At 45.2% G+C, this 68,403-nt stretch overlaps 3 protein-coding genes across 4 annotated transcripts in view; 1 reads left to right on the top strand and 2 right to left on the bottom strand.

The window, feature by feature from the left end:
* Window positions 1-4,645, bottom strand: part of PTAFR (platelet activating factor receptor) — a 20,547-nt gene extending 15,902 nt beyond the window's left edge. Inside the window, exon 1 of the mRNA XM_043997786.1 lies at window positions 4,536-4,645. The gene's annotated coding sequence lies outside the window, so the exon portion shown is untranslated. The remainder of the gene's footprint in view (window positions 1-4,535) is intronic.
* Window positions 4,646-17,009: 12,364 nt separating this feature from the next.
* On the bottom strand, window positions 17,010-45,466 carry DNAJC8 (DnaJ heat shock protein family (Hsp40) member C8). Of its 2 annotated transcripts, XM_043998024.1 has the most exons (9): window positions 45,349-45,466; window positions 40,628-40,729; window positions 30,507-30,563; window positions 27,961-28,027; window positions 26,112-26,206; window positions 24,553-24,624; window positions 22,930-23,021; window positions 20,073-20,148; window positions 17,010-17,824 (listed from the first exon to the last, which is right to left on the bottom strand). In XM_043998024.1, exons 1-9 carry the CDS (start codon window positions 45,424-45,426, stop codon window positions 17,702-17,704), a joined length of 762 nt encoding a protein of 253 aa, XP_043853959.1. In that variant the 5' UTR covers window positions 45,427-45,466; the 3' UTR covers window positions 17,010-17,701. The 2 variants fall into 2 exon arrangements, with proteins under 2 accessions (XP_043853959.1, XP_043853960.1); XM_043998025.1 differs by lacking the exon at window positions 20,073-20,148.
* Window positions 45,467-53,989: 8,523 nt separating this feature from the next.
* Window positions 53,990-57,732, top strand: ATP5IF1 (ATP synthase inhibitory factor subunit 1). Its single transcript, XM_043998593.1, has 3 exons — window positions 53,990-54,156; window positions 54,249-54,355; window positions 57,442-57,732. Exons 1-3 carry the CDS (start codon window positions 54,061-54,063, stop codon window positions 57,587-57,589), a joined length of 351 nt encoding a protein of 116 aa, XP_043854528.1. The 5' UTR covers window positions 53,990-54,060; the 3' UTR covers window positions 57,590-57,732.
* The last annotated feature ends 10,671 nt before the right edge of the window (window positions 57,733-68,403 follow it).

Genomic DNA, 68,403 nt, shown 5'->3' with positions numbered 1-68,403 from the left:
CTTTGCACACTATCCAAACTGGACCCTGAGGGAAAGAGCTGAGAGGTGGTTCTAGAAAGTGTTCTGTCCCCCAGTGGAGTCTGACCCAGCTAATTAGGGGTTCCCTACCAGAAGCCTTTGTCATGAGGGAGAGTCGGGGCACAAGACTAGGGGAACTCAGAGGAGTGGGAAAACCTGCCTCTTCTCCTGACCCTGGAAAAGAAAAAAGAAAAATGATTTGATCTGATCTGGATGGGAAATGGAGGTAGGTCTATGAAAGAGAATTAGTGCCTTGTAGATCAAAGAAGCTTGGACCTACTGCTGGAAGAAGGGGTCAGGGGGTATTAATTAATTTGGGCATTGATAGACATTTTCTAGTGTGCCTGGACCCGTTGCAAAGTTCTGTATTCTTTCAGAGAGAGAAAAGAGCAGAGACTTTCAGATCATTCTCTGTTCCACATGTTGGCTTAGATTATTTGTCTGACTGTCTGTATCTCAACTCTGACATTCAATGTCCTAAGGTCATTTCCAGGGCTGATAATGATTGGTTTTCTGAGTACACGCCCAAACCTTCTGGACCAGCCTCTGCCCAGGACCACCCCCTATTTAGGAGCACAGCATTCTCTTCTCATTCTCCCCTCCAAAATCAGTCCAATGAGGGTCTGCTACCTTCCTTTTTGGGGATGTCCAAATGAGCAGGAGAAAGGATGGAGAGGTTAAATCTGCTTTGTGACCTGTCCCCTTTTTCTAACATTCTTCACCACCAGTCCAAAGTTCCAATTGTGGACCCCTCCACCCCACCCCCCGCCTCCCTGCCAAAGCAAACCTTCCCAAAAGAGTTCTCTTCTGTTCTGCTAATAGGGACCTTAGAGCACAGAATGTCAGAACTGGAAGAACCTTCACCTAAAGACAGGAAGATGCAAGTTAAAATCATGCCTCACATGCCTTCTACGGAAGGAGGCAGAAGGCAGGAGACTGAGGATGCACATCCACCTTAGTACCTCTAGCTTTCTTGCTGGTGAGAGGCTCCCTGGGAAGGAAAGGACCACTGAACCACAAAGCTGTATGACCCTGGGAAAGTTACATGACCTCTGCCTCAGTTTTCTCAACTGTAAAATGGGGGTAATAATTGCACCTGCCCCCCAAGATCGTTGTGATGAGAGATTTGTAAAGAGCGTTTGGAACTTTGAAGCACCCTAGAAATGCTAGCTAGTATTATTTTTATTAATCTCTTAAGAACCAGAGTCATCTGGTAGAAAGGATCCCAGTCTGGGAGGATGGAGAATGCTGGGGGAGGAGGGGGGAGGAGAGTGTGAGGAGGCCCAGGAAGAAGCTCGAAAGCTCCAATCATCCCCCAACCTTATCTGCCTACACAGCTTTCGAGGTGTGGGCTCTGCTTCTCAGAAGCCTGAGAATCGCCTTCCAGCCTCCTTCCTTTTCACCCCCGTTTCACCCCGAGGCCAGCAATTCAATCACACTGTCCGCAGCAGGATGAGCCCCCGCCCATCTGTGATGGGAGCCACCGCATTGATCGCCAGCATCTCTTACCATCCATCACTCTCTGGGATTGAGTCAAATTCCTCCCAGTGAGAGGGTGCTCCAGACCTACCTATCCTGGATTCTCAGGACCCGAGGACCCCAGGTGCAGCAGGAATGGAAGTATCATTCCTCCAAGGAGCCTCGGAACTAAAAGCCTGTCATTGGCCTCAAGGGAGGACTCTAACTCTGTTTGACTTTGGGCAAGTCGCTTCCTCCCCCTGGGCCTCAGTTTCTCTCTTTAAAACAAAGGGGTGGGGCAGCTAGGTGGCACAGTGGATAAAGCACCAGCCCTGGATTCAGGAGGACCTGAGTTCAAATCTGGCCTCAGACACTTGACACTTACTAGCTGTGTGACCCTGGGCAAGTCACTTAACCCTCATTGCCCGGCTAAAAACAAAACAAAACAATAATAGCAGCTGACATGTATAGAGTGACTTAAGGCTTGCAAAATGCTTTATCACCATTAGCTCATTTGATCTTCCTGGAAACCCTGTGAGCTAGGTGTTAGTATGATTCCCATTTTATAGATGAGGAAAACTGAGGCTCAGAAAGGTTAAGTGATTTGCCCAAAGCTACACCACTAGTGTCTGATGTAGGAGTCAAACACAGTTCTTGTTGCAAGTCCAGCACTCTTCCCCACTTACCTCATTGCCTCCACAACCTTTGTTAAAACATTCCTTCCAGTTTTAACATTCGATGTCCTAAGGTCCCTTTAAGATTCAGTGTTCTAGGGGGCAGCTAGGTGGTGCAGTGGATAAAGCACCGGCCCTGGATTCAGGAGGACCTGAATTCAAATATGGCCTCAGACACTTGACACTTACTAGCCATGTGACCCTGGGTAAGTCACTTAACCCTCAATGCCCTGTTTAAAAGAAAATAAAGATTCAGTATTCTAAGGTCCCTCCAGTTCTGACATTCTGTATTCTAAGGTCTCTCCCACCTCTGACATTCCATATTCTAAAGTTTCCCTCAGCTCTGACATTCTGTGTTCTAAAATCTCTTAGCTCTGAAGTGCTCTGTTCTTCCAGCCCTAGCACCTTCTGGTTTTATGACCACTGATACAAGCCTCCTGGGCAAAGGGGCACTATCCCTCTGCACTGCCCGCTGACATCCTCCCAGGCCGTGGAGCTCAGGCCATTGCTGCTCCCTGGCCTCTGTGAGTAGGTCACCAGAGTAGCTGAAATGGCTGTTCCTGGCAGTGCCCCTCTGCCCAGAGCCGTGGGGGTGAGAAGTTTTACATGTGATACTTCAGATTGAGGAACACTTGGCTTCCTGGACTCATCTACTAAGGGGACCTTCCAAGAAACTGTTTCATAAACTTCATAAACTTTAGAAATCGTCAAGTTCAGCCCCTTCCTGTTACATTCAGGGAGACTGAAGCCAGGAGAAAGGCAGGGGGACATGTCCAAGGTCTCACAAGTGTGGAGGCTGAGCTGGGAGCAGACCCTAGGCTCTCACCATGGTCTGGGAGCCTTTTCACCACATCCCACATAGAGCCTCCCCAGCTAGTACCAAGCCCTCTTTCCCATGCTGGAGGATCACTTCTTCAAAAGCAGGGGCTTGAGTATCTTTTCCCCACACACCCCCCAGGACAAAGTTAGAGCTTTGGGGCTTACTGAGAACTCCTGAAAGCTAAGCCATCATTGGTGCTGGCTACTTTGACCCTTGGGAACAAGTGCCCATCCAACCGACAAGCCACCCCTTCCTGCGGAAGGGAGAATGAACAGTGGCACAGGGTTGGCTGAACTCATCTCTGGCATATCTCCCATGTTCAGCTGGCTGCTCCATCTCTCAGCCAAGACTATCTATCCTCTGGTGCAGGGGACTCCAGGGACAGTGGGATTCTACCAATCAATCAATGGTTTATTTAGGCCCTGCTGTATGCCAGGCACTATTCAGCAAGAGTGCAAGCTTGAGGGGTGGGGCAGCTAGGTGGCACAGTGGATAAAGCACCGGCTTTGGATTCAGGAGGACCTGAGTTCAAATCCGGCCTCAAACACTTGAGACTTACTAGCTGTGTGACCCTGGGCAAGTCACTTAACACTGATTGCCCCACACACACAAAAAAAAAAGAGTACTGGCCTGGGAACCAGGACCCCTGGATTCTAGTCCTGGCTCTGCCACTGAGTGACCCTAATCAGGCAAGCCATCTCTCTGTGGTCCCTGTGCAAAGTGAAAGGTTGAATTGGGTGATCTGTAAGGCCCATCCCTCTCATATTTAATGTCCTTAAGGGATTTTTAGGAGGTACTGGCTCTCTGAGTTCTGTAGGCCAGGGCTTAGGCCTCTCTCATGGTGGCTCCTACAAATGGGGCCAACTCTCCAAGGGAAGAGAGTTGGAGCTCATGACAAAGGAAGAAGTGGGAGGCATAGAGCGGATGAGAGGTGATGGCTGTAGCCTAGGGTCCCAGAAGTAGGCAGCCTAGGGAAGCTGTGGGTAGTTGTGGTAGAGCTCAAGATTTCTTACCCTGCTTTTCACCCAGACCCACTACCATATCTGCCCACGCCCATTCTATATAGCTTATTAGATGAGAGAGAGAGAGAGAAATAGATTAAGATAGTTCCTATAGCTTCTGCAGCCCCGTGTTCCCTGTCAAACCAGGCTAGGACCTAATATTCCCAGAGAGGTGCCACCTGGGGATGCAGGGCAAGGACATTGGGGTGGCTAAGACTCACTGCCCGGCAGTCCCCACCTCCCTCCAAATGCTCTCCTCCTTCCCCTCAGCCCCACCAGCCTGGGGACAAAAGGGCATCCTCCCAAGTGCCTGAAGATCTCCCCTTTGGTTCTCAGCAGGGATCCAGAGCCCCACCCAGCACCATTCTGACCCACCAAGACCCAGAGAAACCAGGATGGCTCCCAATAGTGTTATTGGTCTCAGGTGGGCACCAGGTCAGAGGCAGGAAGATGAAGGTCATGCTACCTACCCCCTGCCACCCTAAAGGGGCTGGAACTGAAGTCATCCCAGCCTCCCTCCCCTCTCCTCTTCCAGTCTCAAAAACCAACCGAGTTCCCTCTTACCTGGGCTGTTGTCCCAGAGCAGGAGCAGAATCAGATCCCTGGTGTCCTAGCAGCCAGGCAGCTGTGGCCCCAGCCCCCGTCCAGGCTCAGAGTCAGGCTGGAAACTGGAGAAATGAGGAAACAGAGTGTAGCATGACCAAGTCACCCCGAGTGAGGAAATACTGTGACCCCAGAGAGCCTCAGCACAGATGGCTGAGTGTCAGCCCATGGCCAGCTCCACCACAGACAGCCTCCCTAGCCTAGCGAAGATATCAGGGAGCTCAGAACGTTAGGAAGGGGGTGGGGAGAGGGAAACACAGAGAAACAGAAAGAGGAAAGAGAGGAGAGACATCCCAGCCTCATAGACAAAAAAGACAGAGAGGAGAGAGACCAAGAGGAGGAGGGAGAGAGAGAAGAGACAGGAGAGAGGAGGAAAAGACAGGAGAAGAGAGAAGACAAGGGAGAGAGAAGAGAAAGAGAGAAATGAAGGGAAGGAAGAAATAGAAGGGGAAAGGAACAAGTTAGAGGAGAAGGAAAGAGGGGAAATATGAGAGAGAAAAGAGAAGGGAGACCAGAGAGCAGAGAGAAATGATAGCTTTTAAGGAGAAAGAAATGAAAGGGAGAAAACCCCAAGTTGGGCTAGGTCTCCCAGGAGACAAGGTGGAGCTTAGCTCATGGCATCCACAGGGGTGGGGACCAAGGAGTGTTTGGGGAATTCATTTTCCAGTCTCAGGAGTAGGAAAGAGCCCCAAGCACCCACTTTTTCCCAGGCTTCCGGTGCAGGAGCCAGGCAGATAAACTAATGATGATGAATCCTAGAATGCTGGCTTCCTGCCTGGTGCAACCCATCACCAATGGAAGATCTTCCTCTATACATTCAGGCATTACCCTAAGTGATTCATTCTACACCATGAAATCTTGACCCAGACTCTATACCTCTCCCTCCTTCTTTGCCCACTGCTGCACCCTCTCCCCCCCCCACAAAAAAAAACCCCAATGCTGACAGTTTTCCTCTCCCAAAGCCAGTGTTTGCTCGGGCACTACAAACACCCTTTAGTAGAAGCTTAAGCACCACAGACAGAATGGGAAGGACAATCCACAGCCAGCACACAGAATCTAGCACCTGCCTTAAGTTGGCAAGTGGCCTTGGACTATGCTGTTCTGAACTCTCCATACCTGGGACTTGGTGAGCACCAAAGGGCACATGCCCCCAACCTCAGCCTCGAGCTCCCCTGGTAACAGTGAGGAGTGCCACATAACCTGAAGAGGCAGGGAGGAGGAAATGGTCTCTGTCTGGGATGTCTGGGCAACCTACAAGTCCCTATCTGCTTCACAGCTCCTCCTAGGCTTCCCCACCCCATCCCCAAATTCCTAAGGTCTTTAGCCACCTCTCCTTCCTTAAGTCTCTCCTTCCTGCTCTACCAGTCTTTCCTCAATAGTCCCCTGAGGGTAGGAATTATATCTTCTACCGGAAAGAACTTTGAACCACTCCTGAGTCTAGTCATGACAGTGTTTGCCTATTCTACTTACCCACTGCATGACTTCAGACAAATCACTTCAATTCCCTGAGCCTCACTATTACCCCCATTTTCCAAATGAAAGAATTATTCTATCTACCTAACAAGAGTGTTGCGATATACACCTGAGGGCTCCCACCTGCCCAAAGTTGAGTGCCCTGAAGGGGAGATATCTCATGCCAGCATCTCCAGGCTCATTAATGAGACCCTCCTACCCTCAATCCTGTGTCCTCAAAGCTATTGTTGTAATCGAAGTCACACAACTAAGTGTGTGAGGCAGGATTTGAACTTATGTTTTCCTGACTCCAAGACTAGCCTCCTATATGCAATTCACTGCTGCTTCTTAGAATAACCATTCATTCTTTGGGGGGGGCGGGGCAATGGGGGTTAAGTGATTTGCCCAGGGTCACACAGCTAGTAAGTGTTAAGTATCTGAGGCTGGATTTGAACTCAGGTCCTCCTGAATCCAGGGCTGGTTCTCTATCCACTGCACCACCCAGCTGCCCCCACTTTGCTTTTCTGAGTCTCACCTTCCTAGTTTATAAAGTGAAGGTAATATTTATGTGATCTAGCTTTTAGAGAAATGGTGTCATGATGCTTAAAGCGCTCTTTGAAATGTGAATGATTGTTATTAGAATTAATGGTTATTCTGGGGTCAGCTAGATGGCGCAGTGGTTAAAGCACTGGCCCTGGATTCAGGAGTACCTGAGTTCAAATCCAGCCTCAGACACTTGACACTGATTGCCCCACAAAAAAAAAAAGAAAGAAAAGTGATTTACCCAGAGTCATACAGTGAAGTGGCAGAATCAGGATTCAAATCAGGGCCCCTGGCTCCCAACTCCAAGTCCAACTGTCTTTCAATTACATCATGATATTCACATTTCTTGTGTAGCAATATTAATATGGTGTGGTGATCTGGATTGTTCTGCCACTTCTCTTTACCCCTCTCTCTACTACTAATTCATTGTCTAGATGTTTTTTCCCCAGAATAATGCTCCCCATTTAGAGGTAATATCAAGGAACTTATAACTCTCTTTATCTTTGTGTTAGCTCAGAGCCCCCAGTAGGAGATGCTAATGGCACATCTCAGTGTTAGATTTCTATCTCTAATACTTGAGAATGTTTTCTTCTCTTAGTGACCCCCTTCTAACTGTACTCCCAGTAAGTACAACCAAGATAGAATTTGTCAGAAGTCACCACAGTTTGAAAAGACAAAGTAAATACTTAAAACAAAGAAGAATAAACAAAGTCTCCCTCCAACCCCTACCACCACCATCTAAAGCTCAGAGAAAAAGGCTTCTAACTCCCTTGAAAAATGAGGAAAGAAGATGCAGGATTACCTCCTTCAGGCCTGTAGTTGGAGTAGGGAGGGGAGTTCAATAGCATTTTCTATCTCTACATACCTAATCTATTCAGGGAACCTTACTCACAGAAACCTGAGCCCTTTCTTTCCACCCAATGCTCCTGCGTGCTTCTACTCCCTCTACTCACTGTGGCTTTCCTTTCTTTGGCTTCCTCCCTTCCTAAAAAGTTTTTTTTTCTCCAACTCTAGGTTTCTGTTCCTCCTATCAAAAGCTTTTCCAATCTCTCTCCTGGACTCAGTGACTTAACCTTCAATCTACTGAATTGTTTCCCTTCTGATTCATTCAGGCGACTAATTTATTCCTCAAAAAGAGATCACTCGAGGGCAGCTAGATGGCGCAGTGGATGGAGCACTGGCCCTGGAGTCAGGAGTACCTGAGTTCAGATCCGGCCTCAGACACTTAACACTTACTAGCTGTGTGACCTTGGGCAAGTCACTTAACCCCAATTGCCTCACTAAAAAAAAAAAAAAAAAAGAGATCACTCACTCAACAAGGAGAATCTCAATACCTTATGGTCTTCCCTTTTCTCTTATTGGATGGCAGGCTTTCAAAGACCACTCCCTTAGACTAAAGCATTTCCCTTTCATCACTTTTACTCATCAGGGCACTTCACTTTCTTTTTTTTCTTTCATTCTTTCTTTCTTTCTTTTTTTAGAGGGCAATGAGGGGGTCACATAGCTAGTAAGTGTCTGAGGTCATATTTGAACTCGGGTCTTCCTGAATCCAGGGCCAGTGCTTTATCCACTGCACCACCTACCTGCCAGACACTTCATTTTATTTTTTTTTTTTTTTAGTGAGGCAATTGGAGTTAAGTGACTTGCCCAGGGTCACACAGCTAGTAAGTGTCAAGTGTCCAAGGCCGGATTTGAACTCAGGTACTTCTGACTCCAGGGCCGGTGTTCTATCCACTGCGCCACCTAGCTGCCCCGGACACTTCGTTTTCTTTCTTTCTTTTTTTTTTTGGGGGGGGGGGAGAGAATAGGGGTTAAGTGACTTGCCCAGGGTCACACAGCTAGTAAGTGTCAAGTGTCTGAGGCCGGAATTGAACTCAGGTACTCCTGAATCCTGACACTTCACTTTCTTTTTTTTTTTTTTTTGTGGGTGGGGCGATGAGGCTTAAGTGACTTGCCCAGGGTCACACAGCTAGTAAGTGTCAAGTGTCCAAGGCCGGATTTGAACTCAGGTACTCCTGACCTTCACCACAAAAGCAAACCTAGAAAGGAATCGAAGGCTCCTTGGGAAGCTCCTTTTGGGATCAAAGTGAGTGACCTTCCATGCCTCAAGACTGTTTGAGGGGAAGAGGGATCTAGGGAACCTTCAAGGGCTCCAATCCATTCCAGAGCAAACTCCAATTTCTGTCGGTAGCAAAACCCCAAACAAAAGGGAGGCCCCCAGTGCTAAGGGATCACAAAGTGAACATGGGGTTATCGCCTGGGGTGGGATCCTGAGAGAGATTTCTGTAGTCAGGGCTTAAAAGTCTCAGTTGCGGATGGGCACTCTTGTCATACCTTGCTCCTCTCTTTATCGATTTTACCTCAGTTTCCCTCCCATGTCCAGGGGCCAATGGGTGGCATATCGGGTCTGAATGTGTCCACCCATTCTGGGAACCCATGGCAAGACAGGGCTCAACTCAAACCACCACTTACACAGCCGGACACTGTGTTAAGCACTGGACAAAGATTATCTCATTGGATGCTCACAACTACCTGGCAGGTGGATGCTGTTACCCCCATTTTACAAATGAGCAAAATGAAGTAAACAGAGATTAAGTGACTTGCCCAGGTTCAAAAAAGTTGTAAGTGCTGAGGCAGAATTTCAACTCATGCGGCAGATAGGCGGTGCAGTGGATAAAGCATTGGCCCTGGATTCAGGAGGACCTGAGTTCAAATCCGGCCTCAGACACTCGACACTTACTAGCTGTGTGACCCTGGGTAAGTCACTTAACCCTCATTGCCCCACAAAACAAAACAAAGGGCTTTAAAAAGAATTTCAACTCACTCGTTCCCAACTCCAAGACTAAGTGTTCTATCCACTGCACCACCAACTGCCTCGGATTTTCATCGAGAAAGTTCCATGTTAAGTCTTTGACATCCGCCTGTAAGAAGCTGAGAGGTCCAAGTGCCCTGGCAGCTAAAGTAGATGTCCTCCCCTCTCTTCTCTCTTCCCCTCCCTCTTTCCTTCCTTCCTTCCTTCCTTCTTTCCTCCACTCCATCCCCCCTTCCCCATAAGCTTGCCACTAGAGATCCATTACATTAATGATTCATTTAATCATTCCCCTGGCGTTGACCATTTAGGATGCTTCCAGTTTTATGAAATCCCACACCAAACTGCTGCTAAGAAGATCTTTGATGTTTTACATAATTGCACATGTAACCTTGGGGAGGGGAAAGGGGAGGGAGGGAGGGAATGAATGAGAGAGAGAGAGAATTTGGAACTCAAAACTTTAAACAAATAAATAAGATCTTCGAATGGGCAGATCTTTTTTGTTTGTGTTTTAACAACTGCCTGGGGCTACTCCTAAGAGAGGAATTGTTGGATCAAAGGGCATGATGATTTGGGGAGCCTTTCCCACGTTTTGCTAGATGACTTTCCAGAAAACTTCCGACAAGTAGACAGCTCCAGAAGCAACAAGTGACTTGTTTTGCCATAGTCCCACTGGCACTGTTTCATTGATTTTTATGCTTTTCTTTTTTTTGCCCGTCAGATGGGTGGGAGATAGGATCTCCAAATAGTTTTGATTTCATTATTGCTGAGGTTGAAACTTTTTTCAAATCATTTGTTTCCTCTTGAAGAGTGTCATAACCATTGTGAATGTGGCATTATCACTGTCTTTTTAACAGTTCCTTATATATTTTAAATGTCAAGTTGATTTGTACATTTGCCATATCTCTCAATCTATTTTCATTTTAAGTAGATTGTTTTTGATTGTACAGAAGATTTATATATATATATATATTTATTTATTTAATATAATCAAGAACATCTATTTTGACCAAAGGAAGTGTTCTTTGCATGATAAAAGAGATTAATTTGACTGGGGTTGAAATAATGTTTCAGGTTGGGTGGTGAAGAATGTGGATGGTAAAATAGTTTAGGAAATTGCAGAGTAGTTCATGAAGCCCAGGCTAGATTAAAAAAAAAAAAAGATGAGATACCTGAAGTTCTTGAAGAGTGGGAGGTGGAGGGTAGGGAGGAATAAAAAGAAAAAATATAGAATGTCAGAACCTGGAGAGCCTAGGAACACAAAGTCAGAGCAGGGAGGGCCCTTAGGACACACAATATCAGAGCTGGGAAGGCCTTTAGAACATAGAATGTCAAAACTAGGAAGGGCCCTTAGAACACAGGATGTCAGAGCTGGGAGATCATTTTGTCTGATCTCCTGATTTGGCAGGAGGGACCCAGACCAAGATGAGAACCTAGATCTCACAGCTCCCAGTCCAATTATCTTTTTTTTTTTTTTTTTGCGGGGCAATGAGGGTTAAGTGACTTGCCCAGGGTCACACAGCTAGTAAGTGTCAAGTGTCTGAGGCCGGATTTGAACTCAGGTGCTCCTGTATCCAGGGCCAGTGCTTTATCCACTGCGCCACATAGCTGCCCCTGAGTCCAATTATCTTTGAGAAAAATCTATCCGTAGTGCCCAGACAGTCCTTGGGAAAGTCTGGGATAGTGTCTGCCCTGTTCCGGTTTCCCAGGAAGGCCACACTCAGTTCTCCACTCCTCCTGCCCCCATCTTATTATCTGGTCATCAGATCAATAAGTGGGGAAGAGAATCCTAGCACCATTCATGAAAGGGACAGGAGACATCTCCTGACTAGGGGAACAAGCAGGACCATGGCAAAATGGAGAAAACCCACTTAAGCTCCAGGCCCGTATCAGGGATATACCAATTCTTTCTCCATCCCTAAAGCAAGCCACAATTGTGACATTCATGGGATCATAGAATTCTAGCTGCAGAGTTGTGCGGAACCACAGAAACTTGCCCAAGGCCACAAAGGCAGGGTCAGAAGCAGGATGTGAAGCCAGGTCCCCTGCTTTTAGACCCCTCAAACTGCATGTCTTGTAGATGTCTCAAAAGCAGCATGTCTAAGACTGAGCATGTTCTCTCTCCCCTAAACGGCCCTCTCTTCCTAACTTCCATCTTCCCAGTTAGCCAGGTTTACAACCTAGGGGTCATCCTTGGCTCCTCACTCTCTCATTCTCCACGCCCAATATGTTATCAAGTTGCATCATTTCTACCTCTGTGGGGCATTTAGGTGGCAAAGTGCATAGAACAGGGCCTGGAGCCTGGAAGATTGGACTTCAAATCTGGCCTCAAACACTTACTAGCTATGTGACCCTGGGCAAGTCACTTCACCCTGTTTGCCTCAGTTTCCTCATCTGTAAAATCAGCTGGAGAAGAAAACGGCAAACCCCTCCAATATGTCTGTCAAGAAAACCCCAAATGAGGTCACAGAGAGTCGGACACAACTGAACACCTTCAGAACAAACTTGTCTCCTCTGACACAGTCACCATCCTGATGCAGGCCCTCATCACTTCATGCCTAGACTGTTGCAATGGGCTGCTGGTTGGTTTCCCGTCTCCTCTCCCTCCACTCAGTTGTCAAACTGATCTTCCTAGAGCACAGGTGTGACCATGTCACCTCTCCCCAACCCCATTCAATAAACTAGAAGACTCCCTATTGCCTTTAGGATCAAACATAAAACCCTCTGTTTAGATTTTAAAGATCTTCACAACCTTCCCTTCCAACCTTCCCAATCTTCTGATACATAATTCCCCTCCAAATGCTCTGTGATTCAGGGACATTGTTACCGATCCTCACACAATACCCTCTATCTCCTGACTTTGTGTATTCACTGACTGTCCCCCAGGCCTGGAACACTCTCCCTCCTCCCCTCTCCCTCCTCCTCTCTGCCTCCCCCTCTGTCTCCCTGTCTCTGCCTCCTCTCTCCTTCTCTCTTCCTCCTCCTCTCTCCTCTCTTCCTCCTCTCTCCTCCCCCCTCTCCTCCTCTCTCCCTCCTCTCTCCCTCCTCCTCTCCTTCTCTCTCCCTCCTCCTCTCCCTCCATCTCTCTCCCTCCTCCTCTCCCTCCATCTCTCTCCCTCCTCCTCTCCCTCCATCTCCCTCCTCCTCTCCTCCTCTCTCCCTCCTCTCTCCTCTCTCCCTTCTTTCTCTCCATCTCCCTCCTCCCCTCTCCCTCCTCCTCTCTGCCTCCCCCTCTGTCTCCCTGTCTCTGCCTCCTCTCTCCTTCTCTCTTCCTCCTCCTCTCTCCTCTCTTCCTCCTCTCTCCTCCCCCCTCTCCTCCTCTCTCCCTCCTCTCTCCCTCCTCCTCTCCTCTCTCCCTCCTCCTCTCCTCCTCTCCCTCCATCTCTCTCCCTCCTCCTCTCCCTCCATCTCCCTCCTCCTCTCCTTCTCCTCTCTCCCTCCTCTCTCCTCTCTCCCTCCTTTCCCTCCATCTCCCTCCTCCTCTCCTCCTCTCTCCCTCCATCTCTCTCCCTCCTCCTCTCTCCTCTCCTCTCCCTCCTCTTTGTCTCCTCTCTCTCCCTCCTCCTCTCCCTCCATCTCTCTCCCTCCTCCTCTCCCTCCATCTCCCTCCTCCTCCTTCTCCTCTCTCCCTCCTCCTCTCTCCTCTCCCTCCTCCTTTTCCTCCATCTCCCTCCTCCTTTCCCTCCATCTCCCTCCTCCCTCCTCCTCTCTCCTCTCTCCCTCCTCCTTTCCCTCCATCTCCCTCCTCTCTCCTCTCCCTCCTCCTTTCCCTTCATCTCCCTCCTCCCTCCTCCTCTCTCCTCTCTCCCTCCTCCTCTCCTCCTCTCCCCCTCCTCCTTCCTCCTGTCTCCCTCCTCCTCTCTCCTTCTCTCCCTCCTCCTCTCTGCCCCCTGGCTTCCCCAGCTTCCTTCAAGTCTCAACCAAAGACCTACCTTCTTCAAGAGGACTTTCCAAGTCCTCCTGAATCTCAATGACTCCTTCTGAGACTACCCTCACTTTACTTTGTATATGTCTTGTTTATACATTGTTGCTTGCACACTGCCTCCCCTCTTAGACTGCAGGCTCCCTGAAGACAGGAACTGTCTTTGTATTCCCAGTGCTTAGCACGGTGCCTGGCACAAAGAAAGCATTTAATACTAGTGCAATGTCTTCAGAGCAATGTTCTTTTCACTGTAAAATACAGTCTCCCTGGGACAGGTGGGTGAGCACTGGCCCTAAAGTTGGGAGGACCCAAGTTCAAATCTCATCTCAGACACTAACTGTGTGACCCTGGGCAAGTCACTTAACCCCAATTGCCTTAAACATCCAGTCGTCCTGATCTATATATATATCTCACCACTGAATCCAGATGGCTCTGGGGGAATGAGTAAGGTTGGTGACTTTGCATAGTCCTCCCTCACTTAAATCCAATTCACTGCAAGTTATAATGTGACCCAGATGTCATAGTCCTCTTCGAGAATGAAGGACCAACAGCAACAGTCTCCCTAGATCTAAGGCTTTTAGATGGATAAAGAAATGAGTTCCAATTTGGCCTCAGACATTTACTAGTTGTGTGACCCAGGGCAAATTACTTCCCTCAATTTGTAAAATGGAGATAATAGCATTTGCTTTACAAGTAACATATATAAAGCACTCTGCAGACCTTACAGATATATATATATATATGCCAGCTATTATCATTCCTTCCTACTCCCAACTCCCATCCTGGGTACCAAGTATATGACAGCATTTGTCCCTTATTGCAAATAGGAAAATAGAAGTACCATAGAGGAACCCATAAAGTCAAGATATCCAGGCTTTGGGGCAGCTAGATGGCACAGTGAATAAAGCACTGGCCTTGGATTCAGGAAAACCTGAATTCAAATCCAACCTCAGACACTTGACACTAGCTGTGTGACCCTGGGCAAGTCACTTAACCCTCACTGCCCTGCAAAAAAAAAAAAAAAAAGATATCCAGGCTTCACAGAACAGCCCTACCCTATCTAGGGAAGCTATCCCAGACCCCCAAAATTCCTTCTCTCTCATTCATTCATTCATGCATCCACCAGAAGGTTTATTGATCCATCATGTTAGGGTCTGGATCTGTGAATTCACAGATGTGGGGGACTTGCTAGTGTGAAAATTTCCTAGATACATGCGGATTGCCACTTTTTATAATTCCCATAATTATATATAATTTTATAATTATTTTACTTTTACTGGGGGCACTGAGAGCTCTGGCCCATAATACATAAGAGATCCTCACACTCAGTGATGTCACCAGTACAGGAATCTTCTACATTTTACAGACTGAGTTTAATGACTTGCTCAAGGTCCGGTAGCTAGTAAGTCAGAACTCAGCGGTTTCCGACTTCAAGTGCAGCACGCCTTCAGCTGTAGCCTGGGGCTTCCTAGGAAGGGAAGGGGAAGGGCAGGGGAGCTTGTGCAGTCCCTCAAATGCTTCCTCCCTACCAAGCAGCTAAACCTCAGAAATAGCCCCTCCCTGACAGCCCCACAGATTATAAATCTCCCCTAGGAAGCACCTGAGGATCAGCAGGGAGCTGTGGCTAGGTTGCATGGGCGGGTGCCTCCCTCATTTAGCAGAAGCAAACGAAGGCCAGAACAAAGCCCAGGCAGCTACCCCTGGTCCTTGGATGGCTGGGAGGGAAGGGGCCTGGGAGCCTGACCTTTCACTTTCCAATGGTCAGGTCTTCTCAGATCACCTAGTATGTTTGGCCACCTCCTTCCTGCCTGGAAGCAAAGTGACAATTTCCACTCTCCCAACCCATTCCTGTCCCAGTGTGAAATTTCCAACCCCTAAAAACAATAGTCAGGAGCAGCTAGGTGGTGCAGTGGATAAAGCACTGGCCCTGGATTCAGGAGTACCTGAGTTCAAATCCGACCTCAGACACTTGACACTTACTAGCTGTGTGACCCTGGGCAAGTCACTTAACCCCTAATGCCCTGCAAAAAAACCCCAAAACAACAAAAAAAACCCCACAATAGGCTACATGCCTTCCCTCAAGCCACTGGGAAAGTCTAATGGACACATCAGAGCCATGCTTCCGACTGCCCAATTCTTCATGCTTATGATATGGTAATCTTGGGGCTCCTGGCCCATATTAGTATTTCATTATGACTCCCCCTCACCATATCCCAAACAGTTTGAGCATTAGGTAGGATAGGCAGGCAATCTACAGCATGAGTCATTATGTCGCTCTAGGGTTTGAGAATCACTAGTTTGAAAAAAAAAAAAAAAGAATGAAAAAGGGGCAGCTAGGTGGCACAGTGGATAGAGCACCGGCCCTGGAGTCAGGAGTACCTGAGTTCAAATCCGGCCTCAGACACTTAACACTTACTAGCTGTGTGACCCTGGGCAAGTCACTTAACCCCAATTGCCTCACTAAAAAAAAAACAAAAAACAAATTCGGCCTCAGACACTTAACCCCAATTGCCTCACTTTAAAAAAAAAAAAAGAAGAAAAAAGAGAATCACTAGTTTGAGGTATGCCTGGGGTGTGTGACTTAGCATCTTTTGTCAAGAGACAGAAGACAGGGCTAGCATTAAAGCGGGATGAAGTAGGGGGCACAATGGTATAACATAAAGGAAGTCAAGAGACCTTCAAGGTTCTGCCATTTGCCTCGCTGTGTGATCTCGGACAAGGTCCTTTTCCTGCCTTGCACCTGTTTCCCCCTCTGTAAATGGAGGGAGTGAACCAGCTATAATACTGTGTATTTAAAGGCTCTATTCAATGAGTTTACACGGAATCTACAGATTCCACTCCACTTTTCCCAGATTAGAAACCTCCCAAAGTCTTTTCCAGCACATTTTGGGCACAGACACCCAGTGCTGCTGATCTTGTACCAGTGATGCATCCCCGTCCTCACTAACTAAAGACAGACGCAGCTGGATACTGTGCCCCTCCCTCTCGGTCCTGGACTGCACACAATATACTGTCACAGACATCCTAACAAAGTTGGAGAGGAAGACGCCCACACACAAGAAACAGGAAACGAAAGGCAAGAGATCCAGAGACATTAAAAAGACAGAAACATACCTTTTCAGGTAGCAATGGTCCCCCAAACTGCCTCATCAAATGTGAGCATGGAGCCAACCCCCCCCTCCCTTTTGCTCACCTGAGCAACTGACATGCCTGTCCCTCTCTAGCTGCTGGCCTAAGAGCAGGGGTGCCCAGGGACAATGCTCTGCCCACAGCAGCTCCAGCTCTCAGTACCCAAGTGACCAAGAATGGGCGCGGCTGATACTTTTTCCTCCCTCCCACATTTCCCTAGCTAATGGTAGGAGAGGGGTAAAGAGAGGAAGGAAGAATCAAGATTGTTGAGGTCCGCCCAACCACCAGGGGCTAATCAAGGGCCAAAGATTGGCCATCTACAGCCCATGCAGGGCACAAAATTTAATCTTATCGCTCCAAGGAACCCATGCTGGTAGTCACAGCAATCTTAGTTTTCATGTCAACTAAGAGTTGATGAATATAAACATTATTCTAATTTTCTAATCATTCCTAAGTGCAAAACTCCTCCACAGGTAGGTGATCTGCCAAAGGTACCAGACCCCAAGCTGGCTCAGAGCAGGCAAGGGCAGGCCAGAAAGAGGAAGGCCTTCGAAATAACAGCTGAGGGAGAACGCACCAGTGATTTTGGTAGAAAAAATTTATTATACATACAGAATATTGCCGCTAACTAAAGGTAAACAAGCCAGGACAGAGTTGTGCTAGATGGAAGATGGCAGCGAGCTCTTTGGAAATCCAACAGGCGATGGTGGCTCTGCTCCAGACAGCGTGGCAGCCACTCGGGGGCAAGGGCTGGTTTCTGAGCACGGACGGCAGGAGGTGAGGGTGACATGGCCACTCCCCCCAGACACTGCTTCCTTCCCCATCCAAGCAGGAGACACACAGGCTGGGCTTTGGCGGGATGCTTGCCCAGAACGGGCAGCTGAAGGAAGGGATAACTTCCCTAACAGCAGGCTTCTCCCAAGTCACCGAACACCATTTTAAGCAACTGGTTTAATGAGATGATTTCCACACACTCTACATGAAGTTCATAAAGGTCACAATTCAGTGAAGTACAAAACATTAAATTACAAACAGCAACAGAGGTGGGCATTGCCCTCCCCTCCCACACCCTCGACGGCGGGGCTGGGCCAGGCGCTAGTAACCAGGCCCCTTGTTTCCATGTACAAAAGAATTACTCTGATTGATATTAAATTGTACTGAAAACCAATGGACTAAAAAGCCAATACTATTCTATGTAGGGGATGAGTCCTTCAAAGCAGGAAGGGGAAGAGAGCAGAGGGAGGGAAAGGCTCTGTTGCTGCAGCCCACATATCACTCGCGCTGCTCCATTTTGACTTTGGGTGGCCTCAGGAAGGTCCGGTTTTTCTTCTCCTTTTTCCCCTTTGTGTTTGCCTGGAAATTTCGCCAACTGTCCACACGGCCATCTCGACTTTCCTGAATACAAAGAGGTTTAGAGTCAGAGGGCTGAAAGCGCAAGAGCTTTACCGGGGGGAATGATCACTCCAAGCCAAGGGACTGCGGGGTGGGTCCTCCTCGAGCCGTCCCCCTGTTAGGTTTCACAGAGTACAAGGGGGCAGCTAGGTGGCGCAGTGGATAAAGCACTGGCCCTGGATTCAGGAGAACCTGAGTTCAAATCTGGCCTCAGACACTTGACACTTACTAGCTGTGTGACCCTGGGCAAGTCACTTAACCCTCATTGCCCCACCAAAAAAAAAAAAAGAGAGAGAGAGAGAGAGAGAGAGAGAGAGAGAGCAAGGAAGGCAAAACCCAGCCATCCAAGGGCTATGAGCAAGAGCCCAAGACGAACCCACTGCAGCCTTCCCAGACCAGGAGTTCTCACTCTGTCTCCCAACAGAGCTGTTAGAAAAGACCTGCTGAACCAAGGAGGTGGCCACCAGGTTGTTTTGGCCAGGTGCCTGCTCCCAATAAGGAGCCTGAGGTGGCTGTCATCCTGCTCCAGAATCCTTGGAAAGGCTCTAGTCTAGCACCCACCTAGAATATCTCAAAGGGAATCTGTGGTAAACAGTCCCAAAGTCACACCTCGTGTTCCATGCTGTACCTGAGACCTGGCTCCCACCAGTGCTTCCCCTCTGAGCCCATTTGTGTATATGTGAAATGAGAATAGCATTTACACTGCCCCCATCTTCACAGAAATACCAAGAGAAAATTGCTCTGTAAGCATAAGACCACTATCTAAGAATGATTATTTCTGTAATTCAGGAGGGTGGGCCCATACCCCCAACACTGCCCTCAGCACCAATCTGCTGCCATCTCTATTGACAGCCTTCTCTAGAAAACCACCGTCATTCTGGCCAGATGGATGGGTCCGATATGAGACGTCATTCTTTTGCTCTGGTGACCCACACTACCGGAAACTGACAGTTGGAGAAGGGGATGTGTTCATCGTACCCTGAGCAAACCTCATACCACACTAGGCCCCTGCCCTTGCCACTAAGGACCTCTTCATCTTGTTGGGAGACAAGACTGACACACGGGGAAGAGCCGCATGAGACAATAGACAGAATATATGGGACAAACAAATGGAAACAAAGGAAAGTTGGTACAACTGGCCTGGCATGACCTCCCAAGCCAAGCCTCAAACCACAGGACAGTTTGGATACACAAACACAGGGGATGAGAGCATTTCTGGTTCAGGGGCCCAGCCCAAGGAGCCTGAGGCACAGAGAACTTAGAAGCCATGGCCAGGAGCTTGCAGGGTGGGTGGTCTCAGAACCTGGGGAGCTCGCGCCACTTCCCCCACAGGCAAGGTACTACTGCTCAGCTCTCCCTAACACAAAAGCTGGGGGGCCTTTTGCACAGAGAACACAAAAGCATGGAATGTCAGAAATGGGAAAGACTTTTAAAGATTACCTCAGTCAAACCTCTCATTTTTACAGGGGAAAAACCTCTTCTGGTTTCATAAGGGTCAGATAACTTTAGACCAGCTTCCAGGCAGGCAGTCACATTGTCTTTGAGCTCCAACACAGTGGAGGGGGAAATGGAAGGAGGACCCAAGGAAGTGAGGCCAAGGCCCCAGGCCACCCCAACAGCCCAAGCCTCTTCTTTCTCCAGTGAGTACAGTGCTGACCCCGGAGCTCGTGCAGGGACAAAAGTCTTAGGAGAACAAAGAGGAAGCAAAGTTTGCTTCCAACTGGGGGTGGGGGAGGGGTGTCAAGAGCCAGGAAAAGCCTCCCCAAAAGGAGCCATCTGAGTTGCCTTCTGAGGAATGGCAGAAATATATGAAGGGGGCAGCTAGGTGGCACAGTGGATAGAGCACCGGCCCTGGATTCAGGAGGACCTGAGTTCAAATCCAACCTCAGACACTTAATACTTACTAGCTGTGTGACCCCGGGCAAGTCACTTAACCCCAATTGCCTCACCAAAGAAACAAAACAAAACAAAAAAAAGAGTAGGCAAAAAGAAATATATGAAGAACTGGAGGATTGGCTGCTAGTCCTCCTGTGACCACTGATAGCCCTGTGAGCCCAGATGAGTTGCTAATTGTAGTCAAAAAGAAATATGGTAGCACAGGTGCCCTGGGCATGCCCCTTCCCTGCCCAAGGGCCTCTCTCAGGCTAGGAATTGGACTAGAGGGCCTTGCGGGCCTTTCCTGCTCTGGCGTCATGTGCCCCAGTCAGCCCTGGGAAGCCCTCTTGCCCGACGTGATCTATCTGAATTTTACCTCAAAGTTTTTCTGCCATTCTCTTTCCCTCTTTGCTTTTTCTTGTGCTTCGATCTCTTCTTCTCTTTGTCGCTTCCTAGAAGGAAAGTCAAAGCATGATGCTTGGAACGTAAACAACTCCAACAGAGCTAGACAGAGCTCAGAGAGTAAGTAATGGGAGACTCCCAGGTGCACAAAGATGAACCGCCATGAGTCTCTAGCCACGCTGAGCAGGAAGGAGGCCTCGGTGTCTCTCCCACTGAAATGGGACCATGGATCAAGTTACTGCCATCTTGATGCAAGAGGGCTCCCCATACGCTCCAAGCCTTCTACCAAAGAGCACCCTATCATGTCATGATGAAGGAGGGAAAAGCAGGGAACAGATTAATTTCAGACCACAGAGAAGGTCAGAACCAAGCTCTATCTGCTGTTGGTCACTGGCTGATGCTGCCTCTAAAGGCAGGACATCTTCCCAGGCCTGAAATAAGCATGGCCCAGCCCAAGCAATTGTGTCACCACACATTGCTTCGTCTGAGCCAAGCTTATCTGATTATTCTAAAACAGGAGTTTGGAGAAAAGCAATTGACTTGGTAAAATCACTTTTATTCAGCCGTAAGAGAACACACTGACCAAAGAGAGAGCTTCCATGCCAGGCTGCAGAAAGAAGGGGCAGCAGAGTCTTTGGAAAGACCACTGACATTGCTCTCAAGACAAGGCGTATGACTGGACACCTGGGATGGATGCCCTGGTGACTCTGGGCTGTCATTCTGACCCTCTGAGGCAAAGGTGCCTCATTTGTAAAACAAGAACACTACCATGTGTATCCTCGTGGGAGCAGCTGTAGCCAAGCCTACTATGAGAGAGGAATAAACAAAGTGATATGGGAGCTCAGAGGAGGGAAGAGGAAAATCAAGGAAAGCTTTTAGAAGGAAAGGACAATTAAGACGGACCATGAGAGAGAAAATTCGATTCAACAAGTAATTATTAATCATCTACTATCAATAGAAAGAAAAACAAACCAACCCTGCAACCAAACTAAGCACCTACTATGCGCCAGGCACTGTGCTAAGTGCTTTACAACAAGCTTGACTCATTAGTAACAGGGTCACTGCTCAAGCCAAACGTGAACCCAGAGCTCTGAGCCCCAATCCAATGTTCTTTCCACACCACAAATAATTAACCTGAGCAGAATGGGACAAACCCCTCCGGAAAGAGCAACCTGAAGGAGAGTTCTCTTACAACTACAAGTATGGGAGGTGACGTAGAAAAAACACCAGACCCGGAGCTGGGTCTTTTGAGGAGGGAAAAATGTCCACAAGCAGAGATGAGGGTGATGGATTCATCTAAGCTTGAATGGTAAGAAAGAGGAGCAAAGGCAAAAAAGATGGGTGGGGCTGGAATGCAGACCTAGACAGGGTTGGAAGACAGCTTACCAAAGGCCTCAAATGCCTGGAAAAATGAGTTTATTCAGGAAGCACAAGGGAGCCACTGAAGGTTCTTAGAGAACAGAAGTGAGGAGGTCAGTAGAGCTCCTTTGATGGTTCTTAAGATTAAAGTTAGGTGGCAGGACAGTACACAGAGCCCTGGGCCCAGGTTCACATTTGGCCTCAGACACTGCCTAGCTGTGTGCCCCTGGGCAGGTCACTTCACCTCTCTCTGCCTTCGTTTCCTCAACTGTAAAATGGAGCTAATAATTGTACCCACCTCCTAAAGTGGCCGTGAAGATTGAACCTGAAAGTGCTACAGAAACACTAGCTGTTATTATTATTACTTCACCCTGCAGCTGGGCATGGCCTGCCATCTGCCAGCAGGGCTGGTGAGTCCACACAGCCCTAGAGCTCTCTGTGCCCCTCCTCCACAACAAGTGGGCTCCATCTTACCCAGAAGCTGGGTGGAGGGGGGTGCCCTGAGCATCCAAATATCTATGAAAATAGTGCCTTGCATGTGCCAAAACTTAATGTCTGTCAAACTGACTCTGCTAATAACTGTGGAGTCAGGAATACCTGAGTTTAAATTCGGTCTCAGACACTTAACACTTACTAGCTGTGTGACCCTGGGCAAGACATTTAACCCCAATTGCCTCATTAAAAAAAAAAAAAATCACCCCAAAAGTCATCACTCTTACCCCACAAACACACAGCTAGAAATATACACCTCAGGAATCATGAAAAGGAACAGAGACCCTGAAACACAAAATTATCTGTAAGGTTAGCTCCTTCACAGTGAAGACACACGATCAGAACCTATACTCCCATCTTTGGAGAATAGCTAAATCAAATGCTGGTGCATCACACCACCATGATGGCCCATGACTGTCCCAGACACTGTCCTCAAATGCCACTAGGGGGAGCCAGAGTGCACAGAGCCCTGGTCCTGGAGAGAAGGAAGACTTGAGGTCCAATCTGGTATCCTACACTTACTAGCTGTGTTACCCTGGCAAGTCACTGAAGCTGTCCGCCTCAGTTTCCTCACCCACCATTGTAAAATGTGGATAACAACAGCACCTGCTCCCAGGGTGGCTGAGAGGTTCAAATGAGGTAATACTTTTAAGAGCTTAGCACAGTGCCTGAAACATCGTTTACAATAAATACTTACTCCTTTTCTCCCTTATAAAAAATAACTACCAAGAAAAAGGAAAGACTAACACAAAATGGAGCAAAGTGAGGTAGAGCAACGTTATAAGAACACATAGTGATGGAAGCCTTTTTTAAGGGCAACACAACTTTGTACACCCAGATTCAGATGAGAATCCAGACCTAAGAAATCATTACTCTGTTCATTTAAAAAAGAGTAAGTGGACAGAACATCTTTATTAGGAAATACATCCAAACCAACCTGGCTTCCCAGGCAGGGTTTCAGCTGATGCCCTCAAACTTACCTTTCGTGCATTTCTTTAGCTTCTCTCTCTTTCCTCTTGATCTCCAATTCAGCAAAAAGCTTCATTGTCTGTTTGTAAACTGCTTGTTTGAACTGTAAGAAAATAAAAATGGAAAAGATTCAACTACAAGACAAAGTCCAAGGGAAAAAGCAGCAGATTCGATAAAATGGGGCAAACTGAACTCCTCAAACAAAGAGAAGTCTTTCTGATGCTGGTTCCCCGCACAAAGCATGCTGGTGCTCAGGGGGCAGCTGACCTTCCTGCTCAGACACAGGGTACCCAGAAGAAAGAACAGAGCCTTCCTCATAAGCAGACATCTGCCCCCTCCTCCACACACCTGGGAACCACAGGGAAACACCAGGCTTCCAAAAAGTCTCAGGACCTCTGAGGATAAATGTATCTTCACATCATCAAGTTAGGGGTTTTAAATGACATTATGAACAGAGAAAGACAAAAAACTTAGGGAGGTCAGAGGAAAAGCCTGGCCCATGAGCATTCCCCTTTAACAAGAATGGATATGCACAGGGCACTCCAGTAAACTGGGGAATGGGACAAAGCTGCCCTCATGAAGCTCCGATCCAGTAAGGAAGGAGGTACACAGTAACACAGAGAACCTAGCAAAATCACCCCATTAGAGCCAGAAGGTCAGCCCCAGACTCTGAACTCCCAGTTTTCTTACCATGACACCACATACACGGGATGAGGCAGCTACACAAATAACTACTAGTGGCAGAATGTGACAGGAAAACCACTGCCTTGCGTCCCCCTTTGAATTCCCCCACCTATCATCTCTCAGGAGTGGAGTTTGTATATTTAGCAAATCTAAAGATCAGACAGCAAAGTACAGAGAAAATGGAAAGGGGGAGAAGGGGAAACAGGAAAAGATCTACTTCACCCTTCTCCAAAATACTGAATGTACCCAGGCCAGAATGATATTGGCAAGAGGGCTGGACTTAGGATTCCAAGGATCCAGGCAGAAGTGCAAGCAGTTCTGACATACCAAGCCTTGAGAGAGACTTAATACCTATGGAACCATGGGCCAGTCACTGACGCTTCTGCACCTCAATTTTCTCATCTGGCAAATGTGAATAATTACACTTGTAGTAGTCATTTTATTTTAACAGGCTCTCTTTACAGAGAGTACGTTTTACTCTAATACCAAATAAATATGATCTATTGTGGTCAGGGAGCACTTCAGGGATTTTAGTGTCGCTAAGCCATCTTTGGTTTCTTTAAAAGTTCTAGACTCCACAAGTTGAGAGGGACATGGAAGAGTCGGGACAGGATCTAGGGGAATGATGAAGATGTTTACAGGATAGAAAATGGAGTTATATTATGAAAGCAGAAAGAGCAGGAATTCCTTCCAGAGGGGGAAGTATCCCTGAAGAGGAGGTGGTAAAAAGGAGAACCAAGAAGGGAGAGCTCACTCACTTCCCTTTTAAGTGTTTCAGGTAAGCCAGAGAACTCAGGCATCCACACTGTTCACTTCTCAGTTTTTTGAAACCATGAGTCCCTGGGACTCTGGAGGATCCAGGGTCTCACTTCCATCATGGCCAATCCCAACGCTGGCAGGGATCCCCAGTTCTGCCTAACTGTAGAACGTTCCTTTTTTCCAAAACTCACCAATTCGGGGTCATCCTCTTCCACATTTGTAGGCTTCCCCTCTTTCTTTAGCTGTTTCTTTCGCTCTTTCACCTAAAAATAGGGGCCTTGTTATAAGAAGCCAAAAGCAGCCAATGCAAGTCATATGACAGAAGGAAGGAAAGGGGAAGGTGTCCTTCTCCTTCTGGTCCATCCCCTGTAGGGACAGCAAAAGAACAGCCCTCAACATTGCAGGGCCCACTGTCCCAGGCTCCATCAGTGACATGCAATGGGCAGTTGCCACGTCACTGCCGGGTCGACTACCCCCTATCTTTTTCAGGGGGCAGCAGGGATTTAGATGGAGAAAAGCATTAGGGGTAGGATCCCTCAGGGCTCTGGCAATGGCAACAACTGGAAGTTGTGATATTTATGGGATTTCCAACAACCAACTAACTGTCTGTATGAAAACAATGTTGGACTTTAAAGCCTTCTTGAACGAACATCAAGCAAAGTGTTATTCCTGCTACTTCTTCCCTAAAAAGGGAGAGCCTGAAACCAAAACAAACCTTCAGCTCCAAGCCAAATCAATGCACTCATCCCCTCAAGAATGCTACTAACTACAAAAAACCAGCTAGCCAACAGAAATCAGCAAGAGTGCCCCCAGGTGGTCACGAGCTGAAGTCTTACAACTCTCCCGTTCGAGGATGCTGGAACCCACTTGCCATGAATGTGTTGGCTGCCCAAAGGTATTTCTATCAGTCTATAGTCTTTCCCATTGCCTGATTCCCTACAGAGTACAAAGCAGGAAAACCCTTTTCAAGAATATTAACTGCCACAGAAGTTACTTCTCCTGGGGCCCATTCCCCATATCTATCTGTTCACTCACATATTTTTAGAAAAATTAATTATGGTTAAAGATTTTTATTTCAGATGCTCAACTAAGGTTCTTCTAAAAAGAGCTCATATCCACCTAAACTCTTTCCAAATCACAACATCTGAAATAAAAGGTCCCCGGTCATTTCTGACAGATGGAACCTTTCCTAGAAGACTAAAAATTACACAAATCATAGCATTTCGTACTATTCAAAGATGTCACAGCATCAAGGGGAAAAAACCTCAGAATCACCCACGAATGTCTCAAAGCAGACAATTTAATGCTGCTATGATACTCCTTTCAGGAAACAGAACAACACACCCAGCCGTCCTCAGGGGCCAGCTCCAATCCCTGGACCAGACAGCCAGTGAAGGAAAGGGCCATTCCATTTGACCCATGGTGGGGTCACCTCTCATTTGATCTTGAAGGATGGGTTGATATGGGGGAATGTATGGCGGGGGGCGGGGGGGAGGGGCGCAGGGCATTCTCTAAGGAAGGGAACTGGCTTCAGAGTTAGAACAATCACAGCCACCCCTCTCCCTCTGCTCGAGCAGGGCATCAGCTCGCCTGGGATGTAGAGAAGCTGTCATAACCATAGCTGTAGGAAGGGGGAGAGGAATAAAGAGCTTGGACTTGACATCTGCTGGCGTTTGCTCCCTGCCCTCGGCCGCCCCCTTCTCCTGTGCACGAGGTCCCCACCAGGCCGTCAGCACCCCAGGACACTCACGGTGTGCTCCACGTACTCTTTTCCTGCTTGAATGACGTCCAGGGCCCTCTTCTTCTGCTCCTGATCCAGGAGCAGCTTGTAGGCTTTGTCAACAGCTAGTGCAAAACAGTGACATTAAAATGTTTGCTAACACCCTCCACAGCCTCAGCTGTCACCAAGTCTGGGCTTCTGTGGCCAGAAGCAAGTTCTACTTTCACGGATTATCTAAGGGTTGTTGAAGCAACTGAAGAACATGCAAATATCACAGTGCATCGTCCTCAGACAATGCTATACAAATGGAAGGCGGGAAGCTACAAATCTACAAGGGCCGCTGTAATGCTGACGCCCCAGAAGAGGCAATGAGGCAGCAGGGCAGGAGCAACTGTGCTGGCTGGAGGACAGCCTGGATCCAGGCCCAGTCCCACCACGGCCTAGCCCAAGGAACATGACTTCCTCCAGGCCCAGGTTTCCCATCAGCACAACAGCAGCAACAATGACACAAGGACCAGCCCTGTGCCAATGCCAACAAGTGCTGTCACTCGTGCAAGCCCACTGTTCCTGTGCTCGCTGCCCTGCGTCACTAAGCCGCACAAGAACACAACTCAGAAGAGGACAGCGGCCCACAGTGCTCGGCTGCTAAGAGCCCCTACGGCTCCAGCACATGCGATCACATTTTTTCCTGCAACAAAGTAAAACTGAATTGAAAATGCAGGAGCTCTAGAAAGGGGCTGAACCAAATTAACAAATGAAAACTGTAAAAGTACTGGGGGGGGGGCCCCCTCCACAACCTGACCACCTGATTTGCAAGGAAGCCCCAAGTCATTGAGGCCCCTCACATGGCCCCAGAGGAATGGAGGGGCAAGCAGGTCCAGGACCATCAGGCTTTAAAATCCCTCTGTCTACACTTGCTGCTTCCTGCCAACTACCAGCTGCCCCAAACACACACACACACACACACACAGGGGCAGAAGCAGGGGTCAGATGGCTAGCAATGGCGATACGGCAGCAGCCCTGTGGACAGCAGCACAATGTCCTAAGGCAAGCACAGCAGTCACGTGGGATGGGTTTGGAGTAGGTCTGGGTTCTTTTGCCTACCTGTTTTGGAAAACAGGGTGGCCCACGCAGGGGTGGAGTGGAAAAGATACTGGATGTAAGAGGGGACAGCTCTTGGGCAATGAGACAAAGGAAGTCAGGGGACACTAACTGGACCTGGGATTTCACTGGGATAGATGGAGAAACACCCTGTACAGTGGCCGGAGCCCCAGATGGGGAAGTAACTTAGGTCAGCATCACAAGGCCCCTTTTTGTCAGAGATGGGGCTTGGATGCACAGGGCTCCTGGCTCAGAGACCACTTCTCTACCCACTGAGCTATGCTGCCTCAATGGACGTCTAGTGTTACATAAATGTGAGCTATAATTATTTTTATGGCACAGGGCCTATGGGATTGGAAAACGCTAGTCTTAGAGAAAGACTGGGGGGGTCAGAACTGGGGTTAAGTTCTGATTTTTCTAGGTACGTGACTTTTGAGCCTAAGTTTGCGGATCAGTGAAAGGGGTCAATAACACTTGTACCCGCCAGCTACCTCACAGGATTGTGTGGAAGGAGTTTTGTAATCAGAAAGCACTAAAGAAACAAGGCCCCTCTAACAACAGGCACCTTCCACCTCTGAAGATGATGGCATCCCAAGGGACAACAAACGGAGAGAACTGGGAGAACTAAGGAAAGACAAAAAGACACACGGGAAGCCTGGTATGAAATGGTCCAGGTGAACAAAAGAACTATCTATCCTAAGCACTACAACTGGGTCCAAGGGCAGCGAGTACAGTCCAAAGTACAGTCATGTGACCACTGGGGAGGGGGAGCAAATACCTTCGAAAGCCTTCTGTGCTCTTTCTGCGTCATCTTGGTTCTTGTCAGGATGCACCAATATGGATAACTACAACGACAAGGGGAAGTGGTCGCTCAGTTCAATCAAACACCCGCCCAGACTCCCTGGCAGCGTGTCCCCAGGACCAGGGATGGTCTGAAGCCCAAGGCCCCAGGAGAGGAAGCCACACCAAAGCAGAGAGAAGAGTCTCAGCAGAAAGACCTGCATTCTTGTTTTGTCCTGACCCTTACTGGGTGTGTGGTCTGCTTAGAGCCTCAGTTTCTTTGTCTGTCAAACAGAGTGACTAGTACTTGCACTAGCTACCTGACAGGGCTGCAAAAAGAACCAAATGCTCTCGGAGACTGTAAAGCAAAGTGATTTCCCCAAGACACTGGGAGCTACTGGAATTACTGAATGGGGAGTAACACAGACATGTATCTTGGGAAAATCACTTCAACAAATATGAGGACGGATCAAAATGGGAAGAAACAAGGCAAGGAGACTAATGAGTACACTGCTGTAAATGCCCTGGCGGGAGGGAACATGGGCCTGAATAAGGTGGTGGCTCTCCAGGTGGAGAGAAAGGGGCTAGGCGCCAAATGTACGTGGAGTTAGAAATGGTGAGATCTGTCCCATGATGGATGAGGTAGCAAAGTGAGGAGGCAGGAATGATGGTAGGATCTGAGAACCTTGGGGAGAGGGAGGCCGTGGTGTCCTCAACGGGAATGAGTAATGGAGAAGTTCAGTGAAGAACACCGAGGGCTGGAGGGAGATACTGAGCGCTATTTTGGACATGGTAAGTGGGAGAAACCTATGGCACCGCTAGCTTGAGATGTCCACCAGGCAGCTGGTAACGGGACCTAGAGCTAAGGAGAGACTGCTATAGAAACATTAGCCATTCTTCCTGTTATTTTCAGCATGTGACCTTTAAAAATGAGAGAAACTGCCAACATCTTAAAATAAAAACCCCAATTAAGACACAAAATGGTCAGGCAAAAAGAAATTCAGGTTTAATAAAGTGCTGGGTTTGAAAACAAGGACAGAATGGACCACTCAGGAAGGAAAACACACAGAGACACACAAGATGGGAAATAATTGAGGAGGCTCCATGGAAAAAGTCTGGCTTAATCACAAAATAAGTGAGTCAGCAATATATTAAAAAAGCAAGAATGAAGCCTGGAACATGCCATCTAAGAGCTGAGAAATGCAGTGTCTTGGTCAGGCCTTTCTGAAATCATTGGATGCACTTAGAGGGAGAGGAAGAAGTTGGAAGGTGTCCAGAGGAGAAGACGTGTTAAACAGATTGAAAAATGGATTTACAAGGAGAGGCTGGATGCAATGAGATTATTCAGTCTAAAGAAGAAAACGATGAGGTAAACTCAACCAACCAGGAGGTGTGGGATTTCTATAAAATGATCTCAACAGCCATCCCTGTGAGAATGACTGTGCATGAGAATGAGTACACAAAAGGATATGTTTAAGTGAAGGAGGACGAGACAGCTTTTCATAAAGTACTTTGGGGAAGGACCTCAGGAAAGGACACAGATATTGGACATACATACATACACACACAAATATAGAAATATCTGCTTCCTACATCTATAATACACACATATACAGAAACATTTCCTATATAATATAGTATTAACCTATAGGTGTGTCTTGTCTAATATCTATATCCTGTCCTGGAGGTCTGTCCCCAAAGCATCTCATGGAAAGCTATCTGGGCCTTTCACTTATACTGGTGAAAGACACAAGCAAGAGGAAGGGGTTAAAAAAAAAAAGGGAGAGAACTTGGAGGGGAGGAAAAAATCATATTTGATATATGGAAGCTTATTTAAAAAAAAAACTTTTTAGTCACATTGGAAATATTAAGTAGTACTATTTCTCAGGACCAAAAAAACTCTTTCCCTTTAGGAAACTGCCTTCCTCAGAGAACCAGATTAAAGGTGATGCCCCAAACTGAATTCATGCCCAGAGAAGAACTTCATCCTCCCAGCCCAGAAGTGTTTGGCACTAGGACACCCACCAAGAAAGGGCCCTTTATTCCAATGAAAGGGAGGCACTTCTGTTGCCTCCTAATCAGTAAATATCCCCAATACTGATCCCTTGAGGAGAGAAGTCTAGGAGGGAATGGAATGATGACCTGGTTACCCAATTATTTTGAAATGTTAGCCCAACCTGTATTTTTTTATATGTTGGGATTGTTCTTCAGGATTCCTCTAAATGTTCCCTAAAATTGTCTTGGGGCAAGAGTTACATCAGAAGGATGGGGACCATGGGCCACATTAAACATTTCTCTCTCCCAGCTAGAAATGTTTAGGTTTCAGATTACTTTTAAATTAAATAAAATTGTTTCTGGAAGATGTGAGCCTAAAACACATGGTACAGTGTGCATGTGTGTGTGTGTACACATACATACACACACATGTGTACACACACACACACACACACACACACATACACATTTACTTCCCTGAGCCCATCCCCACAGAGAGGGCTCATCCACACCTCAGGTGCCACTGACAGCATGTAAATGGTGGCTTACCTGCCTGAACCGCTTCTTGATTTCTTCATCTGTCACTTCGGGGTCTATCTGGAGAACCTATAAACACCAGAAGTGACCAGGTTAAAGAAGCAAAAAAAGATTTCCAAAACTAAGTCCATGACCATGTAATTTCTCTGAGCAAATCGATCAGTGGGGGCACCCACCCAAGGCAAAGCTACCCCTTCTCTTGGGTCATTTCTATGGCCCTCCAATGGCTGATTTTACCAGGAAAAAAGCACTCACTTTGCACACAGAGCCAGGCTCCCAACCCCCTCGATGTTACTTCTTCCTCTTCATCAATGAAAAAAATTCTTCTGTTCCATGGATATTTAAGCAGATATACAAAATGGAGAGGTGTGTTCTTAGGCACCACTGAGACCTCAATTCCCACCTCAGCCTGGCCACAGCAACCAGGTCAACAGCTGGGATTAGAGCTCAAGGCTTCACTTTGGCAGTGAAGACGGCAGCAGTTGTGGCCGAGTGTCTGACCAACACGCTAGTCTGGTTATCCCAAACCAAAGGTCCAGACAGTACAAATTCTGACCTCATGAGTTGTAGTTTCCTTAGCTTCCCTCGGACCAATAATTCTGTGAGGATCAGAGAATGTCCACAAAGTAGACATGATCAACATCACCAACATGATGGCATTTTCTAAGTGGTCAAGACTGAAATAAAGGAGATTTCTGTCATGCAGCCCATGATCTTCAGCAGAGCCCTGGTGGTTACTTCATCTTCCAGGCCAGGAAATGGCACTGAATGACAAAGGATAAGAAGGAAGGGTGGCAATTGAGTGGAAGAGAGTCAGACTCCATGTCAAGGATCACAGGACCACAAGTACAAAGCTAGATGGAAACTCAGAGATCATCAGTCTAAGCCCCTCTCTTTATAGATAAGAAAACTAAGGCCAAGACAAAATAAAGGACTGGCCTAAGGCCAACCAGGTGGTAAGAAAGAGACCTGAGGTTTGTATCCAGGTGACCTGACTCCACATTCAATGCTCTCTTCACTACACCAGGATACTTCAGGTCTATGAGAGAGGATTGGTTATTAGGGGAGCAAAGGAAGTCGCATCAGGAATGAGTCTGAGAAGGAAAAGAAATAACGATTATGGAACAAGGAAAGGAAAGGAATAAAAACGAAGCTCGGCAAAAGTTCAGCAGGTTCCAAACAGAAACATTAGGGAACAAAAGGTTACCACTGACACGGTACTGGCATACACCTGAACTTCTGCTCCTAATAAGTCTCCATCCAAAAGGACCCCAGAGGGGTTGTTCTAGGCCAAGAACATCGGATGGGTGGGAGAGAGTGCGTCATCACCACAGTCAATAGCAATGAGACAGCTATGAGGGATCCATGTCCGAAACACAGTTTGGGATGAAAGACAAAAGACAAAGCACAATATGTTTGAAGAAAGTAATCATTAAGTAATAAAGTAATCATTAAGGGATCAGTTCAAAAAGTGTGGATGTGCCAGACCACTGAAACAGAACCTCCTGAGGAAAGGAGTGAGTGAAGGAACAAAGGCCTACAAAAGGATGTGCGATAGTTAGTGATCTGGGGAAATCAACACAACCCAAATCAGCCAACAAGCTGGAAAACTCAGTGACCAGGATGATGCCAAGGGAAAAATGACCAACATAAAGACAAGCTCTGAAGAGCTGACAACTCAATGGTGGTCCCCAATACTGACACAGAACTCCCCCTAAAGCAGAGAGGCGTGAAACTGCTAAGGCAGAAGCTCGAATCTATGATCTGATGCGGTCACTCTCTCCGGTGTTTTTACTGAGCTCTTTTTCCTTGTTACGAGGAAGAGTTCAATTTGGAGATACGTGTGTTAGAGTTTGAAGTGACTGTGATGTAAAAATATCGATAAAACACTTTTTGTAAAGAATCAGTGATGATGGCCATCGTCTTCAGAGGCAGTGGGGCCTAATGGAAAAACCACTGAGACTTGATGACCTGGATTCACGTCCCAGCTCCAACACTAGTTGTGTGACTGTGAGCGATGCTTCTAGACATTTCTGACCTTCGGTTTTCTGAAAGGTAAAACAGGAATGCTACTTTTATGATCTGCCTATCACAGCGGTGCAAAGTATTTTGTAAACCACAAAGGGCTGTATATAAACAATGTAACATTTACCAGAGCAGATCCGAGTTCATCTACTCACAAAAATGGGACTCCCGAGAAAAAAGGACTCTAAGAATATGAAAATTAAGGTAAAAGAAAAGGTACTTTGACATTGAGAGAGATGATCTGAGGAGAATAAGCGGTTTCCCCCGAGTCTCCAAGATCAAACTGGATGACTACTTGTGTTGTGCTAAATTAAAATTTTTTTCAATCTACAAAAATCTACCTTCTCACCCTCCCACGCAGCCCATCACTGAGAAAGAAAAACAAGCCTCCTATCACAAACATACAGAGTCAAACAAATTTCCACATTAGCCACATTTTTAAGTATCCCTCTGAACTCCATCTCTCACATCTCTATCAGAAGGTGGGCAGCAGGTTTCCTCGTGCATTCTCTAGATTCACAGCTGGTCATTATACTCATCGGAATTCCTAAGTCTTTCAAAGCTGTCATTACAATATTGCTGTCAACGAAAATATATAAACTGTTCTGGTCCTGCTCACGTCTTCCTACAGAAATTCTTACAGGACTCCCCAGGTTTCTCTGAAACCATTTCCTTCATCATTTTGTAGAGGACAATAGCATTCCATCACATTTATAAACCAGAACTTCTATAGCCAATCTCCAAAGGATGGACACCCCTTCAGTTTCCAACTCTCTGCAACTTTAAAAAGAGCCATAAATATTTTTGTACAAGAGTTTGTTTTGGGGGCAGCTAGGTGGCACAGTGGATAGGAGCACCAGTCAGGAGGACCAGAGTAAAAATCTGGCCTCAGACACTTGACACTTATTAGCTATGTGACCCTGGGCAAGTCACTTAACCCTGATTGCCTCATACACGCACTTTAAAAAAAAAAAAAAGGATGAAAGAAAGTTCATCTACTCTCCTCATTCCCTTCTCTTTCTGTATCCATTTAATGAAATGTACTTCTGTACCCAAATATACGTGTATTCTTCCCTCCTTTGACCAGCTGAGTGAGGTTCAAATGTCAGTCACTCCCCTACCTCCAACTCCTTGTTTGTAGACTTCTATCTGTGCACCCCAATTAAGTGAAATAATTTCCCCTCAACATCCTCTCCCTTGTGTAGTCCTCTTCCCCTCCCTTTGTATTCTTCTTTTAAGATCATTAAAATATAATAGAATCACTCCTAGGCCCTCTCTATAAGCCCTAATGATAATAGGATTCAGAGGGGACACATGTATCATGTCCCTGTATTAGAATGTAAACAGACCTTGTCTTAGTTTTTAGTTCTTCACTCAAGTTTAACATTTTATGCTTCTCTTGGCTCCCATGTTAACACTTCAAAATTCCCATACAACTCTGGTCTTTTCATCAGAAATGTGTGGAAGGGGGCAGCTAGATGGCGCAGTGGATAGAGCACTGGCCCTGGAGTCAGGAGTACCTGAGTTCAAATCCGGCCTCAGACACTTAACACACACTTACTAGCTGTGTGACCCTGGGCAAGTCACTTAACCCCAATTGCCTCACTAAAAAAAAAAAAAAAAATGTGTGGAAATCCTCTATTTTATAAAAGTTCTAATTCTTTCCCAATTTTGCTAGATAAGTCATTCTTGGTTGTAAGCTCTTTGCTCCTTCACGGTGGTGTTTGCTAACTTATGTGTGATCCTAACTGTGGCTCCTCAGTACTTGAATTCTTTCTTTCTGAATGCTTGAAGTATTTTTTTCTTTGACCTGAAAGCTCTGGATCTTGCTATGGTGTTCCTGGCAGTTTTCATTTGCGGGTTTCTTTCAGGACGTGATTTGTGGATTCTTTCTATGCTACTTTGCCTTCTGGTTCTAAAAGATCTGGCCAGTTTTCTCTTATGATTTCTTGAAACATGATGTCTAGGCTTTTGGATTATTTTTTTTGGGGGGGGAAGGGGAGTGTCATGCTTTCAAGTAGTCCAATGATTCTTAAATTTTCTTTCCATGGTCTATTTTCCAGGTCAGTTTTTTTTATTATGAAATACTTCATATTTTCTTCTTCTATTTCTTCATACTTCTAACTTTAATATTTCTGGTAATATCATGTAATCATTAATTTCTATTTGTTCCTCTCTAATTCTCAGATAGTTTACTGCTTAGGTACCACTTGGTACCTCTTGTACTAAGCTGTTAATTCCCTTTCCAATTCTTTCTTCTATAGCCCTCATTTCTTTTCCAATTTTTTCCTCTAGAACTCTCATTTCATTTATGAAAATATTTTATACTTTTTTTAAAACTCTTGTTTCATTCCATTAGAATTCCATGAATTCTAGTTGAATTTGTGCCCCAGCTGTGTTTCTCTTCAAGATTTTGCTTGTAAATATTTTGGAGTTATTCTCTTCTGGGTTCAAGTCATCAGCATACCAGCTTTTTATTGTAGGATCCTTTTGTTTGCCCATTCTCCCAGATTACTTCTTAACTTCGTACTTGATATTAAGGCTGGCATTTCTGGAAGGGATGCCTAGGCTGCTCTCACAGTTACTTTCTTTGGGTATTAAGTACCGTGTTATTCCAGAGTCTCAAGGACAACTCAGGCTGGGGTCATGAAAGCTTTCAGTGCTCCCAAAGTGGTCTGATGGAGGGCAAGTCTGATCACTTCCCCCCTGATCTGAACTCTACAATTTCTTTACCTGGGTTTGGGTCTGAACAACACACTTGTGGGGCTTACCTCATTTGGCCATGAGACTACTGCTAGATTCAGCCAGTATCAGACATCTGGAACGCACTGTTGGTTCAGAATGATGGAACTGTAGGATTCCCTTTGGTCTGGGATTCCTGCCCTGGTTATTACTCCGTAGGCTTCAGACAAGGCTGGGGACTGGAACTTAGACCCCGCTCTACTCCTGGCATCTGAGCCACACAGCTATTGACTGCTTCTGAACTTGCTCATTGCTCATGATACAGCCTAGGGCCTAGAATCACACCCTGGATCTGTGACCTGGAACTGGGAACTGAACAATAAAGCTGCCAGTTGGCACTTGTTCCTGCACCCTATGCCATGGAAGGACCCTCTATGCTGGATCTAGGACTTCATCTTGCCCTGATGCACAGCCTCTCCCTATAGAAGAGGCTCTGTATGATGGGATCCTGGCTGACTGTGCTCTCAATCTCCAAAGATCGAACATCAGTCTGTCTCCCTATGCTGACTTGAGATTTTAAAAAAATGATTCACTGTCCTTTTCCCCCCTAGATTGCTCAATCAGGATTCAGTCTGGTACACTTTTTAAATGTGACTGGAAAAGCTGAGGGGCATGAGTGAGCTCGCTGTCCTTTTTTCTGATATTCCACCATCTTGAGATAGCTAGGTGGCACAGTGGGTATAGTGCTGGGCCTGGATTCCAGAAGACATCTTCCCGAGTTCAAATCTGGTCTCAGACATTTACTAGCTGTGTGATCCTGGGGAAGTCACTTCACCCTGGTTGCCTCAGTTTCCCCATCTGTAAAATGAGCTGGAGAAGGAAATGGAAAACCACTGCAGTATCTCTGCCCCTAACATAGTCATGAAAAGTCAGACAACTGAAACAAGTAAATAACACCACCACCATCTTGGCTTTGCCACTCCACTTTGAAAACTTTAAAGTCTGGATGACTATTTGTTGGCAGTGAAATACAAAGGGTATTCAAGAGGTCTAAGTTGGATTAGCTCACTTCTTGCATCCCTTCCAATTCTAATTATGTGATTCTTCAAGATTCTGAAACTTGGAGGCTCATGCTCTAAAGATGAATAGGATGGGGGGCAGCTAGGTGGCACAGTGGATAGAGCACCGGCCCTGGATTCAGGAGTACCTGAGTTCAAATCCAGCCTCAGACACTTAACACTTACTAAGCTGTGTGACCCTGGGCAAGTCACTTAACCCCAATTGCACCACCAAAAAAAAAAAAAAAGATGAATAGGATGGAATCCAAGATATATAAACTTATGATAATTCAATCTGAATTCAATTTGAGTCGATGCACATTTACAGAACACCTGTGATCCCAACCAGGGAAAAGGCAACCATGAAGATTAGACTGGTGACCACAAACTAGCAAAGATGGCAAAAGATGCAACAGGCAATAATGGAACACTTGTGGAAAGTACACAAATGCACTTTTGGTGGAGCTGTAAAGTGGTAAATCCATTCTGGAAAGTAAATAAAGTAACTAAAATGCTCACATCCTTTGACTCAGGGATTACAATACTAGGAATGGAGGTCTTTGTTTAAAAAAAAAAACAAAAGCTCCATATATACCAAAACATTTAAAGCAGAACTTTTCATGGCAGCAAAGAATTGGAAACAATTGACTGGAAAATGGCTAAACATACTGTAGCACATAAATGTAATGGAATTTTACTCCACCATAAGAAAGGACAAACATTAGGGGCGGCTAGGTGGCGCAGTGGATAGAGCACTGGCCCTGGAGTCAGGAGTACCTGAGTTCAAATCCGGCCTCAGACACTTAACACTTACTAGCTGTGTGACCCTGGGCAAGTCACTTAACCCCAATTGCCTCACTAAAAAAAAAAAAAAAAAAAAAAAAAAAAAAAAAAGAAAGGACAAACATGATAAATACAGAGAAGCATGGAAAGACTTATATGAAGTGATGAAAAGTAAAGTAAGCAGAGCCAGGAAAACAATATATACAAGGACCACCACAACATAAATGGAAAAAACAACCACAAAACAGTCAAAACTCCCCTTTTGCAAAGAGTGAGGTACATGGAAAAGTCAAATATTTTTCAATGTACTGAGTGGTTTAATTGAACTTTCTTCTCTTCCTCCTCTTTTTTTCTTTTAAAAAATTCTTTGTTACAAGGGATGTTTGTCCAGGAGGTGGAGGGAATACAGAGAGAAATCTAGGTGACATAAAGATTAAATATGTCAATAAAGATCTATTTTTTAAAAGAAACATTTTTAAAATTATAAGAAGATTATCACTGGGGCAGCTAGGTATATGTCACTGGGGCACAGTGGATAGAGCACCAGCCCTGGACTCAGGAGTACCTGAATTCAAATCCGGCCTCAGACACTTAACACTTACTAGCTGTGTGACCCTGGGCAAGTCACTTAACCCAAATGCCTCACTAAAAAAATAAATAAAATAATAAAATATATATATATATATCACTGACTATAATAATGTAAAGAGAAACCAAACTCTAACTGTCATGACCAATCTTTTTCTTTGTTTTTGTTTTGTTTTGGTGAGGCAATTGGGGTTAAGTGACTTGCCCAGGGTCACACAGCTAGTAAGTGTCAAGTGTCTAAGGCTGGATTTGAACTCAGGTTCTCCTGAATCCAGGGCCGGTGCTCTATCCACTGTACCACCTAGCTACCCCTGTCATGACCAATCTTAATCCCAAAAAAGATAAAATAAGTACTCCTCATTCCTTCTGGTAGACAAGTGGGGGCAGGAAGAATATAGATGTGGAACATTGTATACAAGGTCAGTTTTGCTTCACTGTTTTTCACTATCATAAGGGAGGGTATATCTGGAAATGACCAGTATAAAAACAAAAGGCATCAAAACTTTTTTGGGGGGGAGGTTTTTTCTTGGGGGGGGGGGGGGGCAATGAGGATTAAGTGACTTGCCCAGGGTCACACAGCTAGTAAGTGTCAAGTGTTTGAGGCTGGATTTGAACTCAGGTCCTCCTGAATCCAGGGCTGGTGCTTTACCCACCGCACCATGTAGCTGCCCCCAAACTTTTTTTTAAAAAGGGGTGGGGGGGCAGCTAGAGTAAGCCATACCTAAAACAGAATACCATTTATAGCATGCCCAGAATGTTGCGATCCAGCCTTTGCTTGGAGTTCCCCAAAAGGGGAACCCATTACTTCAACAGGAAACCCAATACACTTTTGGACAACTTTAAGAGTTTTGGGGTTTATTTTTTTACTTTACGTCTATCCTGGATCTGCCTCTTTGCAAGCTTCCATCCACTGGTTCTCATACTGTCCTCTAAAGCCAAGCAGAACAAGTCCTTTACTCCTCCCACCTGACAGACCTTCAAATATCTGAAGACAAGTATTGTGTCTCCTCCCCATCCAAAGTCTTCTCTTAAGTTAAACAGTTTCAGTTCCTTCAATCGAACCTATTACAGCATGATCTCAAAACACTACCTGCCGTCCAGCTTACCCCCATAGCAAAATGTGACACCCAGAATAGAAAGCAATGCTTCAGCCCTGGGACACACAAGGCAGATAACAGAGGAGGTATCATTGTTCTCACTCAAGACAGTGTCCAACTGTTCAACAAATCTATGACTTTGCTGATGTGAGTGCTCCTTCCCACGATGCCAGTAGAGACCCAGCCATGCCTATGACCCTCATCTAGATTCTCTTCTTATTTATACCACACTGTCTCTCCAGGGATATACTGGACACATCCCTAACATTATCATAGCTACGGGGAAGTCACTTCAACTTTTTGACCTTCAAGATCCTCACCTATAAAGTATAAATAATCATACTTAAACTACTAATGTGAGGAAAGGGCTTTTTATAAACATTGATTTGCTGTCTAGATAGTATTACTGTAAGGGATTAAATGTTTTGCCTATGAATTTAGCTAATGAAGTTTCTTTCCCTTATTCCAGGTGAAACAAAGAGAAAAAAGATTCTATTTTAACATCAAAAAACCAGATTGGAAGACTGACTTGGCTCGTATCATCTTCTTTCAGGCTGTCTAAGATCTCAACCCCTTCCAATCCAGCTTCCCTCCCCACTACTGAACAGAAACCATTTTCTCCAAAAGTCACTCATGACCAGCACATCAAACAGTTTCTTCCCTGCCCCCCATCCTCCTCAGCATATGACACAATGAATCTTCACTCCTTCCTCTTACCCCTTCTTGGTATCTTTCTCATCATCTGGCTTCGTTAACATTATTCCCTCGTGATTCCTGACCCATTTCTCTCCATCCATTCCTGGATCTTCATCTTCCTTTTAAACCTTAGACATGGATGTTCTCCAAGGTTCTCATCCAGGTCTTTTGTTCGCTCTCTACAATCTCTCCCTGAATATAAATATCACCTACAATTCTTTTTGTTAAATTTACAGATAGCATAAAAACTGTATGACAACACCCCTTTAAATTATCTCCATGTAAGTAATTGCAGGAGAAAACACTAATCACTACTGATAATACCATGTATATCCTACTTCTCAAAAATAAAAACATAACATGAGAAACATCGAAGCAGATCTCCTAAAACATCTTTAAAAATCTAACCAGTTTATAAATTGATGTTAATTTTTTTTAAATAAACAGAATAATGAAGATACTGAGGAAGCATCCCAATCACAAGGTGACTAGAGCTATGCCTTCCACACTACTGGGGTTAAGAGCATGGTGCCCCTGCAATCTGGAAAATCCACGGAAAATTTTTTGGCCCTCCCTTTGAACCAAAGAAGTCTGAATTATGGTACTGAAAGATAAAATCAGTTAATACTATACAATTACATATATATATTTTATGCATCTCTGAGTTTCTAAGCTTTTTCTGGGTCATCTTCTGGCCTTTGTGCGTCATCTGCAACTTCTGCAAATCTCCCCCAAAATTCCCATTTAATTTCTCATGCCAACCTGCAATATATTGAAACCACAATGGGGAAAGTCGTGATGTAGGAAGGACAGCTATACACTGAAAGTTATGGTTGATGAAAAAATAATAGCAAATACGAAGAGAAAGGAACCTGGAATTTTGGAGTATGGCCTTCAACCAAACCATTGTTAAGTTCACTGACAAGCATATCCTGCTCCAATACCACCCATTCTCTCTCATTTTTTTTTTTTGAGGCAACTGGGGTTAAGTGACTTGCCCAGGGTCACACAGCTAGTAAGTGTCAAATGTCTGAGGCCAGATTTGAACTCAAGTCCTCCTGAATCCAAGGCCAGTGCAAGTTCAATTGGGTTTTCAAAACTCCACTTACAAAATAAATCATCCGTGTGCTCATCTTCTGTGAAAGTGCTTGATATGGTGAAAAAATAAGTCAGGACTACCCCAACAATTAGAAGACAAACTCACCTCAAATGGGTTCAAGTTAAAATAAGATGATCCAGGCCGGGTCAGTCTTTCAATCTGATTTTTTGACGTTAAAACAGAATCTCTTTTTTCTATTTGTTTCACCTGGAATAAAGGAAAAAAGGTTCATTAGCTAAATTCAATAGGTGAAATACATATATTATATATATATATATACATATATATATATGTATATATATATATATATATATATATAAATCCTTTATAATGATAATATCTAGACGCAGGTCAACGTTCATAAACAGCCTTTTCCTCATAACATAGTAGTTTAAGATTATTTATACTTTATAGATGAGGATCTGGAAGGTCAAAGAGTTAAAGTGACTTCCCCATAGCCACAAGACTAAGTATTAGAGTCAGGTTAACTATAATAAAGTTAGTGACGTGCCCAGTATATCTCAAGAGAGCCAACGTGGTACAATACAAGATGTACTGGAGATACAGCAATACCCCTACTAAGCCTGTACCCAATAAAGAGAGAAGGAAAGTTCCCTCCATACAAAAATAGTTATTAGGGGGCAGCTAGGTGGCACAGTGGATAGAGCACCGGCCCTGGAGTCAGGAGTACCTGAGTTCAAATCTGGCCTCAGACACTTAACACTTACTAGCTGTGTGACCCTGGGCAAGTCACTTAACCCCAATTGCCTCACTAAAAAAAAAAAAAATAGTTATTAGATGCTCTTCTCGTAAGGGGGAGGGAATTACCAAACAAATTATAGCATACAAATGTGATGGAATATTATTTATAAATAAGAAACTGTAACAGATGGTTTCAGAGAAACTGTTAAGACATGCAAAATAATGAACAGTGAAGTAAGCAGGACCAGAAGAATGATTTATATAGTAAGTACATTATTAAAAACAAACAATTGTGAAAGACTTAAGGACTATTCGATGCAATGACCAACTAACCCCAAGTCCAGAGGATTGGTGAGGAAGCATGCTACCACAGGAGAAGCAGCTCCTGAGAGAGGGTGATGGACACAAGGCAGTTTTTGGACATGGTAAACATGGGTGTTTATTTTGCATAACTATGCTTATCTGTTACAAGGAATGTGGTTTTCTTTTTTTCCTCACTGGACAGAGGGTTGGCATTAAGAGGAGAGGGGAACCAGCAAGAGTGGTAACCAAAAAAGCAGGGGCATGGGGGGTGGGTAGGTTTCTTCACTGAAGCATTTAAAATGCACGAGAAGCAAATTTAAATTGAAATAGACAAGCATGATCATTTTGAAATGAACATGTCAGATTTATCATTATTTAAGAAGCAAAATGCACATAAATTCTTGGTTTCACAACTCTTCTGTTCTACTTTGTAAATGAAAATGTTCATTTTTAAAATTCAGAATTTTCAAGAGATATAAAAAGAGACAGAAGACGACAGAGAAAAAGATGGACAGAGGCAGACACTGCACTAGACTTTAAGAGACCTGTGTTCAAATACCTGAAGACATTTACTCATTGTGTGACATTCTGAAAGTCACTTACCATCTTGGGAGACTTCATTTATAAATGGAGATAATATCTGTAATTCTTATCTCACCAGGTTGTTATGAGGATCAAATGACACAATGTATGTAGTAACATATAAATGCCGGCTATTATGATTACTGTTATTATCCCTAACTTGAAGGCAAGTATTGGAAAGTAACTCCCCTCCCAGGAAACACGTCCTCAGAGACAAAACTCTGTTGCCCACCTGGAGAACTGTTCTAAACCCAAACGTTATTTATTATCTCAAACCTTTGCAAAACGTAGTCAAAAGGACTTTAGGAACATGAAATCCTGATCAAGATTGAGGATCTTCCCTATCTAATCAAGTCCCACTGAGGAGGCAGAATAAAACTTGGCACAAAGGCAAGAATACCCTTTTAGGTAAAAAGAACACTTGAAAAAGTGAAGGAAATGTATGGTCAGTGTTTCCAGAGTAAGTTTGATCCTTAAGTCAGTCACTCTTAAAGGGATATAATTTAGAGCTATAATCAAACTCAAAGATCATTTAGTCAAACCCCTCCATTTTTTGAAGGTGAAGAAGCAGAGGCTGGTTAAGGAACTTGAATTACAGAAGTAATGGTGATAAGATTTGAACTCAGTTGATCTCACTCCAAGGCCAGCATTCTTTACACTATCCTGCCTGCCATTTGAGATCAGGCTAAGTCACTTCCCAGAATTTTGAGCTCGAAGGTAACTAACTTAGAGAGCATCTACACCAACAGTTCTTAATATTTTTCTAACAAGGATCCTTTTGGCCCCTCATCAAAACAAATTGTAAAATTACTGAAGGATATAATCCAATCTCCTCATTTTACAGTAAAGAAATCTATGACCCAGAGAAGTTAACCAGGTCACAGAGGTAAAAAGGAAATGCACTGGGATTGAAGCCCAAGTCTTTATCTGTTTTCTGCTTCTCTTCAACTATTCCTCTGGAATTCAATGCTACCATACCAATGTCAATTTCCACGGAAACAATGTCTCCCAAGTAATTGTAATGGGTGTAATCCCCAACAAAGGATTCCACTTTAGCCTCCAAAACTCTACCTTTGCTTCTCTCCTGCTGCAGGAATGTCACTGCTCCTCTCCTTTCCCCTCCACCCTTACAAAAATTCTTTACACTAGGAGCCAGTGTTTGTAATCCAGGAAGCAAGCCTCTATGATATCAGAGCTGAGGAGGCAAAGAGGACTGTGAAAAGAGCACAGGACATGAGAAATAGCTGAACAGATATAAAAACACCAGCTTGCTTGTGGGACTTTGAAAAAATCACTTACACTTGTTCGGCCTGTTTCCTTTTCTGAAAAAGGGGAGCAATATTATAACATAGCCAACCTCACAGAAACGTTGACAATATTCAATTGAAAACACGAGTGTACAAGTTAGTACAGTATTGAGAATTCTGTTCTCTTAAACACACAACTGCATTTCTAGGAAAATCCTTAACCTTTGTAGGATAACTGATACTAAAAAATGTTTTGTTCAATTCTGAAAAGACTGAAGCTTTGACTACGAGACCCTGAACTTTTCTTCTTTTATGACAGAGAAAAATTCAAAAAACTTACAATGATTTGTTATTAAGTTCCCTCTGTAGTGAAATGAAGGGATTGGACCAAACAGTATCTTCCAGATCTAAAACTGTGACATTGGGTGGGGGGCTGTACACTTCCCCCCAACAGAAAGCAGCTACAAAGAGGGAGCTATAACAATCTGTGCTATGTAGTGATGGCAAAGGAGTGGCAGTTAAATTCTTCCCTACCCCCCCCCCAATACCCCAACAACCTCTGCAAACTTGGTGTATCACTGGGGCACTGACCCTTTAGAGAGACTGGTGAAGCCTGTGCTCCCCCCTTCTCAGAATAGAGTAAATACATAAAATTAAATTAATAAGATTACAAAGGAAGCCAATTTTGTTGAAATTATTATCAAAATTAAAAAAAAAAATTTTAAACCACAAGTTCATGGACAATGGGTTTCTAAGAACCCCTGGAGTAGGATATAGAGCTCTGACCCTATAGTCAGGAAGAACTGGGTTTGAATTCCACCCTAAACATTTATGAGATGCTCAACCCTGGGCAAATCACTTTACCTCTTAAGCTTCAGTTTCCTCATCAGTAAAATTCAGACCACCTGAGACCGTCAAATGAGATCAATCAATCAACATAACTGACTTACCACGTGCCAGGCATTGTGCTAAAAGCTGGCAATATCAAGACAAGCTTGAGACAGTCTTTGCCTTCAAGAAATTGACATTCTCCATTAAGGACAGGCCTTGAGATTTCATTGCCATAAAGCTCCTCACAAACGTCTGCTATCGTTATTATTACTTCTTCCTCGGTCAAAACAAGGTGAATGTACATGCCAGAGAAGGCCTGTGGCAAACCTAAGGGTCTCAGCCTGAAGTGCTGCTCCCGGATCTCCAGCCCTGCAAACCTGTTTTCAGGTGGAAAGGCTGAGATCCAAGGGAAGGGGAGGGACTAATACCAGATAGGTGCTGCTTCCCGCAGTAGCAGAAGAGGAGGAGGGAAGAAAGGGGGGGGGGGGCAGCAGAAAGAAGGAAAGGGGGCAGCATGAGGAGGAATATCAAGAGAGAAAGAGGTGGGTAACGAGAGAGAACGAACAGCAACATGAGAAAGGGACACCAAGAGGAAAGGAGGGACAACAGTTGGGAGGAAGGGGGCAGCAGCATGAGAAGGGGGCAGCAAGAGGGGAGGAGGGAGAAACAGGAGAGGGGGCAGCAGAAGGGAGAGGACGGCAGCATAAGGAAGGGGGACAACGGTTGGGAGAAAAAGAGGGGCAGTGGAGGGCAGCAAAAGGGAAGAATGGGGAGGCAAGAGGAGGAAGGGAAGGGGGTAATGAGAGAGAGGGAGACGAGGGGAGGGGACCATGGCAATGGAAAGGGGAGCACAGACCCAAAGACAGAAGAGTTGGGGCGGGGGTGGGGGGGGAAGACCCGAGGGTAAGCAGAAAGAGTGACTGGGGAGAGGAGCAAAGAGCAGGGAGAAGCCGGGGAAGGGAGCTGGGAGAGGGAAAGGAGTACCCGCGCTGGAGGGGGAGCCGGAGAGGGCGGGCCCAAGGCCCGGAAGGAGGCGGCGACGCCAGGCCCGGCACAACCAGCCTACCCTGAGCGGCCCTCCGGCTCTTGCTGAACGGCAAGGACCGTCACTGCCGCTACGGGCCGAGCTCCCGGCACAGCCGGGACCGCTGCCTGACTCACCTCGCTGTAGAAGGTCATAAACGCCTCTTCGGTGCTGCCGCCGCCGCCCGAGGCCCCACTTTCCCCCGAAGCCGCCATTTTCCCCAACCCAGCCACCACGTGACCCCCGAGGCCGCAGACGCCGACACACGTGACAGCGACCTAGCGTCTACTCAGGCTCCGCCCCCCCGGCGCTCCGGGGCTTCCTCTTAAAGGGCTAGTACACACTTCTAGTACATGCTAGAACAAGATCCGCCTGAATCTTGAACTCACAGCATGGGCCCGATTTCCCCACCCCTTCACTCCCCCACCCTCCGCTACGCTCTCGGGGGACCATGCCGGTCTAGGAGCTGAACAGCCAGTGGATCGTAGAATAACAAAAACATCACAGCCCATCCTTTATTTGTACCATTAGCTGCCGACACTTATACATACTCTTGTCCCTATGTGTGTGTGTGTGTATGTATAAATACATATATACACGTGTGTAAGTATACGTGTGTATGTAATGTCACTGGCAAGGTTAGAGCGTATATCTATTACAATTATATTTATAAAAGATTTTAATGTAGCCAGCCTTTTAACAACTTAGTCCCTAGGAGGGGCATATGAGGTATATAAGGAGTTCGTGTCGTGGAACATGGAGTTGGAAAGACCTGAGTTCAAGTTCTGTTTTCGCTACTTACTCGTGTGTGACCCTGAGAAACGTACTTAACTTCTCTCTGCCTCTGTTTCCTCAAATGTAAAGAAATAATAGTACCTGCCTCCCAGTGTTGTGCGAATCAAATGAAAACATTTGTAAAGAGCTACACAAACTGCTGCATGTCAACTATGTTTATCTGGCTGTAACAATGTTTTTTTTGGGGGGGAGGAGGGGCAATGAGGGTTAAGTGACTTGCCCAGGGTCACACAGCAAGTAAGTGGCAAGTGTCTGAGGTCAAATTTGAACTCAGGTCCTCCTGAATCCAGGGCCGGTGCTTTATCTACTGCACCACCTAGCTGCCCCCAGTAACAATACTTATTAAACTATTATGGGGAACAACTGAAAACTTGTAAAGTGCTTTGCAAATCTTAAAGTGTTATATAAATACTAGATATTATTATTACTAAGAGAGGAAATGTTGCTCTAGTCCTGGATGTGAATCCCCACTCCAGATACTTACTAGCTAAGTGACCCTGGATAAGACACTTTAACCTGTCCTAGTCTGAATTTAACCCATCTGTAAAAGGAGAAACACCTGTAGTACTTAACTCATGGGCAGCTAGGTAGCATAGTGAATATAATACCGGGTCTGAAGTCAGGAGATATGGTCTCCTGAGTTCAAATCTGACCTCAGAGGATTAATAGTTTATGTGATCCCGGGCAAGTCACCTAACCCTGCTTGCCTCAGTTTTCTCATCTGCAAAATGAACTGAAGAAGGAAATGGCAAACCTCTCCAGGATCTTTGCCAAGAAAGTCCCAAATGGGATCGCAGAGAGTCAGACACAACTGAACAACACTTACCTCAGAGTTGTTGAGAGGACCAAATGAGATAAGTAATATGATGTGTTGGCAAAATTTTAATTGCTACATAAATGTCAGATTATTATTATTCCCTAACTCAAATTTATTAAGTGCCTACCATGTTCAAGGCCCTAGGCTCAGGTCTGGAGATGCTAACAGGCATGTACAGGTTTCTAAAGCTTACCCTGTTGTACCCTTCCCCAGATTTTCCCACTGATCTCAAACATCGCTTTTTAAAATTACTATTGTCTGCTATCCATCTCCAGAGAAAGGACTGATAGAGTCTGAATGCAGCTTGAAGCATAGTTTTTCTTTACTTTCTTTATTTTCTTTTTTGTCTGTTTTTTTTTCACAGTATGACTTACATGCATAACAGATGTCAAATTGCTTGTCTGCTCAGTGGGGGGGGAGAATTTGGAACTTACAATTTGAGGGGGGAAAGAATGTTAAATTTGTGTTTATTAATTAGAGAGAAATAAAAATATTAAATTTAAATTTTAAAATACTGTTGTGAGGAAGTTTTATACAGTTGTAAGGAATATTACTCTTTTTTTTTTTTTTAGTGAGGCAATTGGGGTTAAGTGACTTGCCCAGGGTCACACAGCTAGTAAGTGTGTGTTAAGTGTCTGAGGCCAGATTTGAACTCAGGTATTCCTGACTCCAGGGCTGGTGCTCTATCCACTGCGCCACCTAGCTGCTCCCAGGAATATTACTCTTATGTAACATAATTCATCATAGCCATCTATGTTAATGTTCTCTACCTTATTATACTTACTTCATATCTTACTATAATTATTTACTTGGTCTCCCTGCCTCAAATCTCTGATCCATTCCATCTGACATTCAGCTGTCAATGATCAGTGACAAGTCTGACCACATCATCTTCATCCCATCCTCACACATTCAGTAAATTTCGGTAGCACCCTAGAACCTCCAGTATCAAATGCAAAATCTTCTGTTTGGCTCTTAAAGCCCTTTGCAGCCTCATTCCTTCCTGCCTTTCCAGGCTTCTTACACCATCCTTCCCTCCACATATTCTATGATGCACTGGCTAGGCCCTCTTGTTGAACAAAATGCTCCATCCTTTTGCCCCAGGCACTTTTTTTTATTGTCTTGAATCATTTTATTGCCTTTTTTGGTTTTTTTGCGGGGCAATGAGGGTTAAGTGACTTGGCCAAGGTCACACAGCTAGTAAGTGTCAAGTGTCTGAGGCCACATTTGAACTCAGGGCCTCCTGAATCCAGGACCGGTGCTTTATCACTGCGCCACCTAGCTGCCCCTTGAACCATTGTATTGTTAAGAAAAGTCAAGTCATTCACAGTTCTTCAAACAATATTGCTGTCTCTGTGTACAGTGGTCTCTTGGTTCTGCTCACATCACTATGGATCAGTTCACACAAGTCTTTCCAGGCCTTTCTGAAGTCCTCCTGCTTCTCATTTCCTATAGCACAATAATATCCCATCACCATCACACACCACAGCTTGTTCAGTCATTTCCTCATGGATGGGCATTCTTTTGATTTCCAGTTCTTAGCCACCACAAAAAGAGCTGCTATCAATATTTTTGTACAAATAGGTCTTTTTCTCTTTTGGGAATGTCTTTGGGATATAAACCTAGCACTGGCACTGCTGGATTCAAGGGCATGCACAGTTCTATAGCCCTTTGCACCCCAGGCACTTTCACTGGCCATCCACCATGCCTGGAATGCTCTCCCTCATCTCTACTTCCTGGCTTCCTTCAAGCCCCAACTAAAATCTCACCTTTTGTGAAAAGGCTTTTCTGATCCTCCTTAATGCTAATGCCTTCCTTCTGAGATTACCTCCAATTTATCCTTTTTATAAATAGACTCATGCATGCTGTCTCCTCCATTAAACTGGGAAATTCTAGAGAGCAGAGACTGTACTATACCTTTATCCTCAGTACTTAGTGGGCATAAAACACCTGGCACATAGTAGGAGCTTGATAAATGCTTGTTGACCATTATACTATAAATTCCATGAGGGACTGTATCTTATATAAACTTTGTATCTCCTCTTCCTCTGGCTCAGTGCTCTGCACACAGTAAGAATTTGATTTGAATAATATTGATTGTTATTGAAACTGTGAAGTCTTGCATGTAATGAAGCTTGACATAGTGGTCAGAAAACAGGTGAGAGTCCAGAAGACTTGGGCTGAGTCCCATTTCTGTCATTGGCTTGACTGTAGACAAATCACTTGTGCTCACAGTGCCCCCAGGCAACTCTAGAAGACTTAAACATTGAGAACAGGTGCAAATTTGTATGATATAGCTTCCCCCAAAGATTGCAGAAAGAAGACATGAAGTTGCCTGAGCTCTCCCCCTGGAAATAACATTAAATTAAGCCTCTAAATGGATTCTGGAGCTACAGAACCTACAAAAAGATGGAGTGAAACAATCTTCTGGCTTAAGATAACCTAGAATGATTTCAGGAAAGGTCTGTCTCACTGGGGTAAAAGGGTAGTGAAACTCAACACAGAGGATGTCTGGGAAAACCAGCAAAAGGTCTTAGCTACAGCACAGATCAGCAGCTGAGGACCCTCAGTCCTAAATCGGCAAGCTAGTGGCACAGCCAGCCAGTTGTGAGGCCCTCCAGCTTCAACACAGAAGGCAATCCGCCAGCTGGGATATCGACTACACAACAGACACAAGTAAGCTGGGCTACCCAGTGCAGTGAGCAAGCTGCAAGATGCTGAGGCCTCAGAGCAAAAAGCCAGTGATCAGGCCTCTGGCTCTCAGCAAAAGAAGCTTGGGACAGTGCACTTTGTACCCTGGGAGCAGAGCTCAACTTTAAAAGGCACAAAATAGACTAAAATATGAATAAGAAACAAAAAAGAACCCCCGCCATAGAAAGTTACTATGGTGACAGGGAAGACCAAAACACAAACTCAGAAGAGAACAACAATGTCAAAATGCCTATAGTCAAAACCTCAAAGGGGAAGAGAATTGGTCTCAAGACCAAAAAGCCCTCTTGGAAGAGCTCAAAAGGGATTTTATAAATCAAATAAGAGAGGTAGAAGAAAAATTGGGAAAAGAAAGGAGAGTTATGCAAAAGAGAATCAATAGTTTGGGGAAAAAAAATAACTCCTTAAAAATACTATTGAGGGGCAGCTAGATGGCGCAGTGGATAGACCACCGACCCTGGATTCAGGAGGACCTGAGTTCAAATCCAGCCTCAGACACTTAAAACTTACTAGCTTTGTGACCCTGGGCAAGTCACTTTACCCCAATTGCCTCACCAAAAAACCCCCCAAAAAACAAAAAAAACTGTTGAACAGGGAGTAGTTAGGTGGCACAGTGGATAAAACACAGGCCCTGGATTCAGGAGGACCTGAGTTCAAATCTAGCCTCAGACACTTGACACTTACTAGCTGTGTGACCCTGGGCAAGTCATTTAATCCTCATTGCCCCGCCCCCCCCCCAAAAAAAACTACTGGACAAATGAAAAGGAGGCGCAAAAGCTGAGTGGGGAAAATAATTCCTTAAGAATCAGAATTGAGGGGCAGCTAGGTGGTGCAGTGAATAGGACTCTGGCCCTGGATTCAGGAGGACTAAATTCGGGTCTGGCCTCAGACACTTGATACTGACTAGCTGTGTGATGAGGGTTACCTCATTGCCCTGCAAAAAAAAAAAATCAGAATTGGGTACATGGAAACTAATTACTCAATGAAACATCAGGAAACAGTAAAGCAGAATTTAAAAAATGTAAAAGTAGTAAAAAATATAAAATACGTCTTCAGAAAAACAACAGACAGAGGCAGCTAGGTGGCACAGTAGATAAAGCACCAGCCCTGGATTCAGGAGTACCTGAGTTCAAATCCAGCCTCAGACACTTGACACTTACTGGCTGTGTGACCTTGGGCAGGTCACTTAACCCCCATTGCCCCACAAAAAGAAAGAAAAAAAGAAAAGCTAATGCTTTATCTCTGTTATTTTCAGTTTATTCCATATCTAGTCTATTTTTACATAGTCATTTGCATGTTGTCTCCCCCACTAGATTGCTTTCCTTCAAAGCAGAGATTGTCTTTTACCTTTCTTTGTATCTCTAGTGATGAGTACTGTGCCTAGCACACAGTAGGTGCTTAATCAATGTTTATTGACTGACATTCCCTTGTTTCCTTCGAGACTTAGTTCAAGCACTACATCCTATATGAAACATTTCCTGATTCCTCCCTCCATCGATAATCCTTTATTTGTTTTGGATATGTTTTCTATATATTTAAGTGTATTTCTCTCCCTCAAAAAAAAATGCAAGCTCTTCAGAGGCTGAGACTGGCATCATGCCCAGAAGAAGTGCTTGATCATTTTTTCAGATGAATTAAGGGTGGGATTTGATTCAATTAAGAATTCCCAGTTTCCCTGACAATTGGTATAAACATCTTTGCATTGAAAATCATAGATTTAAAGCTCAGAAAGATATTAGAGTCCATCTACTCCAGCCCTTCACCTTATAAAAACAGGAACTGAGTCACAGAGTAGTAAAGTAACTTGCAAAGGGTCACAGAACTAATAAGTATCTAAAGGAAGAATTTAAAACCACGTCTCTCCTGGCTTCATAGCCTATCCAGTACAAGTTACCTCTAATAAGGACCTGATATCCAGCATAGACAGGAAAGTAACAAAATATATTTAAGACCAAGAATCATTCCCCAATGGATAAATATTTGGTTAAAGAATATAATCAAACATTTTTCCAAGAAGTGATTCAAAGCTGTTAATAAATATATGAAAGATTCTTTTAAAATCTCTAATAAGATGGGAAATACAAATCAACTCTGAAGTTTAACATCACAACAAACAAATTGGCAATGACCAAGGATGGAAGGGGGGCAGCAGTGGCACAGTGGATAAAAGGGCCAGGCCTGTAGTCAGGAAGATTCATCTTTGTGAGTTCAAATCTGACCTCAGACACTTCCTAGCTGTGTGACCCTCAGTAAGTCACTTAACCCTGTTTGCCTCAGTTCCTCACTTGTAAAATGAGCTGGAAAAGGAAATGGCAAACCACTCCAGGATCTTTGCCAAGAAAACCTCAAATGGGGTTGATAAGAGTCAGACCATATTGAAAAATGACTTAAGAACCATCACCACAAAGATGAAAATGATGTGGGATGGAATTAAGGTGATCAAATTGATCATGAGGCTTCCCAAAGAATTACAAGACTCAGTGACTCAGTTTCCCAAGTTTTATTGCAATACTGTGAGTGACCACAGGGAGAGCACCATGAAGGTGTCTCCTGAATAAGGAAAGAGAAGACGGTTATATTTATAGTATGAATAAATTGATTATCAGTCTTATTATAGTAATCTCCACCTTAGGGAGGTACATGGGGGTTCCTATCCTAATTTGGATTTCCTGGGGTCCTAAGCCAACCCACAAGGCTGGTACCATTTTCTGTGGAGGTGTGTTTTGGGGGTTTACACATCATAAGGCGAATCTGGGGACAAATTTGACCTTTTCTGTGCATGTTCATAAAAAACATACCTGAGGGGCAGCAAGGTGGCAAAGTGGATAAAGCACCAGCCCTGGATTCAGGAGGACCTGAGCTCAAATCTGACCTCAGACACTTGACACTTACTAGCTGTGTGACCCTGGGCAAGTCACTTAACCCTGATTGCCTCACCAAAAAACAAAACAACAACATACCTTAACTTGCCAAGGTCAGAGTGTCTTTGTGTTTTTCTTTCTTTTTTTTTTTTTTAGTGAGGCAATTGGGGTTAAGTGACTTGCCCAGGGTCACACAGCTAGTTAAGTGTTAAGTGTCTGAGGCCGGATTTGAACTCAGGTACTCCTGATTCCAGGGCCGGTGCTCTATCCACTGCGCCATCTAGCTGCCCCGTGTCTTTGTGTTTTTGATCTCTTTCTTTCAGGCCTAATTTCTGCATATTAACATTTATCAGTTAGGGTCTCTATGTCCTGTCTCTTTATGTTTTTGTTGTAGTTAGGGTCTCTGTGACCTGGCTCTTTATGTTTTTGTTACGGGTGGTGATTAATGGGGGTAAGTAATAAGTAATAGGAACCAGACCTCTAGGTACCAATTAACAAGAACCTAGGCCCTGGCTTTGATGAGGGCCCAAATCTTAAATTATCCATTAATCCCTTTCAGAACTGAGGTCTGCAAGTTATCTCCCCTTAGAGCTCAGATTTAAATTAGAGCTCAGGTCTTAGGTTTGTCTGTTAACCTTCTTTACCTCCTCCATCAAAAACAGTGTTGGAAGGTTTAGAGAAAGATAAGCACTAATAGGTATATATTTGGTGGAGGGGAGGGCAGGGAGGGAAGATAGGAAGGGAGGGTGGTTGTTTAGTCACGTCTAAGTCTTTGTGACTTTGTGGCCCATAGCAAGCCAATGCTGTCCAAAGGCTTTTCTTGTCAAAAACACTGGGATGGTTTGCCATTTCCTTCTCCGAAGGATTAAGGTAAACAGAGGTTGTTACTCTCCCAAGGTCACACAGTTAGTATCTCCTGACTCCTAGCCCAGGATGTTATCCACTGAACCATCTAGGGGAAGGGTTATGGAAGGAAGGAGACAACTTTTCTCTATTGGGATAATGAATGGATCTCTGGGAAGGTGAGAGAGAAGGGAATGTTTGAAAATAACAAAAGTTATCAATAATTTTTTTTTAAATTAAAAGCATTCGGGGTAGCTAGGTGGGTCAGTGGATAAAGCACGGTCCCTGGATTCAGGAGGACATGAGTTCAAATTCGGCCTCAGACACTTGACACTAGCTGTGTGATCCTGGGCAAGTCACTTAATCCTCATTGCCCCGCAAAAAATAAAAATAAAAAGAATGCACAGGTTCCAATTTGTCCCAGAGGTTGCACCAGCCAGGTTCCCGCCTCATGAATTGGTGTAAACGCCCCAGCCTCGCCCTGCCCCGCCCCACCCCACCCCACCCCTCCTTTCCCCTCTCCCCCTCATCTACACCCCCCCCCCCCCCCCCCCCCCCCCCCCCGCCCAGCGCTTGTCCGCAGGGCCCTTGTTCGTGATTGGCTTCGGCTTGGCTCCACCCCTCATTCGGGAGTCGCTGTTGCCTACCTGGACCCCGCCCCTTCCCGATCCTGACTCGCTGCCCTCCTGCGCACGCCGGCTCTCCCTGCATGTGATTGGGTACGCTTGTTGCGCCGGGAAGGTGATGTCAAGGCGTAGGCGCGACGTACGCTGAAGGTCTCAAGACTGCGGGGAGTTGCTGTCTGAGTAGCAGTTACCGTGAGAATGGCGTGTACGGCTGTGGCAGCCACCCGACTCGGGCTCGGCCTGTGGGGCGCGAGAACCATGCAGGCCCGGGGCTACAACTTGGAATCCCGTCAGGTACTGTGGGCCTTCCTCAGCCACTCGGCCTGGCCCTTCCCTGCCCTACCCGGCCTCGCTCACTCCCGTCTCTCCACCTCTTGTCTCCGCAGTTCAGCAGCAGCCCTGTCGACGACATCGGCGGCGGTGCCGGTGCCATTCGGGACGCCGGCGGGGCCTTCGGCAAGAGGGAGAAGGCTGAGGAGGACCGGTATTTCCGGTGAGGGCCGAGCCCATCCCCGCTCCGGGGCCAGCCCATCCCGTTAGCCCCAAATTCCTCCTAGACTCCGGGCCAGCCCTCTACCTCCCCATTCTTTCATTTCGACACACACTGGGGTGCTTCCCTCGTGACACGTGGGTGGGATCGGGCGCCGTACTCAGGTGGTGACTGTGGAGACACCGCCACGCAGAATAATATTGGAGGGGGGGAGGGGAGAGCCCCCGGGGGCCCGGCTGCCCGAGCCTTCCCCCGGGCTTTTCTAAGAGTCTGACTTTTGGCCTCGGAGTCCTCGGCTCCGCCCACCCGGAGGTTGAGCCGGGCTGTCTGGATCACGGGCCGCCCTCCGAACAGGCCTCCCAGCCTCCCACGGGGTGGGCACGGCCTTTAGGTGTCTCACGTATCCAGGGGAGTCCCGGGTTCCATTTGGGAGGCCCTGTGGTGGAGAAGGAGGAGCGCTGGGGTTAGAAGCAAAAGGTCAGTTTTTGAAGCCTGACCCTGCGCTCCTACGGGTGTGACCTTGAGCAAATCTCTTCCCCCCTCATCTCTAAAGATGAGAGGGTTGAATAAATGATTTTCAAGGTTCGTTCCCAGCTTTAGATTTTGTTATCCTCACCTCTGCCACGGGCCTTGGCAAGTTTCCTACATAAGCCTTGCCCCACCCACTGCCCCATAAGTTATGAAAAGATAACGTTGTGAACAGGCAAACGACAGTATTCTGCCACAACTCCCCAAGCAGGCCCACTCTCAGAAATGGAGAGCTGGACGGGACCGGTCATTTTATTTTACAAACAGGCCCACAGAGGTTAAATAAAGCTAACCTAGATTACATGCATGGCCTTTCTCCCCAAAAGAAGGGAAATGATAGTATTTTCCTGAGTTTACTCCTAACTGTGCCCCATGGTACCTCCTCCCTGTTGAGTTGAGCCTGTGTTCTGAGCTAGAACTGATTAATTTTTTTTTTTGAGCTAGAACCAAGTAGGCAGCCGTCTAGGCTGATTGGAACTATAGTTAAAATGATAAAAGAACATTTTTAATACCATAAGAGTCCATTCCCCAAGGCATGCAGGCATTTGTTTTGTGATAAACTAAATTGCTTGGGTTGACTTGTTATGGCTGAAAGTCTTTAGTGGATAGTGGCACAATTTTAAACGTTTAGCCAAGATGGCAGAGGAAAGGCAGTAACTTTCCGGACTTCTCCACAGGATCCCTCCAAATAGCTCCAAATTTTAAAAGTTTACTTGGAACTTTGTGATATGATGAATAGAAAAAGGCCTCAGGTCCTGCCTCTGATACTGCCTGTGTGTGACCCTAACAGTTCTCTATGACAGGGATACTTAGACCTAGAGTTCATAAACTTGTTTTAGAAATATTTTGATGCCTAAATTGGTTTCTTTTTTTAGGCCTATGTATTTTTGTTTGTTTGTTTTGCGGAGCAGTGAGGGTTAAGTGACTTGCCCAGGGTCACACAGCTAGTAAGTGTCAAGTGTCTGAGGCCGGATTTGAATTCAGGTCCTCCTGAATCCAGGGCTGGTGCTCTATCTCCTGCACCACCTAGCTGCCCTGTAGGCCTATGTCTTTTATACATTTAAAGGTATTCTGAGAAGGGATCCATAGGCTTCACCAGATTGCTAAAGTGGTTCGTAACAAAAAGAAATTTAAGAATCCCTGCTCCAACACTGTAAATTTCAGGACAGTTGTCAGTATGCATTAGTGGAGAGAGTCTCCTTACCTGGAGTTCCTAGAATAGTGAACTCAGTTTCAGAACTTCCATCCCACCTCCTTAGGAAAAAAATACCCAGAACCTGAGACACACAAGTATTTCCTGTTCTTTCTGAGGAATAGAGTTGTCAAGTAGGGCTTAATTTCCATTCTAACACACCTTAAGATTTAGAAGGGGCAGGTAGGTGGCACAGTGGATAGAATGCTAGGCTTGGAATCAGAACACTCTTTTTTTCTGAGTTCAAATCTGGCCTCAGACAATTAATAGCTGTGTGACCCTGGGTAAGTCTCTTTACCAAGAAAACCCCAAATGGGGTCACAAAGAATTATACATGACTGAACAAAAAGGTTTAGAGAGCCCTTTTCCCATAAGCTTGTCAAGGTTGAAATATTTCATTTATATGTCTGTAACTCCCACTAAAGTTCTCTGATGGCTGTGGCAGGCACAAACTCTGGCTACATCTTTTGAGTTTGGTCTTCCTAAGTCTAGTCCTCAAAATCTCACTTTTTAAAGTGTTTATTGATGCTCTTTTCCTCACTTTCCAGTGATCCTCCCCTTCAACCTCTCTCAAAGTCTCTTTACTTCAAAGCTAATTTACACTAAGATTAAATGATTTGTAGCTCTATTCAGTACCACTAATATTTTAATAGAGGTCCCTAAAAGTAATGAAACTTTAATGGTGCGATTTAAAAGGATGCCTCATGTGCTACTATAATCCTCTTCTCTCTTATAGTATGAAGGTAACACTGAGTTCTTGAAGGTGCTTAATTTGGGCTAGGTCGCACCAAGCTAGAAAGATGTTTAAAGGTGGCACTAAATGACAGACTTAACTTCCTGTGGACCAGTAACTGAGGTCATCTCTAGGAAGTCAGCCATCAGGTGATAAACTTTGTTGGGTGCCATAACTCAGGAAGACCTTTAAGGTGATGTAATTGGGGTTAAGTGACTTGCCCAGGATCACCTAGCTGCCCCCAAGCCCCACCTTTTAACATATATGCTGTGTGCTCTTAACATCTTACCTCAGAGGGGGGCAGCTAGGTGTTGCAGTGGATAGAGCACCGGCCTTGAAGTCAGGAGTACCTGAGTTCAAATCCAGCCTCAGACACTTGACACACACTAGCTGTGTGACCCTGGGCAAGTCACTTAACCCCAGTTGCCTCACCCCTCAAAAAAATCTTACCTCAGAGCCCCATAGTATTTTAGAGTTTGGAGAGACTTTTTAATTAAGAATAGCCAAGCAATTCTACAGCAGAATCCAAGAAAAGGAGAGATCTGCTCCTGCTGTGTGAGTGCTCAAGGCTGCATACAGGGTGAAATGCTCTGGAGTGGGGATTGCAGGTCAAACAAAGCTGGTGTGTCATTGTAGAGAGAAGAGCCGTGAGCAACTGGCATCCCTGAGGAAACACCATCAGGAAGAAATTATGCACCATGAGAAGGAGATACAACGCCTGCAGAAAGAAATTGAGCGTCATAAGAGCAAGATGAAAAAGCTGAAAGAGCATCATGATGATTAAGCTGCTTTTCTTGTTCAGTGGTCATCCTTGATCTATATATGGTATCATTGTCCACTACTTTGTGCCCAATGTGACATACTCTCTAGCATGATATACTTTTTGCTGTGTACTGCAACTAAATGGTAATAAAATGTGATCACTGATTGGTTCTAGGTGCCTTCCTATGCCATGGAGACATGGTCATGAACGCTTTTAGGGCAGCTGGGTGGCTCAGTGGATAGAGCACCGGCCCTAGATTCAGGAGGACCTAAGTTCAAATCCAACATCAGACATTTGACACTAGCTGTGTGACCCTGGGCAAGTCACTTAATCCTAATTGCCTCTCTCACACACACACACACATAAAAAATAAATGCTTATAGATTGTTTGGATGAGAATTAATGACCTGTGGTACTGATAATCACTTCCTATCTAATTTCTCTAATCCACAGTTCCTTTTTAAATTGACTATTAAGGTAAATGTGCTAATTGAGCAATCATTACTGTATATTATTATATGCTGTGTTCCAGGCAGTGTGCTAAGTGCTGATGATACCAAGTATTAATAGTCCCTGCCCTCAAGTTTACCTTTTGACAGATTAGCTCCAATTTATCTTGTTTAGGATAGTGCCTGATACATATTTGGTGCTTAATAAATGCTTGTTGAGTTGGTTTCACCAGGGATACTCGTACATATAAATGGAAGGATATACAGAATATATGCAAAATGAATATAAGACAGTTTTGGGAGGGATCCACCAACATCTGGGAGACCAGGAAGGTGGTTTCTGAGATGGGTTTTAAAGAAAAATAGGAATTCCAAGAGGCAGAGGTGAAGAAGAAAGAAGAGTATGTCGGGTATAGGAGGTTGCAAATGAGAAAGCATGTGGACTGTTGTGTAAGGAGTAACAGGTGTGCCAAAATCAAAACTTAGTCTACAAATGTAACGGGGGCAGGTGGTGAAGAGCTTTAAATGCCAAGAAGCTTATATTTGATCCTAGTAATACACACTGGTGTTTATTAAGGAGAGGAGGGACATAGACCCGTGCTGTGTGAGGTTACCTTGAATTGCAAAGAGACAAGACAGACCAATCAGAAGGCTATTGAAAGTACTGGATGTGAGTGGTGAGGAATCAAGGATAGCACTAAAATGATTGTGAAGATGGTGGCATTCTCCAGTAATTTAGAAGAGGGGAATGGTAGGAAAAACGTAATGATGTCTTAGTCATGTTGAGTTTGAGGTGCCAGCAGGACAGAGTTTAAGATGTCCTGTATTCAATGTGTTAACTGGTAAAGGAGGCTGATGCCTGAGGTGTAGAAGTAGAAATTACAAGATGGGTTGTGTGGCGTGTGAGTGAGCAATCAAGGGTGATGCCAAATCAAAAAGCTAGGTGACTAGAAGGATCATGGTTAATTCAGAAATTCCCAAGAGGGAGGTGGGTTTGAGAAGCCTATGGAATTGTATCTTAGAAAACAGAATAAGGCCAAGGAAACAGATCTGGGAATGATCTGCTTAGAGATAATGGCACCCATGAAGTCCCCAAAAGGGAGAAAGCCCAGGATTAGAACCTTGAGGTACACCTACAGTTAGTAGAAGTGACATGGGTGATGAGCTAACAAAGGGGAATGGGTGGGAGAGCTAAAAAGGAATTTTCACTTGCCTTTTGGGTCTGTTTCCTGCTCCTATACTTTGAAGTAAGTAAAATATTTAAATCCTCTGGATCATGTACTGTCCTCTACAATCTCAGTAACTCCTGGAGGAGGGGAAATAGAATACAGAGAAGAGGATTCAGCTTTTTTCATTGATGCTCAAGTCTTTTAAGCAAAGTATATTGAAATAGATCATTCAAATACCATATGTGACTTCAGACACTTACAGATCACTTAGTCACCTGACTTGTTTCTAATAAAAACGAGGTCCTTTGCCCTCATATGCCCGAGTAAGTTTGCCTCTACACTAGATAACAAGTAGTTTCCACATCAGGCAGCCAGTTCTTTCAGTTTTGCTGAAAGAACCTGGAGAGATAGACAGGAGGAAGAAGGTAAGCTGGGGACACCTAATGTCCTGAGGGTCCCCACACAAAGTATGGAGCTGAAAGAGTTTGTATCAGTAGCCAGAAGGAAGGAGGTTCTTAGTCCTTAGAACTAACTCAGGGACTAGAGGTAATGGTATATATTTTTATAGCCCTTTGTCAAATGCATTCTCTTCTTAGTGGTTTTTTCTTTTTTTTTTTTTTTTTTGGTGAGGCAATTGGGGGTAAGTGACTTGCCCAGGGTCACACAGCTAATAAGGGTTAAGTGTCTGAGGCCGGATTTGAACTTGGGTCCTCCGGACTCCAGGGCCAGTGCTCTATCCACTGATACACCTAGCTGCCCCCGGGGTTTTTTTGTTTGTGTTTGGTTTGGTTTTGGGTATTTTTGTGGGGCAATGATGGTTAAGTGACTTGCCCAGGGCCACACAGCTACTGTCAAGTGTCTTCAAATGCATTCTCATTTGATCCTCCAAATGACCTTGAAGGTTATACAAATCATCTGCCCATGATAGGGATGAAGACCTCTGGGAGATTGTGATTTACCAAGATCTCACCTCTGATAAATCATGAAGTTGGACCTTAGGAGAGCTAGTCTTAAAGAACAGAGCTGCACTTGAAGTTGGGAAAGACCTGGGTTCATGACTGGCATGGGGCAGAGCCAGGACTCTAAACAATAGCCTTGGACTCTTCAGTCCAGTGCTTTTTTCCATTATACACACAAGCATGGGCTAGGTATAAAGTACTTGGATGTCATTTGTGATTAAGGTGATCAGGGAAGGTGGCATTTAATCATAGCCATGAAGACTGGCTAAAATATCCAGGAGACTGGGAGGATAGGGGACAGATTACTGGGTCCAGGGAAATTTGTAGACAAAGGTAGATTCCTCTGAGGTTCATTCAAGCCTTATTTATCACCCAATCAAGACCCCAGTGGTTATTGTCTACAAACCTCCCTCAATGAGTTCAGTTCCTCCACAACTCCTTACCTTATACTAGAGGGCTTCAGTATACATATTACTACTCCCATAAATAATCTTAACTTCCCAATTTATGAACAACTCATTTCCCATGACCTGTTCTGCCCTACCACAGCCACACGCAAAAGTAGTCATACCCATGATCTCATCACCATTTTAGAAACTGAGATTCTCTTCAGTGATCACAATCTGTTGTCCTTCCACCTCTCTCTAAATCCTGTTTTCCATTCCCACTGATATCCAAATGATCTACCCCTTCAGTACTTTTTCCTTGCAAAGGTTACCCTCCCTTCCTTTGCCCTTCTGACCCCTTGGTGAGGCAGTTTAACTCTGTTCTCTCAAGTTCCTTGCCCCTTTCTCCTATCAAAGATCTTGCCCTGCCAAACCCCAAACTTGGATTACTTCTACCATCTTCTGCCTTCACTCCTACTCAACAAAGGTGGAGAAAAGACTGATTTCATTACAAATTATGTTACATAATCTGGACTGGGCCCTCAGTAGCAAGGTAATCCTTTTATACCTCCATAATTGACTCACTATGCCATCCTTGCCATCATGGCTTCTCAAATTGCCCTCCCTCTCCACCCTCTGAGCTGAGAACTTTACCTCATTTCACTGAAAAGATTGAAGCTATTCACAGAGCACTCATCCTCCCCTTTTCCTCATCTCATATGGATGCCTTCTGCAGCTATCTCCTCCACCCATTTCATGTGAAGAGGTGGTCCCCCTTACGAAGGAAAACTACATGTGATCCCATTGCATCCAGCCTTCTCTAGCATATTGCCCTCTCTACCATCCATACTTCTCTCACTAGTATTCAATGTCTCCCTGTCTTCTGGCTGCTTTCCTACTGCCTACAAACAGGTCCATGTCTTTGTCCATCCTCCACAAATCTTCATTAATCTGAATTATGCCATGTTCTTCCCTTTTGTGGGAACTTCATTGAGACAGTCCAATTCTTTTCCTCTCGCTGTCTTCTTTCTTCTTTCTTCTTACTTCAGTACTCAACTAAAACTATTCTCTCAAGTCACTAATGATCTCTTAATTGCCAGTCCTCATCCTTCCTGACAGTTAATAATCCTTTGCACCTTGACATTATTTTCTTTTGAGTTTTCATGACACTGCTCTATTCTGGTGCCTCTTCTGTGTGTCTTTTCTGTTTCCTTTGCTAGATCTTCATCCATGTCACCCCTTCTAACTGGCTGTCCCCTAAGGCACTGTCTTGGGCCTTTTTCTCCATCTACCATTTCACTTGGTGATCTTGTCAGTTCCCAGACTGATTCGTCTCTATACTAACAATTATCACATCTGCTTATCCAACCCTAAGCTTTTCCGACACAGTTGCCTATTGGACATCTTTAACTGGATATTGAGTAGATATTTTAAATTCAACATGTCCAAAATTGAACTCATCATCTTTCCCACTAAACCCTCTTCTCTTTGTAACTTATTGATGACTGTTGAGGGTACCACTATCAGTCATCCAGGCTCCACCTTAGTTCTCTTCCTGGACTCCCCATTTTCACATACACCACACACACGCAAAATTTTACCTTTGTAAAATCTCTGACATATGCCCCCTTCTCCAGTGACACTAGTGCAGAGGTGACACTAGTTCACCCTACTGCAGGCTCTCATCACTGCTGGTTGGTATCCCTGTGGCAAGTCTCTCCCACTTCAACCCATCTTCAATTCATCTATCGAAATCATCTTTCTAAAGTGCAGGATCAAATCTTAATTCTTTTGTTTGGCTTGTAAAGCCCTTCATAACCTGGCTCCTCCCTACCTTCTCAGTCATCTAAGACCTTACTGCCACTCTCACCACTACCAGCACCCCCCTATCTTATAATCCAGTGACACTGGCCACCTTGCTGTTTCTTTTCTTTTTTTTTTTTTAAGTGAGGCAATTGGGGTTAAGTGACTTGCCCAAGGTCACACAGCTAATAAGTGTTAAGTGTCTGAGGCCATATTTGAACTCATATACTCCTGACTCCAGGGCCGGTGCTCTATCCACTGCGCCACCTAGCTGCCCCCACCTTGATGTTTCTTAAACAAGACACTCCATCTCCTGACTTCTTTCTTTGCCTCTCTGGCACTTAGTAGGTACTTGGTAAATGCTAGTTGGCTGATGGACTCCAGAAAAGGTGAGTAGTCCAGTTACTGAGGAATGCCAGAAGGAGGCACTGTAAGACAATCACTTTCTCTTTCATTCTGTTCTGTCCAAATCATACCTTTCTTTTCTCCCTTCCCTCTGTTTCATTTCCTTTACCTTCTCTCCATCTCATCAAAATCAGTCCTAGCCTTATTAAAGCCCAGAAGTTATGATAAGTAAGAAGCAGTTGAGTAATCAGTCGATCCCCAGGTACTACTATTAATTGTCATATAGATTGACTACCTCAGGCTGTGGTGTGACAATGAGAAGCACTCAGGACTGGGAACCAAGAAGACCTGTCCTCTGATCCAGCCCTACCCCCTAACCTGCTGTGTGGCCTTGGAAAAGGCTTCAGTGTCTTCACTTGCAAAATGAAGGGAGTGGACTAGGTAATAGCCTACACTTGAAAATACTGAAGTTGAGCTGATTTCATTGATTGCGAGAATTGTTTATTCCCTTCCCTGTTACAGCTTACTAGCCATCCATGCCTGTCTCTCCTATGTCCAGATCCTCCCCTAAATCAGCCACAGGAAGTCCACCCAACATGCCCAAAGACTTCATTGATTTCTCCTGACATTGGAAAGATAGGGTTAGAGTTAAATATCAGTTATAGTGTTTTGAATGATCTCATTTGTTTGTCAGAATATCCCTGTGGGTTAATGCAACTATTATCTCAGTTTTACAGAGAAGGAAATAGGTCCAGAGTAAATAAGTGATTTGCCTTAATTCACACAGTTTATAAGTGGCAGAGCCAAGACTCTTAAGTCTTCTCCAGATCTAGTTTTCTTTCAATAACAGGGAATGATTAACTTGGTTTCTCAAGTCTTCAGCCCTACAGAGAATTTAAACATCAACATGACTACTAAGGGGCAGCCAGGTGGCACAGTGGAACCAGGAAGACCTGAGTTCAAATCTGGTCTCAGACACGTACTTGCTGTGTAACCCAGGGCAAGTCACTTAACCCTGTTTGCCTCAGTTTCCTTCTCTGTAAATGAGCTGGAGAATGAAATGACTAACCACTCCAGTCTCTTTGCCAAGAAAACCTCAAATATGATCTCAAAGAGTCAGACACAACCGAAAAGGACTGGATGACAAGCAACAAATGGCTATCAAAACAGATCTCTGGGGCAGCTAGGTGGCGCAGTGGATAGAGCACTGGCCCTGGAGTCAGGAGTACCTGAGTTCAAATCCAGCCTCAGACACTTAACACTTACTAGCTGTGTGACCCTGGGCAAGTCACTTAACCCCAATTGCCTCACTTAAAAAAAAACCAAACAAACGAACCACTGAGATCTCTGTTAAATGTCAGTCACCCAATTGTCAGCTGGGGGGCTGGGTTGGCCAAATTAGACAATTTCCCACTTAATGTCCAAAACCAGTCCCAGTTTGACATTGCATGGATTCGTGGTCAGAGCATCAGTTAACAGCCTAGCCCCTTTAATTTTCCCCAGCTATCTCCTCACCCCATTTCTCCTATCCCCCTCCCATGAATTAAGAAGGAGAAAGAGCTGCTCATTACCTTGTCAGGTATAGGTAGGCTACTGAAGCCCATACCTATCAGAAAACATTAGAAGGCAGAACCCAGAGCATATAAAGATCATCCTTTCCCCACCCTTCTAAAAGGCCTTTGGTTTAGTCCTTGTAACCAAGTCAGAAATTGTCCTCGGCCTATCGGCTTCCTGGAGCTGTTCCCAGAGGTTAGCTATTGGATGCCAGACAAATCCCACCCATCTCCCTTTTAATTGGCCACTGGTCAACATATAAAAGAGAGCCTGTTGCTGAGCAAAAAAGAAAAAAAGCTGGCAAAAGGAATGTTTTAAGGTAGTCTTCTTGATCTGAGCAGGTCTACCTGACACTTTGTCTACCAAGGCCAAGAGGAAGGTGTGACCCAGGCGTCTGGAAGACTTCTGGAGATGCTGGCCATGGTATTGATACTCCCCTAGGGCTTTCTCTTCCTTGAAAAGTTCCCTATTCATGAATTGAATTAGAAAGATAGCTGTTCACATCTCTAGCCCTCGGCTTTTCTTATCTTTCAAATGTGGGGTATAGACTAGATCACCCCAAAGGAGGGATTCAGAGCAGCACTAGTTCAGTCATCCAGCATGAACAGAGAAAGCCACAGGCATTCAGCCAGGGGCAGAGATGGGAAGCAGCCCAATGTCTGGGGATGTTTGAGGGGATGCTCTTGCCTTGGGAAGACCCAGCCTGGGAGAAGGGGATCCTGCTGGTGAGTAGGGCTCCTCGTGGGATAACAGGAGGGATATTCTCTTGGGAAGAAGAAAGGGTGCAGTGAAGTTTTTTTTTTTAATTGAGGGTGTGTGTGTGTGTGTGTGTGTGTGTGTGTGTGTGTGTGTGTGTGTGTGTGTGTGACAGAGAAAGAGAGAGAGAGCATGTCTTGGGAGTTAGAAAATGTTGATATCAGGAGAGGAACCCAAAGGGATAAAAAGGGACTGTCCTTGGGGGAGATGTTAGGCTGTTGGGGCATTGTGGGACAGTGGGGAACAGCCCTGAATCAGGAGTGTGGACATTTGGAACAAGTCTGCCCCCACCCCCCCTTCTCTGTGCTTCGGTTACTTCAAAAAATTAAGGAGTTGCCTTAGAAGACCTCTCAGGTCCCCAGAAGCAGATCCATCCTCAGATTTATTGGTTGGACTTCACAGCTGGTCACTATTGACAAGCTGATCCAATCTCTGCGGATCAGGCTGTTCGGGGAAGAGAGGGGCTGTGGGCAGAATGCCTGGCCTCTGATCACAGTACCTGTGTTCAAATTCTGATTATGCCATTACTAGCTGTGACCATGTGCAAATCTCAACCCCTTTGAGGCCTCTAGTTTCATGCTCTACAACATCGGGATGCACAAGAGAAACTCAAAGGTACCTTCTTTCTCTGGTACCACTTTGAGCTGTTGCAGTTTGTGCCCAGCAGAGAGCACTATCTGCTCATGCAGATTCAAACAGGTCTTTTCCCTTCCGATTGCTGATGTCCGTTTTTTTTTTTTTTTTTTTTTTGACTCTTTGGAGTCTCTTAGGCTGGTGTTGAAGCCTTTACCATCTTCCCGTCCTCACTGTGTGCAAGAAAACATGCCTCCCCTTAGCATAGACACCTCTTGTGCTGGGTCTTGGTTTTAGGATTTCTGAGTCTGGTGACCTGAGAGCTGGAGAATGAGTGATCGGGATTCCTGTCGCATTGCTCAGAAAAGGGAGGGAGTAAAGGCTAAAAGTCAGCTGGATGGGCTGATTGCTTCAACCAGACTTGCAGGGGCACACCTGCATTTCTTTCTGTGAGCTTTTTCAAATCAGAACATCCATGTAAGTCAGTGAATATTTATTGAGTTCCTATTATGTATAAGGTACATACAGGGAGATACTGAGAGGCAGCCAGAGAAATCAGAAAGAGCATTGGTCTTGGGAGTCAGGCAGCCTATAATTTTTACTCTTATCCCAGCTCTGGCATTTACTATGTAACCTTGGGCCAACCACTTTATCTCTGAACCTTAGTTTACAGATCTGTAAAAGGGGAATTATATTTGCACTACCAACCTAAGGCTTTTGTGAGCAAAAAAGGGAGGTTTTGATTACAAAGCACTTTAAGTGCTATATGAATTCCATTTGTTGCTATTATATATTGGAAATTAATAAGACACGAACCTTGCTATGAAGTCTATAGTCTCATGGGCAAAGGAGATGTTGACATTAATGACTGCAGATACAAGGCAGTAGGCAATAAGTACCATGGTAACAGTGGATAATGCTGTGGAGTTTGGGGGTAGAGAGATGAATAAATGCAGGGAAATGGGGTGGGGGGAGGTAATGTGTTTGGAAATGTCCCCTAGTACACTTTGACTGGTGCATAGAGCACACAAAGGAAAGTTGTATGCCATGTGATGCAGCAGAAATAGCAATGCTTCTGTAGTCTGAGGACCCAGGTTCAAATCCTATCAAGCCCCTTAATCTCCCTCATTCTCAATTTCTTTATATGTAAAATGACAGAGTTAGATTAAATGACCACCCCGGTCTCTTGGAGCTCAATCCATGCTATAAAATTGGAAAGGAAGTTTGGAGCCATTTGTGGAAGGTCTTAAGTGTCAGGATTAGGAGATTAGACTTGATCACTTTAAACCCTGGAGAACCACTGAAGACCTCCAGACAGTTGAGTAACAGGGTCAGACCTTTGCTTTAAGAAGATTCTTCTGGCAAGTGTGTAGAATGGATGGAGGGGGAGGCAGGAGAAAAGCAACAGTAGTGAGGATGAGGCTATTTCTGTAATCCAAGTGAGAGGTGATCACCATTACCTACACTAGGGTCGGGACGGACCAGGTTTGATGACTGATGGGGTGTATAGGGAGAGGAGTCAGAGAGGAGAAAGGTTTTCAGTGGAGTTTGGGGTGGGGGTGGATTAACAGAAATGGGAAAGCCAAGAAGAAGTAACTGCCTTCAGGAAGACGAGTTCAGTTTTCAGCATTCAACTTTTTTAATTCTCAGGGCTACATTTTCATGGAAATATCCAGCAAGTAGTTGAAAATTTAGAGCTAGAACTGAGAGCAGAGATTAAAAGATAATACAAGGGCAGCTAGGTGGTGCAGTGGATAAAGCACCGGCCCTGGATTCAGGAGGGCCTGAGTTCAAATCCGGTCTCAGACACTTGACACTTACTAGCTGTGTGACCCTGGGCAAGTCACTTAACCCCCATTGCCCTGCAAAAAAAAAAAAAAAGATAATACAAGATAAATTTGAAAGAAGTTCACTGCATGGAGGTGCTAGGAGCAGCTTGGGAAGTAAGGGCACCCTAACAAACTGGGGAGCTATCAGGTACCTAGTTGTTTTCCCTACACCCCCAAGGCCATCCAAGTCCCTGAGGAGAGTATTCCTGCCTGGACTCCTATCTCCATCTGTGTTAAGTCTAAAGGTCTTCCTTCGACTTCATATCTCAGCTGCTGGGTGGGGTGGGGTGTTAGTGTGTGAGAATTAGGGAAGATGTAACTCAGGAATGGCATTGCATCAACTAGCCCTGCCTCTCCTCAGCCTCATTGTCCTCCCCTTCTTTTTTCTCCCTTCCCCTCCCTTTCCTAGAGAGAGAAGGGTCTTGGACAGAAATTTGGGGAAAGTGCCCCCTTTTATGGGGGAGGGGGAATTGATGACCAGAGAGGTCATCAGCTGTAGGAGAGAAAACCAAGATAATTCGATGTGTTGAACAAGGGAAGAAAGTTTCAAACTTGGTGGCCTGTAGAGGAGTTTAGCAAATGTTTGTGGATTGATTGATTGAAGGAGGGATAGGTAATTAAATCCTGTTAAACATATAGTAAAATACTACAAACTTATAAGTATAAAGGAGTGGGGAAAGACAAACTCCAGCAAGAGAAATTGACATTAGACCCCCCAGAATGAATTTCCTTAGGGAATTTACGAAATCTCTTCAAGGAGAACTTCAAATACAGGCTGGATTCTCTTTTGTCTGGTACGTTTGGTGTGCAGACCTTCTTGAGGGCAAGGTGAATATATTGAAAGAAACCTTTGAAGATTCCTTCGGGTTCACACCTGCAATTAGTTCCAGCAATGTTCAATATGCACAATTCCCACCAAAAACCCAGTCTGAGACCCTAAACAATCTCACCAGGAACTTAAAATCTGCAGCATGAATTGGCTTGAAATTCTAAACCCAGATGCCCTGCCCAA

The sequence above is a fragment of the Dromiciops gliroides genome, chromosome 3, assembly GCF_019393635.1.
Source record: "Dromiciops gliroides isolate mDroGli1 chromosome 3, mDroGli1.pri, whole genome shotgun sequence".
Taxonomy (NCBI): domain Eukaryota; kingdom Metazoa; phylum Chordata; class Mammalia; order Microbiotheria; family Microbiotheriidae; genus Dromiciops; species Dromiciops gliroides.
This window is presented reverse-complemented; position numbering and strand designations above follow the sequence as displayed.

Bases quoted from the DNA above. Each gene is read 5' to 3' on its own strand.
- DNAJC8 (XM_043998024.1), bottom strand. From the start codon at position 45,426: ATGGCGGCTTCGGGGGAAAGTGGGGCCTCGGGCGGCGGCGGCAGCACC. The intron at 20,149-22,929 runs GTAAGTTTGAGG...CTTTCCTTCTAG, and splicing joins GCTAAAGAAATGCACGAAAG to GAAGCGACAAAGAGAAGAAG. The intron at 17,825-20,072 runs GTAAAATTCAGA...CTTTGTATTCAG, and splicing joins AATGGCAGAAAAACTTTGAG to GAAAGTCGAGATGGCCGTGT.
- ATP5IF1 (XM_043998593.1), top strand. From the start codon at position 54,061: ATGGCGTGTACGGCTGTGGCAGCCACCCGACTCGGGCTCGGCCTGTGG. The intron at 54,157-54,248 runs GTACTGTGGGCC...TTGTCTCCGCAG, and splicing joins ACAACTTGGAATCCCGTCAG to TTCAGCAGCAGCCCTGTCGA. The intron at 54,356-57,441 runs GTGAGGGCCGAG...GTGTCATTGTAG, and splicing joins GAGGAGGACCGGTATTTCCG to AGAGAAGAGCCGTGAGCAAC.